This window comes from Glossina fuscipes, unplaced genomic scaffold (genome assembly GCF_014805625.2).
Source record: "Glossina fuscipes isolate IAEA_lab_2018 unplaced genomic scaffold, Yale_Gfus_2 121, whole genome shotgun sequence".
Lineage (NCBI taxonomy): Eukaryota > Metazoa > Arthropoda > Insecta > Diptera > Glossinidae > Glossina > Glossina fuscipes.
In genome coordinates this window covers 1,795,982-1,868,070 of record NW_023998464.1, presented here as the reverse complement: position 1 = coordinate 1,868,070, position 72,089 = coordinate 1,795,982, and the positions used below count along the sequence as shown (strand labels likewise).

Below are 72,089 nucleotides of genomic sequence, written 5' to 3'. Positions count from 1 at the left end.
TTGCGACCATCAACAGCGCCTGACATATATATATATATACAGATACACGTAAAAATAGCAAAATCAAAGCAACAAAAACATGATTCGAGCCTGTTTTAAAACTCATCATTTCGTATATTACGTCTTTATGTGGCGGCAGCAATTGTCTGTTTAATACTTGAGCAATGCGCTTTTGATGCTCAGGCAACTTTATGTGTGTATGTGTATGTTGTGTCATCATATAGAAAACTTTTCCTTTTCATTTAATAATTACAACGCATACGCATAATGTGTAAACGTGCAGTAGTAATGGACAGAATGTGCGCGAATTCATTACTCTATCGTTTTATACTTAATGACGATTAAAAGCTGTTTTATTATTTGAGTAGTTTTGAAATGTTGCACGCGCAGGCAAACACAATCACATTACATGGGTGTACTTGCTGTAATATTAAGCCTACACGTGCTTCGCAAGAGCGTATTCTAAATAATGGACATTTGCAAACAAATTTATTGTTAAATATTGTCTGTCAATATGCGATCAGGCAATGTCAAAAAATTCTTAATAAAATTTTTTTATCAACTTCAGTAGACTGTCTTATCTTTTTACGTAAAACGGACAGCGCACATTGCATGTGCGCTAAGTGAAAAATTATGCCACGAGATTAGCTCGGCAATAAGTAGCCCACAAGACATTTTTTTATTAACTATCAGCTCACTGAACATTTACTTTTGTGCATTCTTCCTATGCGGACGTACGTGAGTGTGCGTGCTGATGTGACTTTTAGAAGTCCCGACTGACGGTTCTTGTCACACAAACTTCAAGTGCAAGCAGGCTCTTCAGCTTTTGCTCTATTTTTATTCGTTTAGTTTGACATTCAATGACAGCGTACAACTAAGTTTTTGCCACCATATGTCATTGCCCATCAAATCAAAGAGATTATAATTTTTATATCCTTCGTAAAAATTTCGCTTTATTTCTTTTTTTATTGGATTACTTTACAAACGAAAGTTTAAGTTAAGCTCTAATCATCGTGACAGTTGTACTACTATCTAATGTTAGTTCAAGAAAAGTACCACAAATATTTTAAGATTCTTCAGAAATCGTGAATCGTGAATCGTGGCAATGTAAGAATTTTAAAGTCGCCTTTTATACCCACTTCTTTAAACCAATGGAAATTAAGGAATATACAGAGAAACGAATTTAATTATTTATCCCTTTTATCCTTTTCATCATGCTGTTGCGTGCTTTCTATGTCTATAGGCCAATAAGAAATCGGGACTGGCCTAGGTAGTGAAAACAGTACCAGAAGACAGCTGACGAACTGACGAAGACTTATTTATGGTCTAAGATATTTAAAGTCTGGGATATTTATGGTCGAGGATATTTATGGCCTGGGAATTTATGATCGGGGATATTTATGGTCTGGGAATTTATAGTCGGGGATATTTACTTAAGTTAATCAATAAAGCAGTGTTGCATTTCATATTAACAAACAAAAATAGTACGTTTTTAGCTGCTATCTTACGACTTTAAGAGTCTTTACAAAATTTTCTGGGTTTTTTATTGTTGGTTCAGAGCTAAAAGGCACTGCTTTTTCGTCACATTTGAGCAAATGTACTTGAGTAGTAAATGCAATTTCAAATACATTAGAGCTGCAAAACATTTCATTAAATGTGAGCAGCGGTGTGCTGACTGATTGGGACTTTTTTAAATCGTTTTCTCACGGCAAGCTATAAGAAAAGTACGTTTTCCTGGATTTAGATTATTCTCTTTTATAAAATCCACGTTTTTGGTATATTGTTTTGTGAATACAGGGTATGGTAGGGGGCTGATCTTTGCTTTTTTGAGGAAAATTTTAATGGTCCTTCTTAAAATAAGGCCTGAGTTTTTAATAAAGAATCGCACATGATTAAATTGACTCGATATTTTATGTTGATCAATAAGAGAAATACTGTATAGGATCTCCGAGCTGTCTTTCTGGACGCTAAGAATTGAACGACAAATCTGGTATATTTCAGTTTCGGTGGTGAATACAAAATGACTTTTATTAGGCAGTCTTTGAAAAGTCGAAAAACGCAACTAACGCATTATAAATTCTAAGCATAAAGAGCGCCACTTGCATATTAGATGACCGCTGGTTTTGTATTCAAATCACAGGGCTGACTTGAATGGGAAGCTTCACTTCCCATGGACAACGAACACTTCTTATTAGATTATGTGCGGATTTTATCCTCTACAGTAGGTATTAGCTGTGGCTTTGCTTACATACGTTTGCAAAGTCTTCTGCTTTATTTGATTAAACTTTGCAAATGTGATCATCCGGTTTAGCTGGTACGCGATGCACGAAAACTTTTATGTGAATTGCTTTATAAGTTCTTGGTTAAGGCTAAAGATAAAAATGTTGTCTTAGAAATGTTAAATGAAATTATTCAGCCGCTGTATGGTAATATTTATCGTCATTAATGATGACGATTTGGAGGCACAACGTAATACGTCGTCCACCTTAGATGTATTGCCTTACATTTTCAAAAAAATGCTCGCAATGAAAAAGAAAGCTAAGTTTGCTCATCTATGCCAGAGGCAGTGAAGTTGACGTTTTCTGACGTGGTCATCCGCACGCACAACGCACGTAATACTCGTCATTGTTTCCTCTTGGCGGTCTTTCGCGTCCCTTAGCATATTTTCGCTTTCAGGGCGAACATGCACAGATATCGCTCTCCTCCACCATATACTAAGGTCTCTATACTTTGAATAATTGATCGAGTAAGAATGAAACTATTTCACTTAAGATATACCGTTGTTTGCCAGTTGAAAACGTCATCTAATTCCTTCGCATATGAAATCCTTTGCCTGAGCGCACAAGGTGAAGAAAAAAGTGTAACTAAACGACGAGAGAATTTCAGCTAGCGCATGAACGCAACGGCCTCTGCCATAGAATTATCAAAGGACTGTAACGATATCAAAACTTTCAAATAGCTTTTCGAACAAGAGCGCAAAAGAACCAAAGCCGGTATACTGTTCTTGGTGTTTACGTCAACCTTATTTAGCTTCGATATCGATACAAAGGCGAGAAACACAAGATGACAACAATAAAAATTAAAATTATGAGAAGTAACTCGATTTTTTCTTTCTGAGATCTTCCTTATTTAATGATCGTCATCATATTATAATATTATAATTCTGTCATGTTACTGATCATCTTCTTTTTTAAAAAACCTGACAGTTCATGTCACACTCTCTTAAACGTAAAAGGAAGTAAAAAAAATAATGTTTTTAAATATCTGAATAAACAGCGCCTCCAACGCCATTACCAACGTTCTCACTACGGTGAAGATCAGTAAGAAACCTGTCTTATTGCAAATCATTTTATTACAGTACACTCCATTGCAGGGATTTTCTCCCTCTCTCTCTTTGTCTTTCTTTCTCTCTCTCTCTCTCTCTTTCTTACGCCAAATGGGCAATTATGCATACAGATATTGTCGTTAATCCGCACTAATTTGCACCGCACCGCATACTTTTTGTTGCATTTGCGTCCTATGTTATTTTTATTATCATTGTTTTTGATATTTTGCTTTAATTCTTTGGCACTCTTTCACCACATCTACCATAATGTCAAGCCAACAACGTCAGTGAATAAATGAATACACGATATGGAAATTAAACCTGCTTGGGTGGCTAATAAACTAATAATAACGTCGGTCGAATGGGACGAATCTTGGGAACCCATTCTCTTTAGTAAATAAAAACCAGGAGTTTCTCTTATTTTCATTAGACAAGTAGGGACCTGTTTATATGGACCCTTTATATAAATTTTACGAATATGTTTTAAATTCCTGTTGATATCGCCGTACGAATTAAACAACACTGAATCGCATATTGTATTAGGATCATCGTTGTTCAACATCCTCACTTTTGTTTCAACGACAAGGAACGAGATGAAAACGATGACTGCATGTAGAGGGACATGGCTGAGTCTGACTGAAAGAGTATAAATCTGATTGATTGAGATAGTAAATGGCTTATGGAATCCCTAATGAAAGATCCAGACATGACGATGACACAGCTAGCACGATTCCAGTAAAGAGCAGTACAAGCTTAAATAAAATTATTGTGTTGTGATTATATGGAATAGTGTTGGTACTAATATACTAATTCTACACTAATTGCCAAAACTAATATGTAAACAGCACCGGCACCTAAGGTTATTAAAAATAACACTGCAATAAAACATACTAAAGTAATTAATGTATGAAGTCCTTCGCAAAGAAAAGAAGAAAGTTTCAACAAGACCTGCTCAAACTATTAGTAGTGGAAAAATTATACGGACACCTAAGGTTGTTAAAACTACGAATGCAATAAAACATACTAAAGTAATTAATGCATGCAGCCCTTCTTGGTAAGGAGCAGGAGGCATTAAACAAAGTTCATCAAACTGAAAAATTATTCAAATTCAAATAGTTTGCTCACTACGGCAAATTTCTAGAAGAAAACTGAAATGATGTAAACAGTTAGCTCGAAGAATGTAATAAAGAAAAATCCTTTTCACATAAAAATATGGTAATGACAAGCATCATGTATTTGTAACATACATATGTTCCGAAACAACCCACAACGTGCACCTGTTGTTGCTGTTGTTACTTAAGTTGAAATGAGAGAAAATTTCTATAATACAAAGAGAAATTTTATGTGCATCTTGTTTTCAAAATAATAAATATCTCAAGAATTTGCAAGCATTGTGATTGACAATGACAGCAACCAACAGCAACCAACAGCAACCAACAGCAACAACGATTACAACAATGCTGGTCATGTTTCACCATCTTCGTCAGTCTGTCTATCTGGATGTCGCATTCTGATGCTTTAGCAAATTTGCGGCAGTAAATCTTCGTTTATTTCGTTTCAATGTCAGAGGACGACAATGTAACGACATGCATCACTTTCGAATTCCTTCTGAGAACGCTACCACAATCGACCGCAGAAATTTTATGCAAATTACAGAATATTGTATGCATTACATATGTATCCGCAATCTAAGCAGCCTACATCGGATCTACAATTGAAATTTCAGCTGAAAACGCAAATTTATTCAATTTTAATGCTTTTCGTAAAGGCAAAGGTTTAAAAGACCAAAGGAAAAATAACCTCAAATTCCGATTGCATATTGATGCAGTTTTCATGTTATCGAATGCAAATGAACACATATGTACAAATTTTTAGACATTTGCACAATTGACACTATTGCAGACGCTGGAGCCAGAATAGCACATGCGAGCATGCAATTTACATGCATTTTCTTTTTTTTTCGCATGCGATTCAAAAGTTTGTGGTATCCCTGATATATACGATACTCTTTCTCCTCACATTTCGTGTTATTTCGCGAAACGAGTGAACGCGAATATACCTCTTAGGTAGAATACCTTCAGATAATAAAGGGTCTTCCAGAACTTGGTTAATCGGTTTTCACGGCTGTAGCAATGATAATTAAAATATGCAACTAATAAGGAATTGGTGAGATGTATACAACGCGTTCTAAGTTCTCCACAAATGTTCCCTTCAATATGATTTTCAGCAGTTACGGCTCCTGGATTGGATAACAGAGATTTAATTTTCCCGACATATAATTGGACATATTTTTCTAAAATAATTTATTTTTTTTTTTTGGGTGCATGCATCTGTTGCTGACTATCAAAACCTGTAAATAACTATTTTGGAAAGATAGAATGCCTACACTGCGAACAGTTATTCATAGCTCTCTTTCTAATGTAAATTTAAAAACCTGCATACCGCAAAACCAAGTGGTTAAGAAGCGCAACTATTTGTGAGGACGTTTCCTAAAGCTGGGGCAGCTCAGCGGCTTAGGGAAGGAAAAACACAAGACATTTATTGGTTGCAGGGACTTTTATTCTATAGATTTCCTCTTTTACACCTTACTTTCTCTTGCTAAAACCGACTTCCTACATCTACGACTGAAACGCGACTCTCTTAGTCGGAGACTAAAGCTCGACTAATTTAACCTATTTTTATATCCTACTCTTAACGTATCCTTAGCCTACGCTTAATCTATCCTATTCTATTCTTAATCGATTCCTATTCTATCTTAATCTATTCTTATTCTATGTCTACCTTATTCTTATGCTAGGCCTATCTTCCTATCCTATCCTATTCTTTTGCTATGCCTTTCCTGTTCTTATTCTATGCCTATCCTATTCTTATTCTATCTTACTCTCTAGCACTCCCTCTCTCCCCAGCCAGAGACGGAGAACCCGTGACGCCCAAAACGAGGGACGACTTCGGGTCCTCACATATTAAGCCGATATACTTAGGTTTAATATTCAGTGAGGTACTTTAAATACGCTTTATCGCGAACTTTCTCGGTAACGGCATAACACTTACACAGACTGCAACCACCACCTATTACCCCGTCCTCACTGCTTCCAGACCATCACCATAACATGCGTATAAGACGCATCCCCTGAGTGACCGGTCATACATACATATACGTAAACTTAATTATTCGTCTTAATTTTGGACTACTTGCCTGCACTAACTTAAAATTTACAATTCACATAAAGCTGCCCCTTAGCTGTTTTGCTCAAAATATAGTGAACGCTGTCATTTTGACATTTCTGTTCAAATACGAACGCATCAGGGAAAATAATTGTCTTTTACTTCTTCCTTCTTATTATATATGTAGAATAACTCGAGCGATAAGTGGTATTGTCTCTGTTTCCTGTCATTAATCGAGTCTGAGAATGATGACTCACGTTACTGATTCCTTCGCCTTCGATTTGATTCGAATTACAAAAAATAATTTCATCGCTGTTTGGACACTTTTTATGACACATTTTATGATGACATACACACATTACTCATACTACTTAACGGGTTACCTAATGGGTCGTCTGAAAGTCTTGATTTGGGTATTTATCATAGTCCTTTGGTCCCTGACACAAGTTTAACTTTTATAAATTTGTTCTCGTTCATTCAACGATTCACCTACGATAATAGTTTTAAATTTTTCCATAGCCCACAAAGTATTCATTAACAACATGTTTTTCATTGTTTGTTATCGGGTTCCAATCAATCATTTACAGATTTTTTCCATTCGATAAAGTACTTTGAAAATTTTCGTACATATGTAGTATGCACATGAGCTACCTGTACGGGTTCTTGCATTCAAGACAACAAGAGAGTGCAAGCTAAACGTGAACAGAACGGAACTGAAAGAAACCCTCAAAAGATTGCATTGTGATTGCTAACTAAATGCACGAATAAAACATTTAGTGGATGTATAGATACATAGGTATCTGTGAATCTTTATATACTGAACGAAATTCGTTGTTGCATGTTCTTGCCGCTGACGTTGAGACGCTGTTGATATTGCTTAGTAATATTAATAATGACGACAGAAGCGTGAATAACTTAAATGCACATACAAAGCAAAAAGAAAAGAAACCGAACTACATGCCTCAAACGACGGTATCAATTGCTATCAAAGTAACGCAGACAAAAAAAAAAAAACGAAATATTTTCATAAGGCAAACGCTTTGCATAACATCGAATATCAATAACCTACCGATTATCATTAGAAATTCTTAGTTACCACGCAAGTTAGACTGCATTCATTATCCGATTTCAACATATTCGTATGGCATCATTTACCCTATATATAAATTTTTTGTTGTTTACAATTGTTAATAGCTTAAAATAAACGTTTCGAACCGCCGAAATTGTAGACGTTTATTAGCTCGACAGATAGCCCGATTGGTTCGAAGATGATCTCGTCTAAGCTCCAGAGTACTTTTCGATTGGCCGGTGGTTTCTAATGGTGATTGGAAACTAAAATGTTAGATACCTAACTTACTTAACTAAAGTCATTGGAAATATTTATCGAAGGAAGTTTGATAACACTAATCAAATAAAAACATGCTACGGCTTGTGGGTAAGATAACACTACATAGACAAGATATGGGAACATTTGCGGAAACCACCAGGAATTTGCAAAAAATTCGGCACATTTTACAATATCGCTTCACAGTTTGTGATACTACAGACAAATAGTTTATCCAACGCCGCTTTGAGAATTTTTAACATCAAGAACCAGGTGCTGTTCTGACATTCAAGTCGATAGAATTCTTTAATTCTTGAAGAAGACTGACATATTCATTTTCTTCTACGACAACTCGGCGTAAGGGTCAGTACAATATAAAGGAGGGTATAAATGACATGTCAGCAGTGAAAATTATTTCTACCAAGCGAAAAAGGTCTTAACTGAGCCTTCATGAACATGTACAGCGGACTAGATAGACACAAGATAAGCTTAGGTTTGGTGGAATTGAATGGAAGTCACTAATCATAGGCTGCTCCAACCTGGCTAGAGGATTTCTTTTCCCAACAACTGCACCGTTGGGGTAAAGAGTCCAGCATTAATGCCTTTCACCAAACGCTTCTTCAATGACGTTGCAAAATTGAAGAGAGAGCTTGAGTGGAATGTTTTGAGGAATCCACTTCGGTCTCTTAATGGTGTAAAGCTGCTTAGTTTCGTTTTTAAAAATCCCGCAAATCCTATAATTACAGCATAGTGCTTTTATCAGAAAGAAAGGCTATGGATCAAAATGACACATATTTGCGATAAAGGTCATGAGTAAAACATAGGAAAAATATCAATTTTGTGGGAAGCACCTTACAAAGTTTTTCCTTTCTCTGCTGTATATGCGACATTTTTGTACCCAGCACCGAAGGGATGAGGGGTATATTCATTTTGTCAAAACGTTTGCAACGTCAAGAAAGAAGCTTCAAAAAACTCCACAAAATATGTATGTTCTTGGCCAGCATCAAATTCTCAATCGGCTTAAGCATGTCCGACTGTCTATCTGCGTAATGTCTGTTGAATACATTCTACCGTTCGCAAAAAGGGGGCCATCGATTTAAAATTCGAACACAGATTCGCATTGAAAATGTGCTAAATTGGTGGAAAGATGCGCCTGCAGTAAGCTGGGAACGCCTTTGCTTTTGAAAACGAATATAAAATTGATTTTTTGATCATTACTCAGTATTTGTATAAAAATAAAAACTATCGAAGATGTCAAATGTACAGTATCCATTTTTAAAGAAAGACAATTATTTATTTATTTCGTTTTAGATATATTTTTAATTTGTAATTGAATGAAAAGATCCTTAAATTGATATGCTTCAGTTGCTCCATCTGCTGGCGGAGCTTCCGATCATTTGGATCCCTATTGTAAAAATCTACAAAGTGAAGAAGTAAGAAAGAAAGTTGAAATTATATGCTAGAAGATAAGACTGAAAATATTCTTACTACTATGTCCACTGGTACTATATACTAGACACACGAAAAAAATTTAAAAGATTTTCTCTTTTTTCAATTAAGTTGGGCCAAAGTGAGATTAGGGATACGATGATTCTCTCTTCCTCATTTGTTCATAGGTCAAACGAAACTACTCTTACGATTTACAAAAATGAACTATGGAAAAAAACGCCATCGAGGCAATATTTTAAACGACAATTGGAGTGAATGTTGATCCAATGGCGCACAACATTACGTAACTTTTGCTGACATTTTATAATAATCTGAACTTGGCAGCAACCAAGCCGTGGCTTTCATGCCAAGAAGAGCATAATGATAATAATAATAGGAAGCAATTACTATTCCATTTAAAGAAGCCGTTATCCGTCTGTCGAAACGAAGCATGTCAAATTGGACTGTGCGACGACAAGCGTAATCTTTAGTTGTGTGTTTGGCTGAGGATAACGTATACGGTCATATCCGCCTGAGTGGCCGAGTAGGCAAGAGTCTCGACTGGCAACTCAATGGTCGTGGGTTCAAATCTCAAGTGCGGTAGAGTTTTTAATAAAGCCGAAAGCCTTAGATGCTAGTGCTTTAAGACTTTAGCTTTAGAATTTATTCTCTGGCTAAATTTATAATAATAATAATAATAATAAATAAAAAGAATCTGCTACGTCTACTTAATTTTATAGAGTATCATAATTCCATTCTTTTTCTAAATCTTTCTTACGCAAAGAGGGGAGCTTCAAAAACCTCATATAGTATATAAATTCTTGGAGTGCACCTACGCATGTCCGTTCGTTCGTTTATCTCTCCGTCTGTACGTCTGCGCACCTGTGTCATATGTGTGGTAAACATTCTTCCTTTCGCAAAAATGAAGATATCGCCTACAAACTGACAAAAAAATTTGAAAATGAAACAAACTTTTCAAAGAACAGGGCTAAAACGCCCACGAGCCTTTATAACAAACGCTGTGCTTTCCGGGTTTTTTTGATTGTTAATCATAAAGTGCAAAAATGTGGCGCCCGCCCAATAAGAGTTTGAAAATTAGTTCTTTTCCTTTTTTTTAGGATCATGGTGATGGGAATACATGCCCCGACTTTCCCACTTGTTAGATTAGTTTGTCTTAATGTAAGTAGACTCAGCTCCAGAATAGTCTACGGAAATAGTTCTATGTGTTGCGCTTTTAACCAATAATTAATTTCTATCAATCCTTTTTTAGCTTAATAGATACCCTGAACTCTTAAGAAGACGTTCAGAAGACGAATTCATTGACATTTTCCTCTTATCCAATGAATCAAGTGAATGTCTCCTGAAAAGTTGTGAATTAAGATTTACAAAACGCTTTTAAAAAATATTTATATTTATTTAGAACCATTTGGGAACGATGCATGTTACGGTATCTTTGCTAAGACGACCAATAGGTAGATATGCGGCTCGAAGGTTCGAATACACGCGGCGGATTTAAAATAAGTCAATTTAAAAGTTTTTTATTAATTGATAGAAATTGAAGAGAAATTGTCTCAAAAAGTAGCAATCGAAAGCTTGGAATTTTCCAGATAATAGGTTTTAGAACTTGAGAACTTTAGCGTAATATTTGAGCGATAGCGTTGCAATGGAAAAAGCACGTGTCCGCAGTAAGGCACGAAGTCATAAACATTGTATGCATGCTTGGGCATTTATCCGAGAAACAATGTTTAGCAGAAATTGTCCAATTTATTGTGATGACGTTCAACAAATAATATCACAATTCAAATCAATACCTAAATCACTCAAGGAAAAGAACAAGACAAATGCATTGAATAAAATTGCAGAGGAGAATTACTAAAACTCAAGGTGTCCGTCTATCTGTCTGGTTGTCTTGTGTTGTATTGTCTGTGAGACTGGAGGCTAAGGTTGCAGGCACGTGGTTAATTTTTATAAATCAACGGTGATAGTTGTTGCTATTATTATTGTTGTCAATGCTGGCAGAGGTGTTGGGTCACACAATTTGTTTGCTGATGTTGTGATTTAAAATGCAGAGAGCAACGTAATAAACGTGTTTTTTTCATTCGATTTTTATTTGCGTTTTTTATTCGTATTGCCTAAAAAATATTTTTAAAACAACTAAAAACATTACATTGGGCCACGATCCACCTTTAAGTACCCTATGTCACCCTAGAGTTGCTCATATAACAACTTTTGAAAAAAAACTGTCCTAATCCGACCCATTTTCAATAGTATGTGTCTTTAGGCCAAAGCACATTAGTGTACCAAATTTCATCATTTGCGAACTGTAAGGTGAACACAGGGAAACAAGACCGACAGACGGACCGACTAACTTAGACCAACAACGCTAAATCGATCGATATTGAGAAAATGGCAATCTAGTTCTATTTCAAGTTCTGCTTGTTGCTGCATACATCCGCACAAACTTAACATACTCTTGCATCGCAAGCGGCATCAAGTATACAAAGAAACATATTCTCTAAATCCTTTTTCTCTTAACCAAAAATGAAACGATAATTTTGGGTTGTTGTATGTGCGTGTGTGAAACTGACAACATATTCACATTTTATGTACGTATTCCTAATTAAATAAAGGTAAGAAGACAACAAATAAATATTGTGTTTAGGGACAATTTGAGGGGGTATCGGATCTACAATATACATGAAAAACTTAGCAGAATAAAGCATTTAATAGCCAACGATAGGAAGGATAATTACGGGATTCAAAATATAAACCTCAAGTTATAGAGTTGTTCTCTCGAATTTTTTGAAGAAGAAAAAGCAACTTGGCCTATGACATTGTAATGTTGGGGACAATCCGCACCGCGATCGAAAAGATGTGTTATACTGTCCAGTCCTCTCACTTATACCTTCAATTACCCTAGGAATTTTAAACGCTATATAGGGCTACCCATTTCGTGGTACGAATTTGACAACCCACCCATGATCGGAACGCACGCTCGGAAGAAAATATTAGTGCTTCTAATAAAAGTATCGAATAAGATACAAATTTATCCATTACATGTTGGGCACAGTATTTCTAATCTAAGTAGCGCACTTGCTTGTCCAGTCTATTCGCTCACTACAAAAGATGCGTTACTAGTTAGTTAGTTAGTCTCGTCGAAGGTGTAGAGAATTTAATACATGCCGTGGTAACGCGTACAATACAAAGTAAAACTCATCTTGCAATAAGTTAAAGAGCAAGGCCAAGCTTTTGATCTTGACCTCTTTGTAATAAACACACCCTCATGTGTACATCTCCTTTCAGATAAACCGAAAGTACGACAGACAAGCAGACATTGATTCTTGCGTTGACGTTGAAAAGTTTTAGTGACGCTTTTCTTATTTGTTGCTTGTGTGGCAAACATTCCCATGATCGTACTGCAAGTAACTTGAGCAAAAAGCGCATTAAGGAAATCACATTTTCTACGGTGCTCTACTATATATGCAGATTTTATACTTTCGCATATGCTTGAATGCGCATTATATAATTTAATCAAGCAGATGCAATGTGCAGCAAATGAAGCTCAATGCCCTCGCTTGCGACGAAGGGAAAATGAAGTTAGTCATTACGTCTTATTACTCCTCGGTTGCCATTTGTACTTATTAATTGGTCAATATGAAAATATCGTAACCAATAACAACATTTCCGATTCTTAGCATTTGTGTGTATTTTGATTAGGATGTGTGATCGCATTCATATTCAAAAGGTGATAAAATGTGAAAGGAACATGTGTTCAGTCGAATTTCGTAAGTTTAGTAATTCATAGGCATAGGCACTAAATGCCGGGCAGAGTCTTCTGAAAATTTGAAAGCCTACGAATGTTTCTGCATAATGTTAGATCTATTAAGTATTTTGCATTGAAGTTGAAAGAAATCTCCAGCGAATAATTAGAAGTTGATTAAATTGAAATGGAACTTCTTCGACGACTTTCACTTTTTAGTTTTCATTAATTGTTTCTTCATGCAAAACACCAAATCCAGAAACATATGTTTCCGAACGGCTGAAGAACTATTGGAAAAGTATGTCAATTTGAACGGGTTCATATTCCATTAAAACCGTTACTTACACATTACCGGCGATGTTGAAATCGATAGATAGGCAGACAGGGTGATAGGTAGATACATAGTTGGATATATACACATTGGATATATACCCGATTTATTGGCGAAGTATATACATATATATGTGTGCATTCGAAAGTTAAAAAAACTTAGCATACCACGAAAGAGCGGATAAAAGAAAATATAAGAAAGGGGTGGAATCGGTGCTATTATTATTATTATTTTAGTGTCTGGCATTATACAAAGCAATTACGTGATTATCCATTGATGTTTAACAACCTTAGGCTTTTAATGTAACAACAAACAATAACAACCAAAATAATAACATGCTGTGCAGAACAACATAACATAAGACATCTTACCAGCACAAAATTTCTCAAGCAACAATTTTAAGATTTTGTAACTTCAGCAGACAATTGTTAGCACACAAACACAAATCTGTGTTCATTTCATGTCCATAGTCTGGCATATAGCCATAGAATGTTTCTTTACGTTCGAACTTTTAAAAATCGATCACTTAAATTATACATAGGGCACACTTAAAGCCCACAATTCTGCACACACGTGATGAGAGCCATTAGAACAGCAAAACATGGAGACGAACAATACCAGAAACTGCAGTCTAGCGCTATGTGATGTATAAAGTTTATGCGTGATTTATTAAGATTATAGTTTAAATATACTTCTTATTATTATTATTATTATTATTATTATTGTTGTTATTGTTCTTGTTTTATATGTTTTTCTTTTATATGCATTGACCATGTAGGCATTTATTTATGTGTACTAACATCAATGTGTACATCTATCTTTGTATTCATATTAGCAAATAAAACAAATAAATTATATACGTTCAATGTCGATCATTACTTACAATAAATATTAATGATAGGATTTTGCGATTCAACTGAAATAAAACCAAGCGCCTTAGCAATAGCAATAGCTGCACTTGCATTTTTACACATACAAATATAATGTTTGAGAACACCTACGCATTAAATAGCCAGCATCTGAAACATTCGTATTGGCAAAGAAAATCGGAATACATTAATCAATGTTAGAAAATTAAATTTTGCAACGTGAAACGATCGTGAAGATGATAGTCAGGTCGTTACTGGCCGTTTCTCGTTTCATTACAAAGATCCTGAGAGTGAAATTCAAAGAGAATTATAGTAACGAAACTTTAGGGATTTGGTTAACGCGCGTTAAGACAAACCTTAGACCCCATTGCACTAGCTGCATACCGATTTTTGTTAATCGTGCACAGTTTCGAGTCGACCTTCCGCTGAATTTTTGCTTAAATTTGACGACCACTTTTAGGAAATTTCCAATCGTCGTTTTTCCATGCTTGACAAATACAGAAATAAACCGCTCAACAATTCTCATGCTAAGTATGACAAAAAAAATGTCTATTGCGCAGTTCGACTTTACCCATCAATATAGTCTCCTTTGAGACTGATACACTCAGTCTGAGGCTTATGTAACATTTTGAGGTTCTTTTTATCGAACGAAATGTCAAAGTCTTGTCAAAATAGACTGCAATTTCATTCATTGGACCTAACTCTTTTCCGGTATTTCTTTGCGGCTTTCAAGCAGATAATCATCGCTCAGAACTAAGTTCAGGCTAAGCAGTTCAGGCTACACTTCATACCCTTTTCATGCCATTTTAATCATCGACTGCTGACACAATACATTTGCTTCAATATGAGTAAACGCGTTTCCCATTTCAGAAGCAGTTTTCGCATGGCCAAATTCTTAAGCAGACCAGTGCTTTTACCATCGTTAGCGTCAAGTATCTTTCGCAACTTCACTTTCGAATTACACAGAAAAATTTTTATAATTTTTTTCGATTGAATTTTTGCCTAATAATCTCTTTTGAGAGTACACTGTCTGTACGATCTTGCTTCAAATCAGGCAATGCTGGTATTAACTTGTACGTAAAATGCAGAAGACTCTGAGACAGACCTTTTATTACACCAATAAATTCAGAATCATTTCTGAACCGATTCGGGCTTATCTGTCTACCTGTCGGTCTGTTCACGCATTTGCCCTTCTGCCTCTTAGCCTGTCCGTCTGTTAGTCGTCCGCCCACATCTTTGTGTTCAACCTAAAATTACGTCCCAAACCCGAATCTTATTAAAAAGGAAATCGAGGAGGATCGGATCATTTTTAAGTCAAAAAGGTGCTTTTACAATGTTTTGCAAAAAGTTAGTCCAAGATAGTGATTTGGCATGTAAATGTGGTTTAGTAGTTTTGGCATGTCGCTTAACAAGTTGGTAGGATAACATATGGATGTAGTCGACGATATGGGCAGTTCCTTAAGAATTTTAAATAATAGTAACATTCAAACGAAATGGGTCAAAGTTTCATGATGTTCCGAACATTACTTACAAGTTTTAATGACATTACTTTCGTAGTTGCAAACTAAGAGAAAATTCGAATTTCGTGTTTCGCTGATAAGACATCGCCTTTTGATAATAGAGAATATAGTGAAATCAATGCAATCGCTTAACAGCTATTATTTAGATTTCAATCCATCGCATAGGAATGGCCTACTGATTTTAAACGTCTCCACTTCACTTGCCAAATCGATTAACTCCATAAAACAGGAAGTTGAGAAAAATTGTAAAATATTATAAATAAATTATTTATTATTCAGCGGCCAAAACGATTTTGTCATTTAGGTGTTAATACGTATTATTACAGAAATTCGTTTTGAATACGTACAGTTAGGAGCTAATGAAGTGCTTCGATATTAAAATTTAATAAAATCCCAAAAATGCAGTTAACCGATTTGGCAAGTGAAGCATCCGTGCGGCAATGTGTAAAATATTGATGCCAGTCGAGTCGAAAGCAATCGGCGAAAGTCGTCCAAAGCGACCAAAATGCAAAAGTCGGCTAAGAGGGTTATAATAATCTCCTTACTTTGGAATACGTCCGGTGCAACAAACACCGATTATCTTGAAAGTGGACAAAGAATCAATAGTGAACATTACTTAGCACCACTAACCCACCGTCCCAAGCTGCTCACAACAATGAAAATATTGCAAGAATCGCTTTCACATCCAACTTATTTCATAGATATAGCGACTATTATCTGTCCGTGAATGTGAGAGAAATGATCGCCGAAAACAGGCATGGCCCCAATGAAGAAGTGATTGGCGAAACTGAAATGTATTTTGAAGGGTTCGTCAAATCTTTCCATCATAAAAGCATAGAAGCGATAGGGAAGTGTTGGAATGAAGGGGATTGTCTTGATGAATAAAGTTTGTCTAAAGATTTTGTGTTAGATCTATCTTTTTGAATCCACTTACCTGCATATGGTTCACATAGAAAGCAAGTCTTTATAGGGCGACAATATAAATTTTTTGATATTTTATGACGAAGACAAGTGAAAATTTACATTAAGCGAAGAGGTGTAGGGTACATAATTGTCTGCCTTGCCCGATTATAATGTTTTAAGTTTTTAGTTATAATATCAGATTTTTCATCTGGTCGCAAGCTTCGTCTTTGCATATACTTAACAAACCTTTTTCGTAAATTTTTGAATATTTATCTAGGAGTTAGGAACAAGAGAAGGAGCTGCTGATTTTCCAACAGGAAAACAACAGGTTTTCATTTCTTTCTTTCAACCGAATCTATGCTTTCGTCAGCATCGGTTTATCAAAGAATAGTTTGGGAAACCATCCTTGAACTTTTTTGAAAAAAATTTGAATAAGTAGGCACATATGTTACTCTTTACAATAATTTACGCAATGCAAAAAGAAATATAAACCCGATGCTTATGAACAGGTATAACAAATTACTTGGCCAATACTGGCAAGCGTGTATGCATTGACCAGCAATTGAAACCAAAAAAAGAAAATTATAAAGCATTATGTTGCATTATAATCCTATTGTAAGGCGAATAGATGCATGCACGCATGTGTAAACACATCTTCTATGTGCGCGAACTTAATGAGAAGACCAATGGCCAACTTGAAACTTGCCAAAAAGATCAAAGCACGTTTAAAGGAATAAGACATGTGTACATACATGCACTACGATCTTGCGGTCAGTAAAGTAAGCACGACAAGCTAGGCGTGCGTGTCAACCGGCAAGCTAACCAATCAACTCGATACGCTTAGAGTAACGTAGTTGAGTAACGTAGATCATTGTCATGTGAATTGCTATTACCTTGCAATGACCACTAAGCTATTCATTCCGATTTTTCAATGCCATTTTTAGCATTGGATTAGAACGGCTGATTGACTTGCATACATTTTCCCAATAAAATGAGAATTAAATGTAAAGTGCTTTGTAACATTAGGAAACTTGCTTAGATCCTCTTGAGCTTAAACTGAAATTCAAGACAGATTCAATCCTTGGTATTAAGTGAATTCAAGAGTCATCTTAAGGCAAATGTTTGTGATCTGCTTAGTTGTTCCTCTTCTGCAGCAATGGTTAATAGAAGGCAGCCTTCGCCAATAAAAGATTTATAGGCTTGAGTTAATTAATTGCGAGAAAAGAATTGTCTAGGCTTTTTTTTATAATATATTTGCATACACATAAACGCGACCAGGCGGAGCGGTGTATCTATTGGAAACGAAAATTCATAGAAGAGAAGAAAGAGATTTAGAAACAAATAAAAATCTACAACCACATGTCTGCTCTTTTATTTATGCAAAATTAAGTTGCCGTTCATTCGTCATATGATTAACAATAGAAAAAGAAAAGAGTGAATACTCGGATTCGTTTAGCTCGGGATGATTATGGTGCGTTTTCACACCTTTCTATATGCCTATGAATTCAGACATACGTTTTGTAATTTCGAACGTCAAAGAAATAAAAGTCATCCTTTATGGCTTATTTGGCTTCTTTTATCATAAGTGCCACACGACATGGTCCCAGCGAAAACACCAAAAAAAATCATGGTAGCAACAAATAGCAAAAACCGGTTTGCCTCTAGTTCACGCTCGCGATATCTATTTGACCATGCATCGAAAAGTATCCGACCTAAGGAAGACTCCTGCGTTTTTTATAACGTACACCAATTGTGGTACCAGGAGGTGAGATAGATTCTTTGATTATCGTTCTAAGCCGTCCCTCTGTCCGTCTTGTATTGTTGTATTCAACCTATAACCCGCAATCTTTGATATATTTTGGTGAAATTTGATACATTGACGTGTCGTGTGGACAAGTGGTGCAAGGTGTTTATAGTAGGCTGCGCCCACTATAGAGCTTTTCCTTGTTTCTGTTCTAAAAATCTTTTAAGTTCCAGTTTATTACAGCGCACATCGGCTTCAATAACGAACTTTTGAAGACAATGCCGCCGTAGGTCATTTATTGAAATTTTGCGGAAAACCTTCCCAACTTCAATAAATCGACTCTTAGAAAAGAATGAGACACTGGAGGCGTTCTGATGCTAATGCATGTGCACGTATTAGGCCTAGAAATAAGCTCTGCTGATTGAAATCGGTTGCTTTCTAAAACGAACCTAACGCGCTCAATTTTCCGGTAATCTTAAAAAAGGATAACTTGAACATTTGTGCTGTGAATAAGTTTCGAGCATACCTGCGGGAAATCGGTGATCTTTCTGAGTCCGTGAAGCCTTCGTATTGCGAAACGTTTCATACTAATTTACAAATATATTTCCATCATTCTTTCGGTCTTTTGTACACATCACGTTGTTGTATCATGTTATAAACAATCAAAGAGATATAAAATCATCTAGTCACAAACTCTGAATATAAGGCGAGCCAATAAATGTGTGAAAAAGCTTTTGTAAACAAAACCCTATTTGCTCATTCTTTTTATGCATTTTTTTAATCTAATGTGCAATCCTCAGGACACGTTGGTGGTCGCTTTCACTCAAATCATAATTTGCCTTTTTATGCCTTTCTCAAGCATTCTCAACACTTTTTTGCTATTTTAATGTCATGCGATTTTTAATATCATTCATAAATGTCATAGCATCACTAGGATTTGTCAAGGTATTAAAATTAAGTAAATTATGGCCTTGAAATTCTATGCTAAGCTTTTAATGCCTATCTTCTTGCGCTATGCAATTTTCTTATGCGCATGCACATGTGTATGCCGACAAGACACATTCATAAATTGCTATTAATATTATCACTATTACGTACATACAAGTCTTATATATCTTACATGTATGCACGCGTTTGCACGTTTTACAAGCGAGAAAGTCGCATTTAAAAAAAAGTTCGATATTTTTTTGTGTCATAAAACCATCATAAAGAACAGCATCACAAAGATATCAGGTGTTGACAATATTGCCTGAAAGATCGAAGAATTCAATATTCAATTTCAACAATTTCAAACGTATCAAAGTTCAAATTTATTTTTATTGCTGCCATTATCACCACCGCCCATGTTAACATCCATACATTTATGTCCATCCACGTTCATCTCTATGCTGGGAATATTGACATAGGCGGTGATTATAATAGCACCTATAGTTATAGTTATCATAAATGCACTGCACTGCCCTGTAAGATTTTTATTTAAACAATTCCGACTACGTTGCTTATGCGTTGTATTCAATGTGCTTTTAGTAAGCATATACCCCGGTCCATAGCAAGCATGGGCAATGCCCGACGCGCCCGGCCCGCTAAAATTTCAAAATATTGTTTTTTATTTGTTCGCACATACCAATGCTACAAATTGATTGATTGTATTTGCCTTCATCACCAGCTTGGCGTCACATAGGTCAAATATAACGTGTTTTTTTTTGGTTTACTCATTAGGCCTTAAGGGAAAGAAAAGTGATGCGAAATGCTCCGTTTTTAATCGTAGGTGGAGAGCTTTTTCTGGCTCGAGCTCAGATGGGAAAATTAAAATTGCCCAGTTGATGAAAAAAGTTGTCAACCTCTGATCTGAAGCGAACAAAAAACAACAACACATGAAGTGCAATAGTTTCCACTGCCAATATCAACTAACACATTACCCTTTTGCTACAATTTCAAAGTCAGATATCCAATAAATGCATTAATCGTCGTTGTGCGGTGATTATAGTCTTTTTTTGTTTTTGTAAATTTTATCATATTTACACTAATTACTCGTCTAACAAGAAATAAAGAAAACTGAAAAACGACTTACGAATGATGGAAAACAGTTTTATTTATTGTATATTCATTAGTAAACAAAAATCAACTTTCACACAACGTCTTAAATAAAATTCCATAAAGCCGGCTTAAATTTTGATTCAGGGTTATAACAATCATTTAGTTACGCAACATACGTTAATTTCACTTATGTGAGAAGAATATAAATAAATTCCTTAGTTTTTCACTGACAAAAAGAAACAAAGCCAATTAATACGCAACGGAAGTAACAGAAAGCATAAAAAAATGGAATTAATTCGATCCTTATCATCACGATGAACTGGCAAATTATCCTTACACGCCCATTATAAAAGCAGGTATAACCCTGCTTGCCTCCAATTTCCACACGAGCAGCCGAGTAGGAAAAATTACAAAGCAAGTGCTCACGAATTCAAATCTCTTACTATGGTCATAGCTATGGTGAGTACCCAGTCGTTAAAGGCGTAAGACACGCCCTCTAGACTGCGGTCACCACTTCCCCCTATCTCTTGCCCTTCCCTTATTGCCTTCTGGCCATAGCCATGTTACACTTGTAGTACAATGTTACGCGGGTGTATGCAAGACCCAAAAGGATTTGAGACAAACCCACTTTTTACTTTCTGAATCGACCTAAGCTTATCTGCCCGTCTGTCTGTCTTATTTTCTTGTATTCAACTTACAAGTCGTAGTGTTTTCATGAAATTTTGTACCCAAGAACGCACGCTATTGAAATTCGTTCCGATGGGACCACTTTTTCGACCAGTCCCCATATAAAACCTTATTTTGAAAAATCGCTATATGAACGACTATATTAAACAAAGTAGAGTAGTGTACTTAATGGTGGGCTGTGTAATGATGGTATTTACTTTTCTAAAACTTTCTAGGAGCATAACTATAATCATTCTTAAATGAACTTTTCTCGCAGTCGCAAGTACTGTGAATTCGGACAAACCCAAACATGATCGTACTGATGACTACAAGAATTATCTGAATTACATTTTTTTCAATATCAGCAAAATATCATTCAATATCCAAATGGACGAAATACAATACAACACTTATTTAGGTTTCTTGGTACATCCGGCATATGAAGCAAAGGTTATCACTAATTTAAATAACACAAGTTTGATTCTACTTTGAGTCTTTTTTTTTTGCATTTACTCATTAGAAAAACGCACTCACAACACTTCCCACTGGCCTTAATAATTAACATTTAATACCGTTTTTCAGTTACATTTCATAAAACTTTCTTCATTGCATTATAGTGGATAATATTTTTGACTTAAATTTTAGCACATAATTATTACAAAAGAAATTAATTAAAAGAATTTTTTTTTCTGCGTTAGTGTAAGAGAGACAAGGTTACGGACTTTTTTTACCGCTTTCAATAATTTATGAACTGTGAAAGGTGTGTGCTTTGATTTTTTGCATTCTTTTTACTTTAAAATTATTAATTAATTAATTTGTTGTCAGATAACATTCATATTGCCTTAATCGAATATGAGAAGTCCGTTTTGTGACGGATGGTTGTATTCAAACATAAAAATATTTATTATGCGTTAATAGTTTTCTTCTCAATATTATATATATTTACGTATATTATTCCGCATAAACTCCCGCGTTAAGAAATTCACACATCCTCATCGTTCGAAATTCTAATATGCGAAGCGACCGAAAGCGACTAACGCAACCGACACGATTTTCGCGACTACTGAAAAGTGTGATGTTGCTAAAGTTGTTGTTGATATTTGCTTGTTGCTGTTGATATTGTTGACTGAACAGCGCGCTCAAGCGCTCTTCTAACTAAAAATGTGAAAAGCAAATATTTTATATACATATTATATATTACATATGCACATGTATTTATTGTTTAAAAAATGAAGAACTTACTCGTTCTTTGTTGTAACGAATACTTCTTACAACGACACCGGCTTGATCGCTTCCACCGCTTCCACTTTCATTAAAAAAATATTGCTATATTTAAAATGAAATAAAAAGGAATTTTTAAAACTTGATCCACTTTATTTTAATACTATTCCATTTTATTTAATTAAACTATTCAATTTACTCGATAGAAAATTTTATAAAAATCCATAAAATTTGGCTTGCGGTGTTTTTTCAATTATGGCGTTTTGGCGTGGATTATAGAAGCGTTCAAAATGTCCGCGCAATACTTGCAGTTAAGATGACCACCCGTCAAGGTTTTTATATATTTTTAGGTAATTTAGCAAATACTATGTTATAAGAATAACAATATTAAAGTGATTTTTTTATGGAAATGAAAGAAACAAATTATATTCCTAAATTTAGAAAGTAGCAATGTGGTCGCCTTAATTCACTGCCTTTACAAAAGAAAAAAATTGTCTGCGAATTTTGCTACGTTGTGTCTGCATAAGCAGCCAAAACAAATGAACAGAATTTACGTAGGCAATAAGTTAAATTTTTTTATATTTCATATTAATAATTGCTTCTTTAATAATCTATTACAGAAAATAATATACAACAAGAGTTCAGTTTTTTATTTGCATTTCTGTACTCATCACCGAAGGATGTATTCATTTTGTCGTTTGTTCTCCTGTGGCCAGGAGAATGCTTACAACAGAGATTACACAGACGGACATGTTTAAAGCGATTTAGAGATTGATGTTGATCAGGAATATGTATACTTTGATGTTGATGTATAAAATCAATCAAATCGATCGAAGGAAATGCCCACAGCAACGCGCAAACTGAGAGCACTTTTATTTTTCAAAAGGAATGATAAATTGCTCTTTTGCTCGTTACTCATAAGCTATGGCAGATAGATCTACAAAAACTTGAACGCATATTCTGTGGACGACGCTACAGCATCCGTACGAAAGTGAAAAAAATTTGACATGCCTAGACAGCATTATATCGTATCAAAATTTAATTTTTTTTCAATTCCCTTATAATACAAGGAAACAAGCTTAAAAGACACCAAAAAGTGCATAAATTCTTGGCTTATTTCAAAATTGGAATGCACACAAACACGTCCGTCTGTTCATCTGTCCAATTGTCTGTCTGCGCAACTATGTAGTATCTGTGGTAATGATTCTACCGTTAGCGAAAACGACAACCCACAAGCTTGCGAAAGAATTTGGAAATGACTTAAACTTTTCCAAGGATGCGTCACAACGTCCACACAGCTATGGAACAATTACTTTTATTTTGTAAATAGAAAAAATCAGCCACGCCCACTCCATGTTATATAGTATGGCAATTTATTTTCTTTTCCGAATATAATTTTCTTACTGGTTTTTCCTTAAATTATTTTGAAGATAAGTGATGAAAGATGGGTAATATTAAAAATATTAAAAAGAATAATAGGATTATCATTTAGAAAACGTTGTAGGAGGTAAGTTAATTGAATAATTATCCTATCCCTATAATGGAATTATTACCTTTACACTTAAAAGTTTGAAATCCTTAACTTTATTAGTTGATATTATTGGTGGTTTGATAGGTTGTATTATTTCTGATGTAACTTAAATTTTTATTAATTAGTCTATATTTTTATACAAGAGACCAAAGTATGTTTAGGGTCTACATGATTTGTGTATTTAATTGAGTAGGGAATTTAGATAATATTTCATTAAAAATTTAATCCATAAAATTATTAAAAAATGCGTATCTTAAAATAAAAAATAAAAAAATTATTTGTATTATTTGTCTACCAAAAAAAGTTATAATAAAAACCACTTCGTCTAGTACAGTTGTTCGTCCGTTTCAGTAATAATACTTCAAAAACTACGCATTATTTTCACACAAAGTCATAATTGTCTTGAAAGCCCGAATAATGGAAGATTGCATTTTCTCCCCATATAAGTATTTGCGTTTCGTGGTAGCGCCTGTACATGTTTGGGCTCAAAAAAATATTCTTATGTAATCCAAATTCACTACCGTTAATTTTTTCGCTGGAACGTTTAATATTCGAGTTAATTTTCATCATAAAATATTAAAAACTAAGCCTTTTTTTGAAGAGCTTACTACTCATGGTATATCTTATAAGGAATGGGGCCAAAAGAAAGACCCACGTGGTTCAAATTAGGTCCATTTACTATCAAAAAGAAACTTTCATCACAAAAAAATTGACAATTAGGCTTTTTTTGCCACTTAAGGATTTGCGTTTCAAACGTAGGTGGGTAGATTTTTCGTCAATTTACTATTATGAGTCAATTTTCCCCATGAAATATTCGAAACTCGACCTTTTTACCATATAAAGCTTCGGTTTGCACCACTGGACCTAAAGATTTCACACCAATTTGGGATCCCAAATACAATTAGTTAGCGACTTTTACCGAGAAATTTTGAAAATTTTAATTTTTCCGCATATAACGGTTTTTCCGGAATAGACGTTATAGGGGAAGAGGATTAAAAAGTGAATCGAACCGACTATTTTCAATAGCGTTCGCCTTAGAGCTAAAATACGTTTGTGTACTAAATTTCCTCAACACAATCTTACGTGACAGACAGAAAGGCTTAGGTCGATTTAGAAAATGATTCAGAATCCATCGGTATAATAAAAGGTGGGCGTATCTTAAGCATTTTTGAGGGTTACATACGCCCGTACTAAATTAACATAGCCATAAGTAATGCAGGGTATAAATATGTGAATAGAAAAAATATTATTCTCATCAAAGTCAAGCCGCCAAATTTATATGAAGAAATTGTAAGTACAGACTCGCCCATTTAATCAGTCGCAGAAATTGTATGCAACAAGTGTCTGAAAATAATAATAAATAGAGGAAATAATAAAAAAAACATAAATGAAAAAACAATTTTATGTTGTTTTGGTTTACTTCGCCTTTTTTAATACAAATTTTGCGAGAAAATGAAAACCAAAAATTTTGTCGGTCGGATGCAGGTAAACCTGCTTTCATCTATTGTTTGTCACGCATTCAAAAATATTCTGAAATTTCTTCGTATTTCCCCATAAAATATTATGCTATTAAAGAGGGAATTTGAGCCGTCCAAATTGTAAAATACAATGAGGGCATGTACAGAGAGCATTTTTTTTTAGCATTTGTTGGTTAGTTCCTGTGTATCTTATGATCCATTTGAAACACGTCCTTCTCCTTGTGGTGCATGGAAATACCCATCGAAAACCTCCTAGAATGAGTATATTCTCAATACACGTAAGATTCTATATAATAGGCCGGCATCCAATTCTTTTCGATTCCAACGTCTAAGTTTTTCATTTTGAAAAGGAATGTTTTTTATCAATCACTTAAGCATGGATAGTACATGTGGTATATTTAAAAATTAAATAAACTCGATCAGTATAAGTAATTAAACCTGGACTTATTCCTTACCGCGCTCTTTTATTGTTAGAAGTCCAACCCAATCAGAAGTGGAGTGTTGAGTATTACACACTTATTCTGGACTAAATGGTATATTTTCGTCGTGTCATTCGCACCCAGTGGACAAACGTTTGGAGAAATTGTAGCAGCTCGGTGTTGATCTTTTAATTGGTATGAACAAAGCAGCTTATCATGTGATAGTCGAATTGTATGATCGCGGTAATATTATATTAACCGATCATGAATTTACGATTCTTTATATATTACGTCCACATCACGAGGGGCAGGATTTACGCTTCGCTGTACGTGAAAAATACCCTTTGGAAAGAACCAAGCAAGGGAAAACTTTGCCAACTAAGGAACAGTTACGAGGCGTTATTAATGAAGCTGAAGAAGGCAACAGCTTACGGTATATATTAATGTCTCTCGTAGATTGTGGTCCTACTGTCATAGAGCATGTGCTAATAAAACATAAACTTGATAACTGCGTAACACCTTCGAGTCATATTAGCAATGAATCTGCAGAATTATGTATTAACGAGGAAAGTCAAAAAAAGGCGAAAAAGAGTCCAAGAAGACAGCCGACTGACGTTTATTTGAACTTATATTTAAATATAAATAGCTTTATTTATATAATAACTTTATTATATGCTTAAAATAGCTTTATTAATATATATAAAAATATATATAAAAGTTGTTATTCTTTTTAATGTTTTCCCGATTGTTTCCGTTTCTTCTTCTTTGGCTTGGTCGCTTTTGCTCTTCCATCATCTCCTCTTCTATCATCATCTTTAGATGTATATGTAGTGGACATCATCTAGGCGACAAGTAATATTTTCAATCAAAGACAAGTGCGCTCAGTAAATAGCAAGATCAGACGCTGTAGAAATGTAAGAGCATGCTGTATATAAATTACAGGTGTGTAGTATTATTCTACCGTCCACAAACTCAACAGTCACGAAGAAGGACTAGATGATGGTAAGCAATGGTTAACCGCAATTAACCAGCAAATGCCACCTATCCCTTACTATTTTGGCTGCTTAACTTACTGCTATAATATCCGAAGCGATATTTCCTTACCGGCGTAAAAACCTTTTAATTGAAGTGCCTTGAAGCCAAAATTTTGGCGACATAATGCTTGCGAATAGGATTGCCGAAACAATATTTTAAAAGAAGAATAACGTACGGAACTAAACTTAAATCTTTCTTCGCCTCTTCTTCTGAGAGCTTATTACCTAAATACTTCTGAGGGGACATCTGGGGGTTCGGTAGCAGCTCTATGGTAGACACATAATCCTCCGTCAGCTCGTTGGCGCCTTAGACGGGTACAGAGGTAGTGTCAGCATCCTTAGAAATAACTGGTTTTGCCGAACTCTTACTGATAATAACGGAGCCTGCGCCACCATCATTAGCCATTTCAACCTGTCTGCCGGCAGCTAGTTTATTACAACGAGCTTCACGATAATTATATGAAAGGGGTAACCCTCCCGACAGAAGCCAATCTTGCTCAGGGAATTAAGGGGATATGTTGATAGACCTATACGATTTTAATCGAATTCATCCGATAATAACATGCAATCTATGATTTTATATAAGCACATGACCGCAAAGGCCGATAATCAAAGAATAGTTACGGAAACCGTCGGAAGACAGTCAAGAAGAAATTCGATGGCACTTTCAACCAGAACTGAAAGTGGAAGCAGACCCGTCAACTGACAGATTATAGCTACTGCCTAGCAACGTAGCTTCACAATTTCTTATGTGCAAAAGAGCATTGATGTAGATCTATGATAAATTCACATTAAAGAATATAATTGAATTCTCTTCCTTCTTCAAACAGGTCGCACTTAAAAAACAAAGCCTTAAAAAATAATCTACAATTATCTACAAATATGTGCTACTTACGATGCCTTGTCGCTTTGTATAGATGCTAAAGCAAATGGTTGTAAGGACATACGTTTTGTTAATGAATCCAAATAAAAACATGCTTTCCAGCGTTTAAACGGAAGCATCAAAAGGAAAAAAGGAAAAGCAATGGGTGAGTACGCCTAAAGGAAAGATTAAATTATTTACTTCAGCTTCTCTGAATTCTTAATAACCACGCACGATACCAGATTTACAGCTGGTACACGCGGTACTCCCCAAGGAATAGAACGTAAAATATGTTAATGAGATCTAAATTTAAATAATATGAGAGAAAATTAACTGAATAGTTGATATAATATGAAAAATAATTCAAATCGAATATTTTTTATCGCTTTCCTATAATTGAAGTCATTCTTATTTCCAAAACCGCCTTACCAACAATCAAATTGCTGAGCTTAGTACGACATTTTGCTATATTGAATTTCAATATATTTATAAACCTCAGGGGGTTGCAAAATATTATTATTATGTGTTGAAACACTAATTTAATACTATTTGTTGCATCCCCGTCTTATTCACTCATAAAAACAAACATTTTTGCAACTTTTGTATAAAAAAATTGAAGGCTAAACAATTTTCTTTGAAATCACAGCTTGACGATAATGGACACAAATGACATAGAATTGCATGAGGATGGATTGTCGATACCAATGGACCATACTAATGAAATAAACGCAATGGAAAAACTATGTCGTCTTTGCTTGCATCAAGATAACAACGAAGGAGGAGTCGTGGATATATTTGAAGAGCCTACGGATGAAAAGGGCAATAAAAAGCAAGCCTTGAAACTAATACTCTATGAATTATTTCAAATCAAAGTAAGCGAAAATTAAAAATAAGCATCTAGATTTAATTTTTTTTTCCTTTTACAGTACGACAAATCTTCTTATTTACCACATGTTGTATGTCAACGCTGTTTAGAAATGGTTAATGCTTTTAGCAGATTCCGACAAATTGTGCAAAGATGCGAGGCTCAACTGCAAAATCGAGCAAATCAATTAAGCCCCGATGTTTCTAAAAGGCCGGGTTTGAATGGTAATCCAGGTATTTTTGAACCGGAAGATGATTGTGAAATTACTGAAGTGAATCCAGAGCAAGATTATGAAAGTTCGGAAGATGATTTTTCCATGGAATCCGATTCAGAAACAGAGAATGTGAACGTCGCAACAAACAAACAAAACGATGCAACAAATTTGGCAGTACCCCCAACACAGGCGCCGAAAGATAACGTGTCAATGATACGCAATGTTCCCGCCAATATTACCTCACAGGAAGAAACCAGCACTGGATCAGATAACATAAGCGCCTCCACCAGGGAGATGACGGGTCTCGAATTCAACATTAAAAATACGTACTTGTGTCAATATTGTGACATGGCATTTAAAACCCAACTCGAATGCAGTCAACACGAACTAAACCATGACCCGAACACGCCATACACATGTAGCTTTTGCTCCAAACGTTTTAATAGCCGTCAGAGCCTGATTGCTCATATACGTGAAAATCACGATACAGAGCGGCCATATGTTTGCGCCAACTGCAATAAAGGTTTTTGCAGAAGATCGGATCTTAAAAAGCATACCATAGTACATACGGGGGTGAGACCGTTTTCGTGTCCAGTTTGCATGAAAAGTTTCTCGCGTAATACTAATCTTACTAAGCATATGCGCGTGCATAGTAGCGTGAAGTCATATGGTTGCCAATATTGTTCGCTTACTTTCCCTAATGGAATAGAACTGTTAAAGCATGTTCGTTCTCATGTAGCGGATAATAAAAATGCACGTAGAGATAAATCACAAGAATTGGTGTCCAATCAGACTAAGAGTTCGGGAAAAGGTGTAATTTCGCAAAACCCTATTGTAGCGCAGGGCAACGAAACGATTGACCATAGTGAGAAGCCTGTAAATATAACCCAAGTTCGTGCAACCGACTTACCGGTTCAACAATCTAATGTTTTGTTTTCTCAAGCGCAGCAACGAGCCATGGGTGTATCGCCTAAGCCACCTGCAACAACTCCAAAAACATCGCATTATCGTTCGCATATTTGTGATATATGTTCGAAGACGTTCACACGCGAACGAGATCTTCATCGTCATCAAGCTCTTCATTTAGATACTTTGTTTACTTGTAAGCAATGCGGAGTGGGCTTTAGCCGTCGCGAGAAGCTTGCACGTCACGAAATTGAGCAACATACTATTCAATATCCCTGCGAAAAATGTCGGATGACATTCCTTAAACAAGAAGAACTCGAAATTCATTTGAAAATGCATGAATTACAGCAAAGTGCAGCCTTATCTGCCCACCAGGCAGTTCTAAACGCAGCCTGTGTGCAACAGAATCCTGAAATGCAAGCACAACTTCAAATACCTCAACCGCCTTTAGGTTTACCACAACCACCACCTTTGCCTTCCCAACGGACGTCAGACGCTGATTTCTCATTTTACAGTAATATTGTGCCGATGGTAAATTTAGGTTTTTATAGTGAGACTCGTCCAGAAGATCGAAACGGCATTTAAGGAATGGTCACTTTACTTATCAATTGTGGTATTTATCTTCATTTACTTTTATTATCTACGTATGTTACCTCTAATGTCAATATACTACAAATTTTAAATATGCATTTACTTGCTCTTGTCGTTTTTATAGAGTTACGCTTAAACGCATAGTGATGTACATCTGCATCATATGGTGCAAGCCACTCCTTATGTAGCAACCTCTACACATTTTTTTTTTATTTTAATTTTTTACCAAAACTATTATCGATTTCCAAACGTAAGTAGAATCTTTAGCAGTTTATTTCCTACATCTTCGTCAATTTGTGTTGTTGTGAAGCTTAGTACTATTTTCAATTTTTTTTTTTTTGGCTTTTTTTACACACCACTGTGAGATGGGTGTATATTTATTTTGTTTTTTAACAAAAACAAAAATTTGTGGGTTTTTGCTCGTCACTCGGAAATTATAAACGTTAGAAGACTGAAATATTCCACATTCATTTTACGAAGCGCTCTATTCTATGCGCGAAAATGACCACAGAAAGTTACAAGTGATTAAATTTTGTTTTTTATTTTTTTTAGGTTTCATGCTTATTTATCGCAAGACAAACAAGACAGAATGTTTAGAACTCCTTAAAAGAAGATATATTATCTGCCTAAAAGTTGGTTAAAAACAAAATAATAGGGTGGACAACGCGATTACTTTTTTCTTAATAATGCTAGCGATATGGATACAAGATAAGATAAAAGAACTTGGAGAGCAGAATGCGAAAAATATAATGTGGAGTATGCGAGATTCTGCCCCCACCGGGCATAGCTTTCCTACTTCTTAAGTAATTGTATTGTTTCACTAACTATATATGCAATGTAGAGAAATAATTCTTACATTAACTAATTAAAAGTTTCATACGTATTAAGAAGAACTTCTCCCGAGAGATCATTTAAATCAGGATCGCTTACCGAGATCAGACCTGTAATAGACCACCTAAGTGAAACATTTTTATCTGTTCCCATACACCAGTGCCTCTCAACAGGCTAACAAATATGTTCGAAGAAATCGGCCATTTCCTGAAACAATATTTGCAAATAAGCCCTACAAGTGGGACCACAAGTTATTTGTTTTGTTTGATCTCATGGGATACGCATACCGTTTCGAAATGCACTCGGGACAAGATGACAAAAGAAATTGACTAATACAGCCAGAGCGACACCAAGAAGGAGAAATCATATAGTGATAATTTGTAGACATCATTGCCCCTCACATTATATTTATCGGAACAAGGGATCCATTGTGCTGGCACTGTACAGAATAGATTGCCTAATTATCGGTTCGCGAACAAGAAGGATCTAATGGAGAGGACGGTCCATAAGGGAGCTTATGGGGAAGGATCTTCTCACCACTGCACAACAAGGTCGCTAGTTGGTCGGTACTTTGATGACTACTTACATTGGCTCGCAACACATAGACCATATCTGTCGATGTGATAAGTGACTAAAGCCAAAGATCGATATCTGCTGTCCAAAAATAGTGCAAGAGTGTAATGTGTATATGGAAGGAGTCGATCTGATGGTTAATTACTCAGGTCGCTGTCGTATCAAAAGCCCCAAATGGTACCTCCGCGTATTCTATCATATATTGGAAGGCAGGTTTTTCCGTCTGTCTGTGTTGATTTCAGTGTATAAGCTGCAGGCCGAGAGAGCTATTTTGATGAAATTTGGCACAGTGGCATGTTTTAGATCAAAGACGAACTATTATGAAAATGATTCAGATTGGAGTACTTTTCGAACATTTTCCATATAAAGCTTTCTTTTAAAAGGGCATATGGTGGTGGTTATCGCTTATCTCAAGTAAAGGCTTATTTTAAAAAATTGTTGATATAATTTATTCTTTTTATTCCAATTCAACTCAGCTCTTTAGCTAAACGCGTTCTCCACTCCATCCACTTCTCATTTGGTGGCCACATCATAAGGATATTCTCAGCAAAAAGGTAAATCTTCATTTAATTTGTACAGAGAAATATTGACTGCACCATATGACCATCGGAAGCAAAATGTCGTGCAATATGCAAACGCCAGAAATATCGGTTGGCAGATTTCATTGTGGCACGAAAGAAAGTTAAATAAACGCTTACAATATATTATAGTACACCAAGTTATATAAATTAGCGTGTGAATGCATAAGTAATGCTTTACTAATTAAAAGTCACTGTATTTATATTCATCTAACCTTTGAAATATATACATTTTTTAAACTATTATAATTATATGATCCCCGCAGTCGTACACTGAAACAGTTTTAAAGCTCTTTAGCCTTCTTTTTCTTTCAACTTGAAATAATTAGCTTAGACTCTGAAACGGCATATGAAATATCAACGATGCAATGGCACTTTACACTAGTTGTAGTGTAATTTGTCAAAGTTGGTTGCAATGACCTATTTCGGCCCAAGGACGAACCTTGTTGAAAGTAGATTAGATCGGATTCTTCTTAGGTCCAATCGTTATGTAATGGTTTATTTTGAAAAATTTTTTGGCAAAATAGTATTAGTATTAGTTCTCCAAAAAGTATAATTATTTCGCAACAAAATATTGGATTGGATTTTTTTGAACCTTTTCCGGCGTAACCACTGCTAAGAAAAATAAACTGCTACCTACCAAAAAGACATACCTTTTCATACTATTTAATGATCACTGATCCGTAGTAAAGACTTGATATAGAAGTTTATTGTAAGAAATTCGACTCATATAAGTCTATTTTTTAGATCCACCCCAAAAAAACCGTTCCCATGAAAACTAAGCCTTTGTAAGACAATAAAGACAAACTTTTGATTCTTAATGAAAAAATGGGTGAAGAACAACAGAATCTTTGGCAAGAAAATTAATTTTCCTGAAAATGGATCACGTCGGTTCACGTTTTGGTCTGTCCCCCAGAAAGAGTCTTTTATCAAAAGTATTTCTCTACAACAAGATATAATTTTTAATATTTTGTCACAGAAACTGATAAATTGTATTAGATGAAGCGGTCGTACGGTATTTATGGGTCGGCCTTGTCAGGCGGTAATGCTTTTACGCGTCTATATAATAGATTGTTGCGAGCTTTATCTTATTTGGAATCGCAAATGAATGTCCTATCGAGCTTTGCTCGAATTGCCTAAGAAATGGTTCAGTCGTTATTTAAAATAGAAACCAATCCTTCTATTAGGTATTCTCCATTATATTTAAAAGGACAGTCTTCTAAAATGTGTTTATGAATATATCATATATTACTACACATACGCTATATGCTATATACATAACTTACTAAAACAAATTGCAATTCTGTGGCATTTCCCTTACTCTCCATAAGTACACCCTTCCCATTCCCTTGCTCTTCATAAGTGTACACACAAAAATTGAATTTACTTTGAATAGATTATCAAGCAAAGAGTACGTAATATTAAGTAGCTAAGGAATCGCAAATCACTAACCGATAAAACAGAGAATAGATTATAATAAAGAACACTACAACACCAAATAACAACTACTAACTAAGGCTGAGTCGTAGTAGTAAGTTAATAGAATGTAATTCTAATTCCAAAATAGATAACAAACTATGTTCAATATTAGAACAGTCGAGAAAGTAATTCTGATTTTTTTTAATTTTTGATCTTCAAAAAATAATTATACCACAGATAAAGTACCAAAGGTTTTTGTGACTTTTGCTTATACGAAAAAACCCTCAATATCTTTAAACAATTTTTTCTACTTCGCCTAGTTTTCCGAGATACCGACGAGTTAAATCCCAGTTCTGCCAAAAGACCCTATTTTGGTCGACTTGCCACAGTCGTAAAAATGAAGGCAGGAAGGTGAAAATTGACACAAATATTTCTGATTTTAGAAAAGTGGTTTCGATCTGCCCGCATTTACGCCCACCAAAAGGGAGAAACTTAACCTCGCAAAAAAAAACCGAGAATTTGCTCATATTTTTGACTATAACTTTCGAATCTATGAAGATATTTCGGAAGACCTTCTATTTAAATATTCGCCAAATCCTGCCTTAGTCCAAAAATAGTCTTGATCGGCTTAATGATGCGTCCACAATTAACGACAAAATTTTTATTTCAATATATTTATCCTTTTTATACAATTACATGAAGAACAAGCGAACATGCGTTAAAGCAAATCGGAAATAAATTTGAATTAAAATGGTATCACTAATTTTAGAAGATGCGAAGTGGTCCCTAGTGTGGGTTAGAAGTACTTTACAGGATGAAAAGTTATAGATGAAAATATGGAAAAATTGTCGCTCTTTTTCGAGGTTCCATTTTTATATTCTACACCACTTGTTGGTACAGACTATACTAAATTTGGTTGGACGTATGTAACACTCAAGAGCGCATAGGACAGACCCCCACTTTTCTGTCCTTCTAATGTCTGCTTATGGAAATTTATTTTCAAGCTGGAGATCGCAAATTTCGAGATATTGTGACGAAATTGGATACATTGATGTGTTTTGACCGAAGGATGAACTCTATTGAAAATGGTTTGGATCCGTCGACTTTTTCGACCGATGTCCATACAACGGTCTATTTTGAAAAGTCTTCATATGGGAAAAATGCGAAAATTCTCTAAAAAAATGGCTGGGTCAATTTTTGAATCCCCTTTCATATAATGGAAACTAAAGTTCGTACGACATAAAGATTTAATTTTCAATGCTTCATGATAAACACCAATTATATAACAATATATAAGAATTTAAGATAAAAAAATTAACTGTATCAAATTTTGACCACCTCGGTCTGTGTTTTTGATACTACCCTACAAGAATTGAGTCTTCGTAGGACAGAAGGATCTAAATTTTAATATGCTAAATAAAACCTACAAAATAATAGTAATTTAAAATAAAAAGTTCACTGTACCAAATTTAAATCACCTACGCCAATATTTTGGACCCTATCGTACACAAGGATTTTTACAAAAACTTTGTTTCTTAAAGCAGAAAATTCGAAGTTTTATTATGTTATGACGAAAATTATTATTATGTGCTTAACTTTGAATACGCACCACAATTTTTGGATCTCTTGGGCGCAACCACGCGTACGGAAAGTAAGCTTTTATTTGCAAAGAGGTCTAATTTTTAGTATGCAGTATAATATTAACTCCATATAAAAACAGTACTAGACAATGTGGTGTAGGGTATTTAAAATCGGTCTAGCCCGTGTATAATATTTTTTATTGCCGTGATATAGAGAGACTGCGACCATTTTTTAATTATGCATTTGTAATCAATTAAGGAAAATTTGTGCCAAATTTCAGTTTCTGATCTCCCTTATGGCGATCTCACAAAAACAGAAGATATGCTCTAGTGTTTGTGATTGTGGCTAACAAGTAAAGAAAAACCGACGTGACTTCTTAATATTTAACTGAAAATGGCAAACGGATAATAAAATTGAAATGAATATCTTAGTGTTACACTGACGAAAACATATCGTATATGAATTTATCTAAGACTACTTCTAAAGCAAATCAAAAAGTATATGACGGAAAGATGTAACAAAATTATTTTCAAGATCAACTTATGATTTTATAGGGTCTCTGATTATTAGCGGTGGACACAAAATTTTAAATAGAATACTTTTTTAGGTATATTCCGCAAATACCATTCCTTTATACTTACTTGATTTGAATGACTTTTCATAATATGAACCAACGATTACGGAGTCTATGATATTCCTTTTAACATATTTCTTTAAACGTATGCTGAACTCACTGATACATAACATTCATTGTCATTGAGCTAGCATAGATTTTCTCTTAAAATCCTAAAAAGGATATACGGAATTTTTATAAACATATTTACGTAGGAAAATAAATATCCCTTTTCTAATCGTTACATAGATATGCATTCGCCTCTTTTATCCTCTTTATGACTGCGCGGAAGCAGCAAGAAAGAAATGAAAAAGAACCGTTGTCATTAAAAATAATAGCAATACGTCTTTGTGCAAAGCAAGGGAAATCTTTATACTATGTATCTGTAATCCTTACGAGGAAATTTTTGTTTGCAAGATTCGTGCTGGACTACTATTTATAATTTAAATTTATAATTTTTCTATGTTTTCACAAATTTCGCAAATGAAGTAAGTGCAAGCATGCATATATATGTATATATACAACACTGTGAGGGAAGAAGGGAATACAAAGTTACATGCTCTCTGGCGCACGCTGTTGATGTAATATAATGCTATGCGTGTATTTGTGAATTTTTATTTATGCTCGCACTCGATTTGCTCTTCGACTGTGAGTTTAATTGAATTTAATTCAGTTTTCTAACTGACATTAGTCCAAGCACTTGCTCCGGTTAGGAAAATCGCGGATATTAGTGAAACAGTGCGAGCAATCTTTTCCTTTATTTACATATTTATTTATTTACATTTTTGTTTTTTTTTTTTTCGTCGTCCTCTGGCCCTTTCAATTTCACTGAGAAATTATAAACAAAAAAAAAAAAAAAAATGTCATCGCAACGATACTAGACAGCGATACTTTAAGGGCACACATGTACACGGTTCTGAAAAGCTCAAAAATTATCTTGCTTTTCGGAAATTAGACAAAAAAACAAAAGAAAACGAAAAAATTAAGTAACAAAAAATAAAATTTATCAAAAATGTTTGAAAAACAATTCACATTTTTTTTTTGATTTCAATTGAAAAACGAAAAAGAACAACAACAAAAAAAATCACCCAAATAAGATGTTGTGAAATCTCCCTGCAGTATTTAATAAAATTTAAAGGAGAGATTTACGAAAAATCAATCTGCTGCACATATTTCATTATACGTAGATAATGGATGGCAGATGATTTTCTAAAATCGCAAAATAATTCCGATCACTAGAAGTTGAAGCTGCAAATAAAAATAAATAATAAAAAAAAAAAAAAAAAAATATTTCTATAATTTCGGTTTATTACTTTTTTACTAAATAAAATCGAAGAACGTGATATTTATAATAAAATATTAGTAATAGGAATAACATAATAAAACGCCTTCCTCCTGCTTTAAAGGTAATGTTTGTAAACTTATTTTACTGAACAAAGTGGAATTATTCACACAACTTTTTCCTTAGTTTTTTCCATTTATGTGCTTGGCTTTACATTGGTTTTTTTTTTTTTTTTTTTTAAGTTTATTTTGGACAATTGTTGTTAGCTTAGTTGTTAACATCTTCACTTTTTTAGTGTAGTATTCGCGAAGTGGGGCTATGTTATTCCGTTGGTTTTATTTGGTGTAAGCGCTTTCTTCATTTCTAAATATTTTACACAATCCTCTCGTCTTTTCAGATTTGGTTGAATTTTCCTACACTCACAATGCTCTCGTCCTAAGAGAGTTGAGCAATAAGAGCCGTAGAGTAGATGAGAGATGTTTGACTGAAAGGGAAAACGAAGGGATGATTGCATTGCGGCATATCATTTCTATACTTTGAGTTGAATATTTCCGCACACATCCTTGATGATTGTTTATCGGTAGAATATTTTATGCAACATCTTGCCACACATATTTTAGTTTGACTTCAAACGCAGCCAGGTTTTGCGCTTTTATTTTCTGTTATTAACGTCAAGAAACTTTTTTTTTTATAAAATGGTTATTACATTTGCATATAATCCAATAGCGAAAAGCAATAGTTGAAATAGAAAGTCGAATCTCTGACTTTGAGTTTGAGTTTATCGAGGAGGATTAAATTGAAAAGAAACCGCAAACCAAGGCTCTTATCTTAAGTCTACCGATAAGCATTGACTTGAAAAGTAGCCATAAGCAAGCCTCTTGTCTTAGGTCTATCGATGAGGGTTGAAATGAAAAGTACACGCAAACCGACGCTCTTATCTCGGGTCTATCGATGAGGATTGAATTGGAAAGTAGCCACAAACCAAGTTGCTTATCTTAGAACTATCAATGAGAATTGATTTGAAAAGTGGTAGAGAACAAATAAATAGTTGTCAATGGCTCGCATTGAAATAGCAATTTCCAAAGACGTATATGTGAATATAAATGTATACTTTAAATCAACGCTTTTATATAATATATAAAAAAACACGAGTAAGAACATTATAGTCGGGCAAGGCCGGTCCAAAGGTTTCACACCAATTTAGAATGCCCAAATGGGAGCTATATGGTGAGTAGTCGAAAAAGTGGATCGATCCGAACCACCTTCAATAACGTTTGTCTTTGGGTCAAAGCAGGTCAGTGTATCACCGAATGTTTTATAGTCATCATCGTTACCCTATCTATACCTACTCTTCAAGTGCTATTATTTGTTAGCCATACGGGCGGAATTGTGACGCATTCCACTTTCCAAATCCTTTTATTTCGTACTCAATTGATTATATTGCTAAGAAAAAAGGAATCGTTCACTTTTATTTATTTTGGAATAAATACATATTTAGACAAATAATATGTCTTCATGTGAGGAATATTTGGAATAATTTTCAACATCCTGCCTTGCTTACCTTATGAGTAACAAGCAGGAAAAGTAAACAAAGTGGAAAAAATTAAAATGGGATAACTTATAACTCTGTCTGCGCGTGACCGATTTGTTTCCTTTCTTTTAAATGAACATTGGGGTCCGCCATAAACTAATTATACAAACTTTCAGCTTTCTTATGGGCAAAATCTGCAAACTTGCGTTTGGCTTACGCTTCACTGTGGACGTGCGATTTAACTAATTAGTCCCGCCCTCAATACCAACCTGCACGCAAGAACTTCCAATGTTTTTGGCAAATTTGAAGCGAATAGCTTCATTGCTACGACCACGGGAATGTTTACCACGGACATTACCGATAGACAGTCAGGCGAGCATGTTTAAATCGGTTTACAATTTTATGCTGATCGAGAATATATATACTTCATTGGATGGCTCCAGCTTCCTTCTGAATCCTGCAAACGCTTTGCCAAAAAGGAATATGTCCTCACCCTTCGGTAAAGTGTGTAAAAACACCTCTTATGCCTTTGTCAGACCTCCTTCTTCTTCTGCGGGGCAATAACTGAACAACGGATAATTTACTAAGTCGAGTATCAGGTCTGATTGAATTCTGCTTAATTTTTATCATCTTTGAAACGATTTTGGGTAATTTTACACTAAGCGGGCAATTATGTCATTTAGTGTTCACTGTCATTATCGTCTTCCACAGCCAGTGAATATATACTATTTAAAAACGTTGTTTTCGTTTTCCTATAATTCTCTCTTTGTTGCTATAGTTGTTGTTGTCGTCATTGCGCTTACGTGATTGTTTTAATTAAACTAATTTTACTATTCTAATAAGAAATTTCATGTTCGAATGTTTCAAATAAATAAATCAAACTGAATCTCTCGCTTTACCGTACCATTGCTCTGGACACGCACACATTTATATATTCTTAAATAATAGGGCAAGCAAGATTAAACTCTGCAAAATTTTGTTATTATATAATTGTATAATATATTTATAAAAGTTTAAAAAATTTGTGCAGGGAAGGAAAGAAGATAGAACGCAAAGACTAATGCTGCTATATGCATGGAAGTGCTAAATATGGCTTAAAAACTTTTGACATGCCGCTTTCAAATACAGTTGCAGTTTAACATCTGCCTCTTTCTTATACGATGACAAATAAAAACATTATAGTGGGCCACGATGCACCTTTAAATACGCTACGTCAGCATTCGATCGACTGAATCTTTATATGGCGGGAAGGTCTAATTTTCAATATATCATAGTACTTGGTTCATTGACAAAGAAGTCAAGCTTACCGAATTTGGACCTGCTAAGTCCTGGGAAATTTTGGCACGTAAGGAATATAAGCCATTATATTCCAAAAATTGCTAATTGTTAATATTTTACGAAGAAAATTTGTTCATGATAGTAATTTGACAAAAAAATTATATGGACCAAATTTGGATCACAGGAGTTTATTTCTTGGATCCCACTCTATTTAAGATTTCTTGTGAACAATAAGCCCTTCAGAAAACTGTTTAATTCTTAATATTTTGTGATGATGAAAATTGGTCTACAGCAGGAAAATAAGCACATTAAGAGGATCACATACATCTATTTTTAGACCCCAACATATATAAGGGCTATCATGAAAAGCAAGCTCTTACCTGGAGAGAAAATATAATTTCTAGTTTTTTATGACGGAAACTAAAATAAATAAAATTTTTGGGAGGTAAATAAGATTTGCTGAATTTGGATCACTTCACACGACGTTTTGGGCACCCTCCAATATGCGGGCTTTCATGAAAGGTTTGCCTGTTGGCAAAACGATCGAATAATTGTACTAGGAAAATAAGGTAACGATTTCTAGTTATCGGCCTAGCCTGGATATAACGTTCTTACTTGTTTAATTTTGGGCATGTTGTTCATAGTCGGATATGGTATTTTTGCACGGAATTTTTCGATGACTCTGACACATAACTACTAACATTACATTTTAGATCAAAAGTTGATAGTGAATGTACCTTACAGTTTTTTGACAATTTTAAGCGTGCCCAATTTGTGCCCAAGATTCGAACTATGACGCAATCAACGAAGAACGTTTACTTTACGTCTTTTTTTCAACGTTTGTAACTGGGAGCGTATTAATAATAGACATTGACAAACAAGTGATCTAAATGATCTAGATTAAATCAGACGAATGGTTTGCGCTGAACGTATAAGCATGCTATTGGATCCCTGATGACAACTTCTGCCGAAAATTGAATCTTCCCTCGTCCTTCAATAGTCGATGTAATGAGCGAAAATCCAGTGTACTAATTGTAGGTGAAAGTTAGTTCTATTAAGGATCCAGCTGCATTTTTATATCCTGCTCCTCTATCTGGGGTACAACGTACACCAAGTTTGTTGAGAGGTTAGCAACATCTAAAAGGACTTGAGGTACACCCATTTTGTATTATACTGAGAGATTCACAAAGTGATTTTGACGTTTAAGCTTATTTGTCCATCAGTCCGCCCATCTTTCTCTTGTTTTCTTGTGTTCAACGCACAGCACGCAATTTTTTATATGATTCGATGAAATTGGATACACCGATCTCTCTTGGCCCAAGAACGAATGCAATTGGAAATGGTTTGGATGGGACCATATGCCTTATAACGACTTATTTGAAAAAGTCATTATATAATGAAAAACATAACGACTTACGAGTAATCGTATTAAGCGAAGTGGTGTTGCATATTTAATGGTCGGCTGTGGTCGACTATAATGTTCTTACTTGTTAAATTTTAATTTCTTTAAGGCTGTCAGGATTGCCACAGTGTCCATATGTACCGACTTATATCATGTAGGGGAAAAAAAGCTTTTGTTCATTGATATATAAAAAAAGTCGATATTTTCCTTATGAATTAAGCAAGCAAAGGGAGAGATATGTCTAATGTATCCAAGAGATATAAGCTAAACGCGTACGAAGATACCTTGAAGAACACAATAACGCAAAAATTATTACGCAAACAGCCTGGTAGATTGATATAATTTATTTCAAATTTTATATATTAATTGTGATTTGGGCGATTGATAAGAAAAAAAGAAAAAATTGCAATTTGTTGTTCTGGCGAAAGCTTTGATGTTGTAATCGCGAACGCAGTACGCGATTGGTATGCCCATCTATTTTGTTTTTTTAAGCGCGAATGTCGCGAATCATTTTCGCCACTTTCATATGAAGTTGTTAAAATGTCGGTCAATGTCTTAAGTTTTCCTTCTACTAACAATTACGAAATTTTATGCTTCATAGCTTCGTTTTGATTTCATCGCTATTGTCGGTGTATCTGTGAGTATATTTAAAAATCTTTCTGATAATAATCAACTGGTAACAAATCTGGCAATCAAATATCTTTCTCAACTTTCACAAAATCTAACAACACAGGATTCACATACACACGAATTAGAAAGATCCAGAATTATACCCAAATTAAAAATATACATTTGCTATTGTATTGAAGATTCTGATTTCGTTTTGTTGCGTTTTCGAATGGTGAATCTAATGTGAACCAATTGTTTAGTTGGGAGCGTGAAAAGATAAAATCTGAATAACTTTTGATAATTAATCCGTTCTTGGGGAAAACATCCACCACAACGTATTCACCAAAACTGGAAAGATCCATGAAAGGTCGGAGTTTTGCAACGATTAAGGAAACAAAGGCCGCATCGTTGTAAGAGCTCAAGGCCATATAAAAAGAGGCCATCAGAAGAGATTCAAGGATTGGAGAAGTGCTCGTGCAAGTGCATTATATCTGAACTTTTCTATTACTTAACCTATTTATCAGTTTGAGTGGGAAATAGATATTCATGAATAAATAAATATTTTTCGAGAAAAAGAAAAAGTCATTTATTTTTCTTTTGAATCGCCTTAAGTTTGTGCACACTCAGAAGCGCTTAAGATGGATCCATCTTTCATTATCCCGCTCGATTCGACATATCATTCTGAAAATGATATTGAATCGGTCTAAGCCTGTCTGTCCGTTTGTGCGTCTGTCCGTCTGATGTCAGTCCATCCGTCTTTTGTGTCCAACCTTCAACAGGTCGCAATTTTTGAGATGTTTTAATGAAATTCGGCGCGCCAACGTGTTCTGGCTCAGGGGCGAGTGCTATTGAAAATGGTTTGTTTGGGATACCGTTTCGACAGCTTCCTACATGACAACCTGTACTGAAAAGTCCTTATATGAACGACGGGTAGGGTCTGGTGAGCCATGAGCCGGGAGCTGTTTTTTAAGCAATGTTTGCTTTCATTTAACTCAACGTATAAGGCGTATTACAAATATACATTTCTAATAGCGTCATTTTATCGAAGTTAATACACGAACTTTTGAAAAAGTTGCGCCTTGAACTTTGTATATTAACCATAAAATTTTTTTAAGTGCATTGACAATTAAATTGCTTAAAATTATATTTACGTTTGTTTGTGTCATTTACAAATTCAATGCAAATTTTATGAACTTGAACAGCGCATCATTTAAATCGTTAAGCATACACGAAAGGTATCACCCGATTAGCGACATCGTATGATGTAAGCGGAAATTTGTGTTTACAATCTTTTTTTAGAATCTATAGAAGAATTTTAAAGTGCTAAAAAGTTCATACCTACATATTTACATACGCGTATAAATGCTTTCATATGAATAAACTTCGTTAACGATATTTTAATTATTTAATATTTCATAAATTTTTATTGATAGCTTTGTCTGCATTCTTTTTTTATTGCAATTGTTTAGACTTTGTATGCTTCTTGTGCTCACGCTCCACAAACGAAAGTAAACTACATTTTTCAAATCGTGCGTAACATCCAGAGATGGCGACCAATGTTTTCACTAACGTGAAAAATTCAGTAACAATATTTAATTACAAATTGGTTTACATGCATCTGAAAAAGAAATTTTTATTGAAAATTAGTAAAATGAAGATCAAATCCTTCTCTTTTTGAAGGTTCCATGGAGAGGATAAAAATGTGTACTTTATGATAAATGCTGATAATAAACAAATGAAATTACATTATGAAGAAGTAAGAAGACTACAGTGGCCAGTGGCAGGGCTCCACATTAACATGCCTTACAGCACGTCGCTTAATAGAGTTATTAGAGTAACGACCATGGGAAGTGGTCGAAGAAAAGATACCATCTAAATCATTTCCAATAACGTGCTTTCTCGAGTTAAAACGTGTCGCTGTATCAAATTTCATCAAAACTTGCGACCTGCAGGTTGAATACAACAACTTGGACAAACATCAGACGGACAGACAAACTGACAGATAGCCTGACAAATGCTTGAATTGATTGGTATAATAAGAAATCTCTTTTATCTTCCGCACAAACTTACTTAGTGTCGTAGCGTGTATCACAAGTGGAAAACAAGACAGACAGGCAGCTATTCTGAATCGATCGGTTTAATTAAAGGTGGGTCTACCTCAAGTGCATCTGGGTTGGTGTTTACCAATTGGATCAATCACCTCTCTCTATCAGAACCTTTTTTTTTTTTTTTTTAATTGCTTGAAAAGTGCATTTCCTCGACGAGAAGTGATTTTTCTAATTCTACTCAATGCGTCAATTGAGTGGTTAATTACAAACATAGCACATAACTTAATAAGTTTGTAAGATGATGTATGAACGTCATAATGAATCCATATGGTTTTGAGATAGTATCAACGTTCACGTCAAACGTGACAAAATTTCATGACATTCTGACGATTGGCGTTGTTTCAGCGAAGTTAATTTTGTTTTTGCAAAATAATGGCAAAACTGGCAATTCGTCAGTGTATACCGTTAGTAAGTCAACTGCAATATTCATCAGATTCATCAGTAATCATCTATATCATCCTACCAACCTATGGAGTGATTTGCTGGTTACTCACAACTCTTATTGAGCTCCATGCCCCTTTTTATGTATGTATATCAACTTTGAAATAATGTTACTTTTACTATATAATTTATGTAAGGATATATATAGACCTATGGATTGTGGATAATCTACTCTTTCGACTAATTCTTCTAATTTTTCGAAGCAAATATATTTGGTGCAGGAAAGTGAGTTTAAACAACATTGTTTGACTCATTTTTTCCAATTTTCTAATTTGCTTTTGCTTTTTAGCGAAAAACTAAAAATATCATAAATTATTTAAGTAGATTAGAATTTAATTAATTGACACACAATGTAAACGTTAACAAACGGACAATAAATTTGTTGAATCATTCAATTTTTCTATTCTTTTAGGAAGGTATGTTAAGTTTCTCAAAGCCCGTAGATAACTATTGCAACATATTGACATGTATTCTTCTTGATTACCATGATTAGCAAAATTGATTCCCTAAGTCCGATCGCGACAAGAAATAAAATTCTTAATTTTGCGACCATTATATCTCTCCTCTTTTTTCGATTATTATAATCTGGAGGATGTCACCTATTCGTGTAACACGGTGGAAAGAAATGTGAAAAGATTAGAAAATAGGAAGGTGGTAACCGAAGCTTAGGGGGCGTGTGACAAATCGATATCGGCTTCGGTTACGCTTTCATCGACTATGCGCTCGCTATAGCTACGATCAACGCAATGACTGATTTGGTAGATACGGCTCTTAGCTGCTGCGCTACAAGGATGATATCTGCCCGATTTGAAATATAATTGTTTTAAATTCAATGAAGATTTGTTAAAAAATTAATAACAAGGAGAAAGCGGACGGGGAAAAAATGTCGTTCAAGCCGAATAATATATTTTTCCTTGTTTTTTTATTTATTAGTCGTCATATCTGCTAAGATTAGAATTCAATATCTTGCTTGCAAGCGACCTTTAGCTTGACAATATACACTTTCGCACACGCAGTCTTTTTGCTATTATTGTAATTAAAATAATATTTGTCTGGTCTTTTGTAGGAATAACGCATGTGCTCTCATGCATTGATATGCCCGATATACACGTTCTTCGAAAAATTTTGTAAATTAAAACCGATAACAGAATTCGCAGAATACGTATACATATTAAATGCAAAAATGGATTTAACTTTTATTTAACGATTTAACGATTTTCTTTTTTTATTTATCTTCAAAAATAAAAAATATAAATATAAATTGATATAATGTACTGTAAAAAATGTTAATGATGAGTTTTGCAAGGAAAGGAACCCAAAAGTAATTCAGAAATAAAATCTTCACGCTTCGATTCACGTTACGGTGAATCTTAAGCACCCGTTAAGCCAATTCGATCAATAGATAAACAAGTAAAAACACTGTAGCGGCTAATTCGCTTGATACGTTGATTCGCCTGAGGACGTTTCAAAATAAAGCCTTGCATTTAAAGTGGTCGAAGGTGATCCGAAACGAACCATTTTCCATAGCGTTCGGCGTTGAACCAAAATATGTCGGTATATTAAATTTCATCAAAAAGAATACAAAAAAAACGAGCAAGACGCACAGAAAAGTTTAGATCGAATCGGAGTCACTAGCTGAGTCGGTATAAAGAGAAAGCTGAGTCCATGTCAAGTCTTTCTAGATGTTGCATATATCCGCACAAACTTAATATACAATTGATATAAATAGAAAATTACAGAAAAACAAGTAAAAACACTTTACTGAGACACGGCCCACCTTTAAATGCCGTACATTATTTCGCTTAATACACTTGCTCATATAACAACTTTCCAAAATATGATCAAACTATTTCGAACATTGCGACCTGTAGATGGCAAGAAAGAAGAAAACAAGATGGACAGGCAAGCTTAGATCGATTCAGAAAATGATTCTGATGATAGACAATGGGTTTATCTCAATTTCTTCTTGGTGTTGCGTACATCTGCACAAATCACAAGTGGTGTAGGGAGCAGCAATGAACCAATAGGTGTACATATGTAGCATATAGATCTCTATACATTTATAAATTTGTTTTTTTTCGATTTGCAATGTACTTAAACTAGACATATACCAGTTAAATCCTTCTCAATATCCAAAGACGTAGTTTCGAAACGCCCAACTCTATGGACATCTTGAAAGTATTTGAAGGACTTAAAATCAATGAGATATTTGACTTTATTAAAGCGATTAGATTAGATTAACCATTTAGTCCGCCTTTAAAAAAAAAAGATCAACCGATAATCGTTGCTAAGATTGTTAATGCTCTACTTCTCCCAACAGTCCTCTCTTTATGGATACCAAATCCGTTAGTATAATTATCGCAATAATCACATTAATATTTAATATTAATCACTAAGCCCCAAAATAAATCTAAGCTTAGCTTCAATTCACTGATAAGATTAAAAGAACGCGCGCTAGCCTGAAAATTAGCGAAGCAACACATTCGTGCCAAATTTCAGATCGGTATCTGATGTGATTGCAGCGACAAACTGAAATCTTCCATACAGTTTTGAATTTGTTTTAATCTTTCAGTTCTTAGAAGACTTCCGCGCTTGTGTAGATGTGTTCATAGATTTGTGCACTTCCTTATTTAATAATCTTTATATAAAGTGTTATGATTATGAGTTTAGTTTTTTGTATGGTTCTCCCGCACTATGTATGCTACTTTGCTTACAGCCACCAATTTGCGATATCGTTTTTACTAATTTAAAGAACGTCAACGGATGGTCATTATACCACGAAATATCATGGATGGTTCAATACGAGTTACGTATCAAAGTCGACATCGAGAGCATCTCGTTTCGATAGAAGCGAAACTTTCTCTCCCTCTCTCTTTATCTCCCTCATTCTTTGCTGCAAGCATAAATATGATCCTAAGAAGAAAGAGTGGAAGAGATATCTTTGTGAAAAATGAGAATTTTTAATCTCAAAGTTCATGGTATTGGACTTCTTCTTCTTTTTCTGTAAGTCAACGAGTCAAGAACAGACGACTTGCTGAGTTGTATAAAAAAGGTCAACGTAAACACGAGGTTCTTTGTTTGAACCTTAATGAAGTTGATATGTATTACGCGTGCCACGACGTCCGACACGTAGCTAAAATTATTTTTATCTTCTCCGCGCTTCAACTAATTTCTTGTTTTGTTTTATTATCACGACTTTTGAAGCAAGATGTTCTGGAATTTTCCTGAATGAAAAATTTTCAAAAGCGCAGAAATATGTATTTCGTACGATCGTTTTGAATGAATTGCTCCATATTTTGAATTGAGAGTTAAGTGTGGTAGTATGAGCGTATGTACCTTGGATCAAAACGGTTATGAGTAGAATTTTCTAAGGAAGATTTGGCTTCTTTTGGAGACAAAAAATGTAGATTTACAATTCCATCCCTTAAGCGTTGATGAGACCGGTATGATTTCGAAAATTGGACGAAAAAGTTGTGAAATCAATTGGCTGCTTTTGAAACCCAAAGTAAATTAATTGATTACTTTTAAAAGGCTGGCGCATAGACAATCGTATAGGCAGGTCGCAGTTTCGCGGGTTCAGTGCCGTAGACTACATTTTGTGGAAAGCTATTGGGTTGACGGACGAGTTCTGTCACATCTTAAGCAAAACATTTGAATTTCATGTATTCCTTAGCAGTCGAAAGCCTGGATGCAGTGGAGATTACTTTTCAACCTGAATAGCAAAATGCGACTAACGCACAGATCGACGATGTCCTTTAAGACTGAAACTTTCCGTAACCAAAGTTGGTAAACCAATTATCTTTGGCAGCTTCGAACATTCGCGAGTTCACTTGCCAGCGTGTCATGCAAGTTTTTATAAGCAACCGTCTCGTTATTTCCTTTTTAAAACTCGTAACGAAAGCAATGTCTACAAAGCCGTTTATCCATTGCCCTTTATTCACCTCGCAGTTGTATAATAAGTCCCCACATCACACATTCTATTGGAAGGAAGTCGCTTTCTTTATTATGTGTAAATATTTTATCGAGAACAACAGAATTCAATAGGCTTAAACTGTCAGTGATCTCACGAACTGTCATTCGGAAGTTTATTGCAATTAATTCCTTTATTTTGTCTTTATCGGCTTCTATTGTCTTTCCAGAATGCGACGCAAAGTTGTCGAAGCGAAAGTAGCAAATCACTCATCGCTTCTGTTCGCATCGAAAAATGTTGTTGTCGCTCGAACAATATCTTTTCCCTACTAATATAAGCCAAGTACGCCGAAAATGGCACCTTCGACTTTTCATATTGGGTAAAGCACCAAATGGAAACTTTTGCGCAGAGTCAAACAAAATGTTTCCCGCACAAGCGTTACGATATCAACTATGAAAAATGTGAAAACAATGCGCCTTTAAGGTGAACTTGGCTGTAAAACAATGCTATTGAAGCCACCGTTGCGAAAAAAAGCGAAATCAATGAGTTTCCGAACCACCTAACATCTGATTACCTGGACCATACAAGTAAACTTAGCTCTGCATAATAAATACGGCAAACCTTTAATATCTTAAGCCTAAAATATTGCATAGCGTTTCCTTTATGTTTGCTTTTTGCTGTAATGTCACAGTTTAAACAGAGGCCCGAGACTTAAGTTCGCCGTCTCCTGTTAGTGCTTTAAGCTTAAAAATGTTGTAAAAAACTGTTTACTTTAAACTCAAGCTATATTACTTGGGTTGCTTACTTTGAATTTTGCTGGGTTTTTGATTGCTAATCAATCTCCTCTATATTTTCGTAATTTAAGCCTTTAACCTTAATAATGTTTTTTAATTCGGCTAAACGTATACTGTGTGTATGTTGTGTGAGTAGTATGGCGATGTTTTGGAGAAGCTGTCGCTAAGGCGAAATTAACGAATTTGAGATTTGCTGAAGTAACATATTTGTCACAAAATTCTATGGCGGAGTAATAGTAAGTTCACTCGAGTGGGGAAGGTATCACGTAACTGCAAGTTAACTATCGCTTGTTTATTAAAAACAGCTGAAAAAGAAAGCGAGAGTTTAATTTTTCAATATGTTATTACCCCCCTGAATGCGGGTATCACTTACGACATTCAATTACTACAAGAAATTAAAAAAGTGAAGTCAATGTACGTACAAAACAGGGAAAGTACACGCGGACGTTCCTGTCACCGCATTAGGATTTATGACAAAGGAAATGAATAGGTTAAAATTAACAAGTGAATGCAGGTGCTGCGCAATCAAATCTAAAACATCATCAATTGTTTCAGCAATTTCAAGTTTAAATGCATTGAAACAATAATAGTGGCATTTAATCATTCATTTATTAACAGTTGCAAATGTACACGCTACAGCCAAATGTGCTAGTATTAGGACAAAAAGGAATATAGCCGTTATAGATCACATTAACGATTCATATAACTTGTTAATCTAATGCATGCATAAGTTACGAAGCGCAGTGAACAGGGATAATATAACAGGTTCGTAAACCAGAAAAAGCATAATTTTGCTAATGAAAATTTATGATATAATTCGGATTGGTTAAACGATTCCAAAAAACAAAATGTTTTCATCTGCCACGACCCATCGTTAAATATCCTACAGCACTTCCTTTAATGCAGTTATTCACGTAGCGGCTATATAAAATAACACGCTATCTGACCCAAAGCGATTTCAATTGCCTTCGTGTCTGGGCCAAGACATGTCAATGTATAAAATTTCATCAAATTTCTCAAAAACTGCAATTTATAGGTTGAATAAAAGTATACATGGATAAACAACCGACGGACATAGGGACAGACAGGCTTCGAACAAATCAGAATGATATGAGCTTAGATCGATTCAGAATCACTTTCAGTATAAAAAAAGGTGGATCTATGTTAAGTTTCTTCCAGGTATTATATAGATCCATTTTAATATCTAGAATTAATATAGCCTTGTTCGATATAACAAAGGATACCTAAGCTAATTTTTTTCGTACTTTTTTCTTTATATACTTACGCGTTATCATTTTCGACCCTTGAGCTTTTCAGTTAGGCTAACATATCTCCATCAAAATAGCGGAAAATTTAATAACAATAAATTAACTATAGCTTGAAGCGACGTTGTATCGCACTTTATGTAGAATTCGGATAAAGAATTCATTTCACATTACGCTTTCGCAAATCATATAAACACATGCCGTTTTTTCCCCCGATTAGAATGATTGTATTCATCAGTCAAGTGAAAACTTGGCAACATTCATGTAGCTTAGCGTCTTCGATGCCGTTCTGCATCGAATAGATTCAATTCTGTATAGAATTTCATTTGTACTGCGAATTCTGCATAGAGTGCAGTAAAACCGTTATTATTATAAGCATTTTTTGAGCAACTGACGTGGGCTAAAGTAAAACGGTAGGTAACTATTTACAGTTAATAAAATAGTTAACTGATAAAATAGTTTTTGAAATTCGAGCAAAGTACAAAGTTGCTTAACGGCAATTATGGCACACGTCAGTAATGATAATACACGATCGGGGGGAAAAGTTAATGGTATTTTCTTTCTTGGTAACGAACGATTGCAATGAGATTGCGCAGAGATTACTTAACTAATTATGCTTGAAGCCTTGTAGCAAAAAGAAAATAAATTTATGTACATACTCGTTTTATTTAAAAAATTCTCTTTCAAAGCAGATTTTTTTTGGGAAAACAAGAAAGACGTTTATTTATTAAATTTATGTTTTGTTACTTTTACAGAAAACTAAAAAGAAAAATTAATGGATAATGGCGTGTTTTTGCGAAGTAATTGGATTTGCCTGCCTTGTGGCTTTGCTAATGAGCTTTTCGAATAAAGCACCTTATCAGTTAAAATTGGCAATATTTGCAATTGGATCAGGGGCTATTGTATTAGTGTGTATGCCATTTATGATATTTCGTCCCAAAGATTATCGTAATGCTTTGTATGTATATTCAAAACCTGTATTAACAATAATTGCTATAATTTAATAATAATAATATGGGTATAAAATTTGTGAAAATAATAGAATACCGGCTTGGTCCTGCCGACAACTATGTAAAGCTTTGGGAGTTACTATGGAAGTTAGAGGTTTAGAAAACATACGCAAAGATTCTGGCGGAGTGGTACTTATAAATCATCAAAGTTGTCTAGACTTGTGTGGTAAATATATTTTAAATGTAAAATATATATATATATATATTTTTTTTTTTGCAATTAAATATTTTCTTTGCTTTTCTTTTAGTTTTAGCTTATTTATGGCCAGTGGTGGGTCGAGCTACTGTAGTTGCTAAAAGGGAAATTTTATATTTACCCTTTTTCGGTATAGGGTCATGGATGTGGGGTACACTGTTTATAAATCGTTCACGCAAACATGACTCTATTAACGCTTTGCAAAAAGAGTCGAAAGCCATAAATGAGCGAAATTGTAAATTATTGCTCTTCCCCGAGGGTACTCGTAATTCCTTAGAGACCTTATTGCCCTTCAAGAAGGGCTCCTTCCACATAGCTGTCCAGAGCCAATGTCCAATACAACCTGTAGTAGTATCAAAATATTGGTTTTTGAATGCCGAAAATAAGACATTCCGGCAAGGTCATGTCCTCATACAAATATTACCGGAAATATCAGCCGCTGGTTATACTAAAGACGAAATAGATTCTCTAATTGAAGAAACCCATAATGTCATGCAAGCGGAATATTGTAAACTTAGCCAAGAAGCGAAGGCGATTAATTCCAAAAAACGTGTTTAATTTTAGTATATAAATAGTTTTACTCAGGTATGACCGAACACAAAAAATCCTTGTTACCTACAGGCAAACAACACACCAACTGATGATACATGTTTGAATATGCAAATGTCAATTTTTGTGATGGTTAATTGGTTAACGATAATTAATATTACCAAATATTTTAAGTTTTTTTTTTTTTTTTTCACCAGTGCTCTGGTTGGTTAGAAGTCAATCTAAATAAAATTTCTCAAGAAGATGAAGAGCAGAAATAAAGAGTAAAAATTAAATAATTCAAAGCAATGTATCTGCGCCCTGTTGTTTGATCTTTAAAATGATATTAGGATAAAATATTTCTTTTATAATAGAAATAAAATTTAAGAAAACAAAAACAATAGTAAATTTAACTAAAAATTTATTAATGAAGAAGAATGCAATAAAATTCTTTACAAATAAGATAATTCAAATGATGGAATATACTTTCAATCTCGACGTTCGTTAGTAAGTTATTTAAAGAAAACTATTATAGCCATCCCTGTTCTATAACATTGTGGAGGTATGGCCGGCTTTTCTATTTTTAAGAATAAGAGTGAAAATTCACTTACACCAAGTATCTGTTAGATTTTATAAGTACCGAGCAAAAAACATGGAAAGCAAAAGTTTTTAATTCATAGGCATGTTGGCACTGTAGATGTAGATGTGTGTTTTGATCATTTTCAAATTCTTTTACAATTTGTAGGCGATGCATTAATTTTTGCGAATGAGCAAATGTTGACTACAAAAATACACAGGTAAGTAGAAAACTAGGTGGATAGTCGAGCAGACGGACATGCTTAGGTGTATTCAGGACTTTGTGCTGATCAAGAATGTATTTACTTTATAGGGTTTTTGAATCGTGCTCGCCGATGTTGTAAAGGTTTTGACAAAAAAATTAAATTTTGATACACTATAATGGCGTCGTCCATAGAATATACGTTGAAATTTTTATGGATTTGAGCAAAAAACCAATTTTTTTTCTTGTTGGAAAACAGAGATGTTCTCCATTTACTGGAAGCGTATCAAAGCAAACAAAAGGCAGTAGTTAAAAGTACTAATCCCTATGTGGAAGAATTGAACACAATAATTATTAATTATTATTATAATTATTTCATAGTAAAAAGAAAATAAATCAGATACCGTATATTTTTTCTTAAGAAATTCTTCCCGCATTATTGCATAATTTTTAATTTGAACAAAAAAAAAATTACGTACAAACACAATTTGTCTCTTATCAAACCGTAATGAATTTTTTTCCTAACGCCATTCACAAAACTAAATCTGCGTTTCTTGTGCACATTTTTTCTGTTATTGAGGAAATAAGGGATACCAGAATCTCAGCGACGTTCGGTGTTTCTGTTCAGCTGAGCGTTTAGCAAAAAAGGAATGTAAGAAACATGTTGCAGCCGGAAAGGCAGATGTTAAGGAGAACAAGGAAAAGGTTAATCCAAAGGAAATGTTCCTCAAAGCAAGCGATAAATATTCACGATTTGATGAAAACGTAAGTGTGACATAAGAAAGCAAATTGTCAATCTCAGTGCTTGAAATCCTTGTGTTCCTCCTAAATTCTAGGGCTCACCAACCCATGATAAAGATGGCAACAAGATTAGCGCAAACCAATTGAAAAAGTTACAGAAATTGCAAGTTCAACAAGAGCAACGTCATAATGCATACTTGGATTCTTTAGTTAACGCTTGATAAAATGAATTTTCTTTTGTCAGTTTTGCATTTTGTATATTTCCACCATTTTTTTTTTGTTTAAATAAAATAAAAGTGAAATAAAGCAATCAATAATTGGAAGAGCATAACTATTTTGTTTGAACTTTCCAAAAACATAGTTTTCGATCACAAGCAGCTGCTACATAAGGCAAGCGTTGATGCCAAGACAAACCAGCACATGATTTTAAAGGAGCTTCGATCAACGGCACTGTGAAATTAGCAGTGAAGATTTTAAGTGTTTAAGTGTTATGTCTGGTCTGCCGATACTGGCCGTTACATTCTCAGAACTTGGAGAAATACGCAAACATCGTCCCCCATCCTCGTGTACCGGCTTCACGTTTTTCGGCGACCAAGGTCTCCGCGACATGTCGAACGTTACAATTTCCCTCCAGATAAAGCAGTAATAATGCGATAATTATTGAAAGACCAATCAGCAGTCAATAATGGAATTTTTGGACATTCAACAGATATAACAGACTGCTGTGAACGTACATTGTACATATGTATGACACCCTTTTTTTCGGCTACCATCACCTCATTGGGTCGTCAGGATGCCACTTTACCGACATGCCAGCCGATGACAAACAAAATGTAATGATGTTATCATAGTTTGATTCAGAACACCAGATTTTGCACGAATTGTCATCACTTACTGATGCCAAAAATTCGCATTCATTACTCCAGCTAATCTCGTTAACATAGTTGGTATGACCTTTTAATATTTGTACTGTGTCTGAATTTTGAAGATCTGTACGAAATATTCGAAGCAAGAAATCTGAGCCTGCTGCACAGAATGTTACATTTTTTGGTATAATCATAAGTGAAGTATCGGGGATAAAACACAAAGCATGGCAACGGGTTTCATGGTAAATATCTTTTACTTTCTCCCAAAAAAATGATTCACTTTCCGTTTCTTCCTGTTTAAAGGAAAAGAGATAAACAATTTGCCTCTGAAAAACAATCCTATGTCATAGTTACCGGGAAGCGCACAAAGCCTAATATAAGTTTTTCATGTGCTGCTATGCACAGAAAGAAAAAATGTATATGTATCAAATGTATCAAAAATATGCATTCATCTCCCATTGTACGTCTCCTCAATAGTTTTATACAATTTTTATAGGCGTGGCATTCGATTTTACCCTATTTTCAAAAAAAAATGATAATTCGATTTTACCCTATTTTCAAAAAAAAATAATAATTCGATTTTACCCTATTTTCAAAAAAAAAAATGATAATTCGATTTTACCCTATTTTCAAAAAAAAAATGATAATTCGATTTTACCCTATTAGAAGGTTTATTTTAGAGATTTCATTTAGGGGAAAAAATTGATTAAAATTTAAAAATAAGGGATAAGAAACAATTGTAATTATTTAAAAGACAGATTTTTTTTTTAAATAAGCAATTTAGATCCCGGAGGCGGGTATAATTTTTTAGAAATATCAACAAATATCGCTTGGCATGCTACGAATCATTTTCATACATATTTTATCATAAGCGTAGTTGCTCATGAGTCCATAAATTATTTTGATCTACCAAGGATTAAAAGCCATTTTATATTTGGCAGGCGCAATTTTTTTAAATTTATCGTTTTTTTTGCTGAACGATGAGTTTTCGAATTGCGCGTATTTGCTGCATTTGAAATATATTTGATGGACAAAATTGCACCATCAAGATGAAAGTTGTTTATGCGAACAAATTGTCAAGCACACGCAATATAAAGATTCGAAGATACTATTTTTAAAAAAAGTTTGTGTCCCAAAACATATTTGCGTGCCCAAACATTAATACTATCAAATACGCTGTAAATGGTTGTTGGTTGTCTTGGCGAGTTTTTGATGCAACAGTAGGAATGGCGTGAATTGACGGTTGTTGTTGTATTATCATTATCATTAATACTTATTAGTATTTATTACTATTGATTACTAAACTAAACATTAGCTAACTGAACTTAATATTTATCAAAATTTTCTGGCACTCTGCGCCATATACTTCTCAATAGCAGTAGCAACGCTGCTAATTAGTAGCTATTCGATTGCTTATTCTGTCGTTGTCAGTATTTGTAATCAAAACTTCTATAGAAGGTTTCTTGTTACGACGCCAAGTTCTATTATTTATTTACAAAGCTAAGGGCACAAATATGAGTTTCCATGCTAAAAAATAACCCAAAGGTGATGTTAAAAAATTTAATTTCTTCCGGTTACCTCGCTTTGTTTTTATAGTCAAATGATTTAATAAATTTCAGTGACAATTTTCTATCGAAATATGGTTTCGTTTAATATGGTATGTTTGCATATTGTACTGTGACTGCACATCGCTGTGGATATGAGTCCACTTGAAGTGTACCACACACCAAAATACTGGGTAAAATTTATTAACAAAATAAAACAACAAAGTATGAAACACTTCATAAAGCTTTGATTCGCATTTCCCAATAACCCAATTTTTAAACAAATGTAAAGAATGCAATTCGAAGCTAAGCGCCCCCATTTCCAATTACGCTGACCACAGCATAAATAACTTGTCCATACACTTAAGCAGAAAACTAAGAAGCTAGAAAATAAGTATAAATAAAAGAAGATGAATAAAGAAAGAATGATTCGAGATATTTAATCATAACTGTAGCATTTCATTCGCTTGGTGCTAGCCAAGAACTCCTCTAGCCGATCTGGCGAGATAAAGAGAAATGAAGATTTGGCGCTATCAGGCCGAACAGCTACGTCACACTCATAAAGAATCCTGCGTAGTTTCTATAAGAGGAGACTTTGCAAGCATATATTCATTGCTTATAGCTACTATCAACATTATAACCTTACAATATATATTTATTTAACATATTCCATGCAATTACAGCCGCCAAATCTAAAGTATTTGGGGTAATTGCGTTATCTATGTACATGTTTTACACAAAAGAAATCTACATGTTCCATTTTATACGATTCTAAAAAGTATTCGGTTATTTCAGAATTTCACATACGGTTTAATGGGGCAATTGCGTAATCGAAGTTAATAAAAACAAATATACACAGGCGCCCTCAATAGTTTAGAAATTGAGATAACCTCGGAAGAACACCGACAATTTTCATATTTTCATCTACAATCTTCGATAGTTCGGATAGTCTGCTGTCCAAATTTTCGCCAGACCCGCTTGCTTGTCGGATCCAAAAACAATCGTAACGTCTTTATTAATACGTTGACAATTAAAGCTACAATTTTAATTCTAATTTATTATCAATTAGCTTTTTATTGGGTGGAGAATGCGATAACGTATGTTAGAACCTTGCTACAACTGCTACAACGATTTACATCGTCTAACCCGATATTTATAGTGTGATTATTGGCACTGATTTTTATCCATTACTTAGTTATGTGCAATTATAAATGACGCAGCCTCGATCCCCATCAAATCGTTGACCGCGTTATATGCTTTTAGGAAGACCTCCATTCCATCCTCTAACATTCTTAGCTCTTATTGATATTATAGAAGTTATGTGTTTTCATTTGCGGTGATATTTTTCCCCTCCATGCCTAGCAATACGGTCTTGAGAGCGAATTTTTTTTATTGGTGATTGGCAAAATTTTCCTCCTTAAATAACAGAGTAAAATCTTCAATATTTCAATTTTACTTTTATATATACATGAAAACTGAAATAAAAATTAAAAATTTACATTAAACACTTAACGCACTTCTTTTGTTTTGTAACTGTGCTTTTTATTTTTTATAAATGCATAAAGTAACGGTATAATAACATATGCCTTTCGTTTACGATTGGTATGATTGCCTTTATCCCTAAAGAAAAACTTGGTATTACACGGCTATACAAAATGCATGAATTCAACTTGAGATGACAACGCATTTGGAGGATGTAAATGCATTCATTACTATTCAGCGTTATAATTTTCTTTGATTTAATATCAGTACTAGAAAAAAAAGTTAGTATTATTGTTTGGCCATTTACGATGTGTACGCAAACACGGCCAAAGCACAAGTGGTTCGAATAAAGATCTAGCATTGCGTTCCAGTTCGGCTTGTTATTTTCAAATCGAATCTTGTCTTGCTTTCGTCAATTTTTTATCTTTGATTCCGAACTGAATTCTGATTCATTGGATTTTTGTTGTAAAAAATTTCAATTTCAGTTTTTTGAGCAAGAAAAAGAAAATATAAAAAAATCATTGAATCCATCGACGTATTTGCTGAATAATAGAAGAAGAAGAAGATTGCACTTCAGAATTTTGTTTTGAAAAAACAATTTTGTTCTCGGATCAGGAAGAAATATCCTTATTTCCTGATAGATGACTCTTTTTAAATGTTACGCTGAACTGCGATAAAAAACCCTGTGAAGGTGTGCAACCGTCACGCCTTAATAACTCATCGATAATTGAAATTTAAAATTCAATAAGAAATCTTCTCAAAAGAGCAAACAAAAACAAAATAAGTGACTGTTTATATAACATAGCTGGTACACAAAGTGCTTTATGTCCAAATAAACAAAGATAGCAACTGAAATATCTGAAAAAGTGAAATATTGCTATTTGGGAAAAGGAACAACGTTACATCCCACTGCGGAACTCATCTCACTCAAAGAACACCACTACATATTCCGACACCATTCCATTTCATAATTTCACTGTTTGTCAGCTCTAAATACCCAAAACTCTATCTGCGAAATAAAGTTTGGACACAAGGCCGCATCACCTCCCTTGAAACTACGGACATTAAAATCGCCTAGGCCAGAGGTTATGCCCACGCCAGATGTGAGTATTGTGTATTTATCCAATCCAGAAATAATGCTTTGCCAATAATTGAACTTGGTCGAAAAAAAGTTACATTGATCATGCGGCTACGGCACATTCTATCAATTCTATCAATTGCGGTCTATGTATAGCGCTAACGCGCCGCAATACATTAATACATTAATCAAAGAATATGCAACAGATCGCACCAAGATAAATATGAGGTGATTTCAGTCAACATAGTTACGCTTGCGGGGAGTATATAATGCTCGTTTAGCTTGCTGCTGTCTTCTTTACCCAGGCCTTGCTCACAACCATTTATTTTCAATTTTTTTTGATGTAAGTTTTTTTGGGGTAATTTTTTTTGGTGTAAGTTTTTGTACACCTAATCTAAGTTCACTGAGTACCTGGACGACCCTTAAGGACACCATCGTCTAATCAAAATTGGTCTTCATTTGCACCCTATTACCGTTGCCATAGTATGTTAAACCCGCTCCCAAGTTTGTTAAACCCGCTTTGCTTACTTCCCTAAAATTAGTTTACGATCCGTAGCATTTTTAAAACCATCCCAACGGATGATCGATGATTCTTCGAGTTGTTTCTTTGGTAGGTTCTCAAAGTCTTTTACTGATGCTCCGAACCGAAAGTTTGCTAAAAAATTCTACCCTCCTAATCATTTGTGGAACACCGCATACGATCGAATCACAACTAAACTTCGATTCGCTGTAAATAAATACGAAAGATCTGCTTCTAGAATAAATTTCAATTTTTTAGCCAATATTAGAAAGGAATTTAACTATACTCTCAGGCTGGGCAAACGTAAAGGTTGGAAACAATTTTGTGAAAACGTACGCAGTGACATGTCAACCTCAGATCTTTGGCGCATTGGCAGAATTTTCAGAGGTGTCACTTCCTCTCGTTGTTTCATACCCTCACAACTCTTTAACGAATTCCGTGACAAGCTTGTTGGCCTTCTGATCCTGTAATCCCCTCTGTTTCACTTGATGAGGACAGTGATAATTGTTTCGTAAATGACATATCTCTCCCTGAACTCGATAAAGCCATTAATTTCTCAAAGGACTCAGCTCCGAACTTACACGGTATTCGCAACAACCAGCCCAAAATCTTGCCTTAGTTTCCACCTCTAGAAATATTTTCGAGAAAGTGTTACACTCTCGTCTAGAACGGTATCTTGAGTCCAAGTATATCCTTAGCAATCTTCAAATTGGTTTTAGACGTTACCGATCTGCCCAAGACAACATTGTCAGTTTGCGGTCAGCAATAAACTTAGCGTTTGCTTTTACGTTTGCACACTCTCATTGCCTGCTTTCTGAAAACGACCGCAACGTGTGATTCTGTCAATATCAACACCTTAAAATCCGAATTGTGTAATTTATGTATTTGATGTATTCAGGCCCTCTTTGTTTCAATTTATGTATTAACAAAATTTTCAGTTTTCTTCCTGAAAACATCTCATTTCTGGACTTTACTGTCGACACTGTCATTCTTAGTTTCAACTTTCATCCAGATTTATGTAGGCGCAATTTGCAATCTGGCCTCGACATTACTTCCTCTTGCCTCACTTTCAGTCAACAATGATTGATATTTTCAAAATAAATTAGGGATCCTACGGTTAACAGCTTACTTCGCAATCCTTTCCTTTTTTAAATTATATCATCATGACAAACAAACGTTTACATTGAATTTATGCACCTACTTTCTTTTACATTTAATCAATCTCACATCCATCAATTCCTTCATATGACACTTTATACTCATATAGTATATTACTTCTTCCATACCAAAATTTACTCGTGGCGGAAGAGTAATATGCATAATTTAATAAAGACTACAAAAAAAAAAAATAATAACGTGGCGAAAGTATAACACACGCAAATATAAAAAGAATTTACTCAAATCGTGACTACAATAAATAAATAATAATATTATATACCAAATCTAACCCCAATTTTATTAAAGTCCAACCAAAGAACTCTATATTCAGGTTAGGCTTTTTCTGCACATCGCGAATTTTCGGATGTTAATTTGTTGAATAACAGAAAAAGAAGAAGAGGAAATTTTTAATTCTGATACGTCTGTCTACAACATTTTTCTTTTAAAATTCCACAATTTATTTCAAAACCAATAAAAACCATAGAACAACAGTCTTTAAAATTTTACGTTTTTTTACAAAACCACTAAAAGCCATAGAACGTCATAATAATTATAGAATTCAATAAATCTCTTCTTTATTGTTATTTACAAAAATAAGCAGTTCAGTAGACAGAAGCAGACGCACTAGTTGATAGCGTCTGACGATACATCGGAATTCCACTGAATATTTGGCTGGTTTGTTATCGCTTCTAAACAATATTTGGAATAACCACATTTCCGTTTCCTTGCCTGCATCAAGATAAACTGCTTATCAACGTTTTTGCTTGGCTTTATTTAGTTTGTAAAAACTTTGTTGTTAAATTAGATAGAATGGGAGTTACCGGTCTTTGGAAACTTATAGATTCATGTGGTAAGCCCATTCCTGTCGAAAGCTTAGAAGGAAAAGTGTTGGCTGTTGGTAAGAATAAAATTAAATTAAAAATTATAAAATTAAAAAAATAAATTGGTTTCGATTATATTTTCTTCAGATATTTCCATTTGGCTGCATCAAGTTATAAAAGGATTTCAAGACAATAAAGGGGCTGCTCTGAACAATGCCCATTTATTGGGTTTGTTTCATCGTTTATGTAAATTACTGTACTATCGTGTGAAACCGGTTTTTGTATTCGATGGCTGTGTGCCGCAGTTGAAGAAAGAGACAATTGTAATCTTTCACACAGACCTTGTTTCGATTTTAATTAATTTTTTTGTACTTAAAGGCTCGTCGTCAACAACAACGCAGCAAATTAAATACGGAAGCTGAACGGATACAAGCTCTGTTACTGCAATCATTAGCCAAGGAGCAAATGGTCCAACAAGCTCTAGGGCCAAAGACAGCAGAACTTCTTTTAACTTCTCCACTTAAGAGAATAGCGCAAAGCAAAACTGCGCAAAAAAACGAGTCCGCCGATGACATGTTCAAATTACCCGATTTGCCATGCAATTCGGAGGATTCTCAAGATAGCTTTAACAATTCTTTAGACAAATCTGCTACGGATACGTCTGCTGACGATAGTTCGTTCGAAGAAGATTGTGCTCGCCGTAACTACAACACGAATTTGCAAACTTTAGATGTCCGTAGTCAGCATTTCCGTAGTTTGCCGGCTGATGTACGGCATGAAATATTGGTTGACATTAAGGAAACTCGGAAGCAGTCATCCTGGGGACGTTTGCATGAATTACCTTCGCGTAGTAACGATTTTAGTACATTTCAAATGAAGCGTTTATTAAAACGTAGAGATGTCCAAGTAAGTCTAGAAGAAGCTGAAAAACAAATGGGGGGTCGGACGCTTACCTATTCGGAATTAAGCAATATTTTCACAGAAGAAGGTATTTTAGAACCATCGATCGTAAATAAAGGTTCAAAGCAAGTGTGTTCGGATGAGCACACCCGTTTTCTGCTCGTCAGAGATTTGAAAAAAAAACTTTCTCAAGGTGAAAACGTTAAGGAGGAAAAAACAATAGCAGAGACAAAAGCGCTACAATCAGACGAACTTTTGCCAAGTACTTCGAAAACGGCAAAACCAAAAAGTGAAGCAGGTGATGATGATTATGAAACCGACTTACAAATGGCAATTGCTTTATCCCTGGTCGACACCACTACCGTCTACGACAAGAAAGATTATGAGTACGATTCTAGTGAGGCCTTGAAATTAAATAAGTCTCAACGTCAACAATTAAAACACGCTGCCAAAGGGCCAGCACGTTCTTATATGATTGAATACGGTGGTATGAATGATGATGAAGTTGTCGGTATTATGGACAAAACCCAAGATCAAAAAGATTTTGAAGATATTTTATTTATGGAAGACCATCCTTTCAAGTACGTTCCATACACTAATCTTGGGACCCTTTTTTAAATTAACGTATAATTTCAGTGGAAAAGGTGAGCAGATTGAAAATCATCACAAAAATGCAAATAATGAAAGCCAAGAGTTAAAACTTTATGTTAGCGATAATGAGTTTGACACAGATTCTGACCTGGAAGAGGTCCAGGAGGTAACAAATAGTAACGTAAAAGTATCAGGATTAAATATAGTCGTTAATATTAATGAATCGCTAGAAGCAGATAATGATTTTTTTAAAGATGTATTTGAAAATACAAATCTGGAAAAGGAGGAACACAAAGCTATCGAGAAAAATCTCATTCAAACTACAGAGAAAAAATGCATTTCTCTTAACGGAGAATTGGAGGAGGTAATAGAAGAAACGCCGCCTTTCGTAGACGTTGAAACAAAAAAATGTGACGTTGATTTTCAAATTCATGAACATTGCAATAAACATCTAATCGAAAAAGGGTTTGAGGCCAAAAATACTACGCTTTCAAAATGTATAAAAGCTGCTGAGTTGAATGGCGTTAAGTTAAGTGATAACGATGGCATCATAGAAATTAAAGATGAGGGTCAGTTGCCCATCCCCGAAAGCTTGAAAACCGAAATAATTGAAATTTACGATAGCGATGATAATAAAAAGTCCGTGGCACTTAGAACGCCAACACTGAAGACGCCCACCAAGAATTGTTCAATAACTGACTATTTTCAAGTCAATTATGCCATCAAAAGAACGCCCGAGAAAGAGCAAATTGAAGAAAGTGCTACGCCACACAAAGTGAAGTCACCGTTTTTTGTACGCAAAACGCCAAAAACAGACGGCAAAAATAAGTCTTCACCACTCGGCCCTAATTCCAGAAACGTCAGTAAAAATTTATTCGCTGCAGATGAAAATGGAAAAGATGGGCAATCCTTAAGCGAAAAAGTAATTTTTCCGATTTTTTGTGATTTCAACATTTAATACCAATATTTATTAAGAAATTTACAATTTAAGGAAATTATAACTGAAGCCGCCAAAGTTTTGCAAAGTGAAAAGACTTCCGAGGAATTGCAAATATTGGCTGCAAATTTCGCTCAAGAACGTAAAGATTTGGAAAATGAACGTAATCGTCAGGAGAGAATGGGCATGAGTATCACACAACGTATGAATTCCGAATGTCAGCAATTGTTACGTCTTTTCGGAATACCTTTCATTGTGGCTCCAATGGAAGCAGAAGCGCAATGCGCTTTCCTTGATATTGTGGATCTCACGCAGGGCACTATTACCGATGACAGTGATATTTGGCTGTTCGGTGGTCGCACTGTGTATAAGAATTTTTTTGCTCAGAACAAGCATGTTATGGAGTTTCGTGCAGACCAAATTAAACAAAATTTCAATTGTGATCGCTATAAATTAATACAACTTGCTTGTTTAGTAGGCAGCGATTACACGACAGGTAAGTCTTGAAAGTGCAAGGAAGATAAGAGACTATTAACAGTATTTAGATAATCTAATAATTCCACACACACTTACGAGACTCTTATGCACATCCTTTGCGAATTTAGGAATTGAAATACGGTACTGATAAGAAAGCATATACGCTTCTAAAGGGCATATGAAATGAATAGTTAATTAAGGTTTATGGTTTAAAAGATCGTTGTCGTATTACTAAAAAATTGTGTCGCATTAAATGTGAATTAAATTTGATTTTTATTTAAGGTATACATGGAATAGGAGCCGTTACCGCTTTAGAAATATTAGCTCAATTTTCTTCGGCTAAAGAGATTTGCAACGAGTTGAAGTCAAACAATTCGAATAATATGCAACTTCTTTTATCAACATTACAAAAATTCCGCGATTGGTGGCAATCTTTCAAACATCATGCAGCACCACCTGGAAGTTCTGCCCGTTTCGCTTTGCAAAAGAAGCTGAAGAATATTGAATTGCAAGAAGGTTTCCCAAATATTAAGGTAAAAAGGGTGTATTTTTTTAGTATACCTAACCGTGCAATATTCTGTATTACCCTTAAGGTTCTTGAGGCCTACATAACGCCGACTATTGATGAAAGTCAAGAAACATTTACTTGGGGTGACCCGGATATCGAATCTATACGCGAATTCGCTCGCCAAACTTTTGGATGGACGGCTGAAAAAATTAATAATATATTACATCCGGTTCTAAAAAAATTGAAGGAGAAGAAGACCCAAACTTCTATACGTAATTATCTTACGATTAAAAATGCGTTAAGTGTAAAACAAGTTAAAGTTAGCAAACGTGTACAAAGAGCAATAGAAAAAATGAGCGGGGCTGCTATAGATTCTGACGATAACTCAGATAAGCGCAGCAAAACAAAAAGATCTAAAAATAGTAAAGCCTCCAAAGCGAAAAAATCTGCAACAAACGATAATAATAACGATTTTTCCGAAGACAAAGTTGTAAAGCAGACCGAGGACACAGCACGTGGTCTTATAAAAAGAGCTCAAAAGCGCAAAGAGGTGATTCCGCAACGTGAAAAAGATTTACAACAAATGGAAGCTAACAAAAAATTAGCTATTGAAATCATAAAAAACTCGAAAGACGTCCCAACAAAGAAACGTAAATCGTAATTCATCACAGTAAAAAGACCGTTGTTCATTCACTTTGCATGCTTTACTTTAAGAAACCAAAATGTTTTTACATTGATTATTCAATTTGAAATGCTTGCAAGTAATTATTGCGACTACCTACAAATATTCGTTTACCATTAGAGGCACTGCAGGGGGTGGAGAAGATTTCTGCTTCTAAATTATAGGAGGAATGCTGGAGAGCGGTTTTGAGATTTGCCAAAATCATTAAACCGTTTGTAGCGCATATCAAAACGTCGGGTTCGTTGTCTTGAGTCCGGTATAGCAATATTGGTGTAGAATATATCGGAGCATCTAAAGAAATTTTCCATGTCAATGACAATTTGCAACTTGTTGATGTGAAATTTAAACAGTAAACGTTTTTGTCGTAGCATCCGAATATTAGATAAGTGTGCTTAAGGTCTTGATTATGAACAGCAAAACTTGAAAATATGTTTCCATCCGCTGTAAAGGTAGATATCTAAAAGTAAACATGTGAGAAACAGGTTTATTCGAATAAGTCCTTAGGGAATTACTAAAGAGTAAACTTACAGTTTGCCCACTTTTCGCCTCACATATTGAAATTTCGCCGCGCACTTCTGCTATTGCTATCCAAGATTGCGTTGAAGATTTTACTAAAGCAGGAGTTGAAAATATAGGAGATTTCATTTGATGGGACCAAACCAAGGAACCATCATCACTTCGTAGTAAACAATAAGTGCCGTCTAAAGTGCAAATTAAGCACAACTTTTCATCAACTTTCAACGGAGAAGAGAAAATGCCTTTAGAACCAATTTTTAAACGCCATTTTGTCGTAACATCCTGCAATTGAATAGTAATGGAAATTTGTCCTTCTTGCCTGTATGTATACTTTATTACCTTTAAAGAAACTGCCAAAAGATTAAAATCTTCAGCATAACTAGCCACCACTAGTATATCGGATATTTGTAAAGGTTTCGCTTTAATAGTGCCGCCAACATTTGTACGCCATTTGATACTGCCTTGTTGGAAATCGAAGGCATATAAGAAACCATCATGAGCGCCAACCATAGCCAATTGATTCGTTACAAACAGCACAGAACTTTCGATTCTATCCATAAGTGTTAATTTGGAAATTTCCTCGCCATTGTTAGCATTTAATACCATTAATAGATGAGAATGCGAGCCAACTGCAACAACATTTTCTTCATACAATGATGGACTAGCATCTACGCATTTATGCAAATTTACTGACCAGACAAGTTTAAATAAGTTTCGAGTGAATGGTAATGTCGCTGGCACTTCAATTCGTCTTTCAGCTAAGTTACTTAAGAATTTCATGATATCGTTTATTGTCACATTGGTATTCAATAACATTTCTAATAGATTACGTTGATCAACAGACTGCGGTAAAATACTATCAATTTCCGTAGCCAAACTTAGGGCTTGAAATGACGTACCTCCAGCATGGCTAAAACTTAAATTTGTTGTCAATTTAGAACGCTTTGTTGTATATTCTCCGATGTCTTGTATATTATTAGTTAGCATTTCCTCATTAATACCCATAATATTTTGTAAGAATTCTTTAAAAATTTGTAACGGAGTTTTGTGCTCTTTCTCTTCCCAAGCCTTAACGATTTTTATTAACTGAAAGCGATTTACTTTACCATGAGCTGTTAGAGGCACTTTTTGGAGATTATAAATTTTATCAGGTTGCTCAAAAGTATCCAAACTATCTCGTAGCAATTCTTGCAATAGAGGACCTTTCACAATAGATTCAGTTTGACCAATTTCTAGGCATAAGATGAGTTTTTTAACTTCTTCATTCCAAAGACACAAAACCCTATTTGTAATATTTCCTTTGCGGAAAATGTTTTCAATCTTTTGTGATAAGGAATCTGCAAAAGAAATAGAAAAATAAGTAAAAACACTAGTGGCCAACGCCCCGATCAGTATAAGAAACGGCTGGCCTATCCCAAGTATATCTTGGCCTTACATTCATTCAAATATATTTAGAAACTTAACAACAATTTAACTAAACTTCGCTTTATAAGAGCTTACTATTTGGAAAACAATAAATTGCCCTATGTAGTACAAATTTGGTATGGTTAGTCAAACTACTACTATGATGCCATTCTTAACGTGAAATATTAAAAATTATACCATTCTTGTTGATTAGCCGCAATAGCTGTGTTTGACAACGTTTGTTCTGGGGCCAAAATACGTTAATGTACCACATTTTGTTAAAATATCTCAAAAATTTGCGATCTACAACTTTAACATAAAAACACGTAGACGAGAGTCAGATAGATTGACGGACAGACAAGATTAGACCGATTAGAGTGTAGTCACAAATTTCGATATACATTTGAAGACTAGAGTTTGTGTACATTTAGACAACATGGCATATATCCAATCCAATCCAATGTGCATTCCAGAAGAAAATAACGTTTTCTAATTTTTTGTAATATTTGTAAACTTACCCAAACATAAACGTTTTCCCAAACGTTTAACAGTGTTATCAAGCCTTCCTAAATAATAGACGTTGCCATCACTAGCGCGTTTTACAAGGTCGCCTGTATTACGAAATGTAATCGAATCCTCTTGACGAATTGGAATTGGGTGCTGATCACACTGTGGGACATAACAACGTCTAGTAGTACTACAAATTTGCAATTCACCGACAGCGGCATCATCTGCCAAAACTTTTCCTTTTTCATCAACTATTCGTAAAACAGTTTCATTATCCAAAGCATCACCGAGAGGAATGCTGCATTCAGTCGAGGAAGAACTATGAAAGTTTACTTCGCAGATGGTGCTCCAACACGATACTTCGGTTATGCCATATATATTAAAAACACGTTTGTTAAACAGTTGATTAGTGGTTTGGGGTAGCCAGTCCAAAAGTTCCGCGTAAGATGGAAACTCCTCGCCGCCTAAAATCAGACATCTGAAAATTTTCCATTATTTCATTGCTATGAACTGCTATTCCCTTACCTTAAAGTATTCGTTTTATCAAAAATTACATTTCGTATTATTTCCTTACCAAACAATCGAAATAGACTGGGTGTTGTTTGAAATATGGAGACTCCTTTTAATCCAAAAGGAAGGGAAGGAAACAATACATGATGTAAGTGATTTGGGGACAAACGCGTCTTGGTTGAAGTAATGAGTAGAGCAGCACCATTTGCTAAAGCCAAAAACAACTCAATCACAAATGGATCAAACGTAATCGGTGAACCAAGAAATATAACATCACTTGTCTCAATTTTTAATAAAGAGCTGAAAAACAAATTATATTCGATGTGTACGAAATTTTTGAATTTGTAACAAAACTCACCTCAAGCTTGCAATGTTTGGTTGTATACATTTGTAGGGAACATGAACAAGTTTTGATTCACCTGTGCTGCCCGAAGTAGCTATACTGTAACATAATGGTAAATTTTTGAGGCTTAACGTTGATGTTTTTAATTTTATGACGAAATAGCTCGAGTTCAAAACATTCAATTTAGGTAAATAACACTGATAAATTTCCTCAAACTCCACAGGCTTTTTGAGGAACACGTATGCAATTTCGCTTGATTTTACACTACGATTCAGAGAGCTGTCACTTTCGTCGTTAAATCCATAGAATCGACAATCATTGTTAAGTATGCTGTAACAAAAGTAAAACTGGTCATTGTCATAATTATAATTTATTTAATCTTGTATGCTCCTTTTGTAATTTTAAATGTTGCAAACATACTATGATCCTTTTCGAACTGTTTAATGAGATTCAGAGTGTCTCGGTAATCACAAAAATACATACATACTCTACGTTATCTTTAACAATGTAATCGAAATAAGGAACAAATGCTCATTTTTCTGTCGCGGATGTAAAGAAGCCATTCTTCAAACATTCTCCGATGTCAGAAGAGTTAATATTTATCATAAGTGGATATTGTTTTTTTCGTTTTTATGATGAATACTGATTTAGTATTGCGATCAGCGAAGAAGCATTATAGCAATTATTACTTATGAAATATTAAAAGTAACTTGCCTTAGTAGTAACACGCATCCCTCTACAGAATTTTCGGGCATATGTATCCCAATACCGACCTTCTTTTCTATGGCGTGCTGATGAAAGTATTCTAATACTTCGTCCACAGCTTTTAAAATGTTTTCGTAACTAAAAACTTCTTCGTTGTTTTCATCAAAACGTTGATAAATAAAAATGTTTTTACAAAATTTTCTTAAATTTTTAATTTCATAACACTTCTCTTCCATTATTATTTTATACGATATTACCATCGCGAGAAAATAAATTTACTTTCAGATTGTAAAATTCGATGACATTCTCGATAACTATAAAATCTGTGCGTCAAAAGCATTTTATTTTAACATGCCAGCACTATCTCGCTAGACTAGACGTCTGCAAATATATCCCAAAGAAAAAAACTTGTTGTTTTCCTCATGCAGTAAATTTCTAACCAATTTTCTCGGTAACAAACTCGGTTTCCTACCTGATGACTGCGAAGTTGTGGAAGTAATGCGCTGTCACAAATTCGACCAACTCCCGTGCGATTTTGGACACAATCCGTATAAGTTTTCCCAGGAATGTTTCCCCCTCACACATCTGTTTGGAAGGTAATAACTTTCCGATTAAAGTCTATGTCGAGGCAATATTACAATGACGCAAATGTTGTCGTTTCGGCCACGTAGATAATATATGTTCACGTCAAAAATCGGTTTGTCTTTCCCGTCGTACAAGCCAAGCGCCTCGTCGTCCTCAAAATGCCAAAAAAATGCAAGAGCAGATTATCCTTTTAACTCTAAAACTTGTCGATCGTACAAGAAAGTTGCTACATCCAAAAAAAAAACGAAGCGGGACGTCTTAAGCCACACGTCTACTCCTTCTCTCGGAATACTTACACACACCCAATAAATCAAATTTCTGTCGAGGGCTTTCCTAACTTGTCTCCATCGATTTGTCAACCAAAAATCAAACGGCCAAACACTGTGTCTGCTGTCTCAGTTCAAACAAAGAAGATGGTAAGTTCTGAAATCACCATCTTCCTTTCCAATATAAAACCTTCAATACCTGAGACTGTGACACCGCATCACGGACAATCTTCCGTCCGATCACGAAATGATCACTGATTCTACCACTTCCTCTAACTTATTTCAGATCTCTGATGGTATTCAAAAATTACATAATATCAAGCCGTCCAGTAAATCGAATTCTATTTTTAACTCCGCCAGACATTTATCTCGCGACCTTCACAACAGTATTTTTAACCAACGACTCCCTTCGTCTTCATAGTTCTATTCTTTTTCAATCAATAATGAAAATAGCTCAATTTAATTGCACTAGCGAATCCGTAGCGAATTAAAACAGCTTGAACACTCATTGCAATGAAGGTATTGAATCCCCGGTGTCTGTCTTTCTACAACCCTTCTATTAAGAATTACAACATAGATTTGATCGTATCTCCAACTTCTCTCATGGTGGTGGAGTGGCGGTCCTTATATCTAACATGACTTCATTCTCTTACGCTTCTAACTTTGCAAATTGTTTACCTATTGAAGCTTAAAGCAGCACCATTCACACTTCCTTTGGGTAACTCTTGATCATTGGTTGTTATACTCCACTTAATTGTGGTGTTTCCGATTCTGCAACGAACAGGTTAGCTTTTTTCAGATCCGACATGTCTGCATTAATATGTGGTGATTTTAATGCTTACAATGTTTGTTGGGGTAATCGCTTCTCCAATTCCAAAGGCGGACAAATTCAAGATTTTCTTGAAAGCAATAAATTAGTCTTACTAAATAATGGTGATCCTACTCATTTTGCTTCTTATTGCATAAATCTTTCGATCTGTACACCTAATCTAAGTTCACTGAGTACCTGGACGACCCTTAAGGACACCATCGTCTAATCAAAATTGGTCTTCATTTGCACCCTATTACCGTTGCCATAGTATGTTAAACCCGCTCCCAAGTATGTTAAACCCTCTTTGCTTACTTCCCTAAAATTAGTTTACGATCCGTAGCATTTTTAAAACCATCCCAACGGATGATCGACGATTCTTCGGGTTGTTTCTTTGATAGGTTCTCAAAGTTTTTTACTGATGCTACGAACCAAAAGTTTGCTAAAAAATCCTACCCTCCTAATACTTTGTGGAACACCGCATGCGGTATCACTTCCTCTCGTTGTTGCGAATTGTGGCGTTATATAGGAGATAAGAATGAAGTCCAAATTAACCGAGTTGTTAGTTTTCTTTTTCTACTTATTAAAGCGATACTTTAAGGTGCTAACTTTTATTTTACTTTCAAAAAACGGTTACAAATCAAATTTATGTTTCAATTTTTAGGGGGAAATCCCATCATGTAAAGCAAAGTAGGTGATAGGGGTTATAGAAAAACTATTTAGCTATTGTTAAAAATTAACATTAAATTTGGAATTTTGGAAAGCAAAGTACTTACACTGTTAATTTATTTACATTAAATTTATATATTTATTTATATTTATTTTCCAGATTTTTTACTGGATCATCTTGAAGTATATCATTAATTTTTGATAGCAAAGTGTCGAGATCATCACCCACATTTCTTTCATCATTGGTGGAACTTATAATAGAAGTTAACGAATCTAACTTATCACTGTTTACATTTGTTGGATTGGGGGCAACAACTGTTGCACCAATATTATCTGACGAACTAACATCATCACCCGCCAATAAAACATCTTCTAACTCTGCACTAACCGGTACATCTAAATCGTTATCGATACCAATTAGAGAAGAAACCACATCATCGGTAATCGGAGAAGATTTTTCTAAGAGTTGAAAAAATATGAGTCGTACATAAGCTTCTCGGATCCGATAAAATTCCTCTTATTCCCAATGACTTTTGACAAAATCATCAAAC

General features: G+C 34.7%; 5 protein-coding genes and 1 pseudogene across 8 annotated transcripts in view; 3 read left to right on the top strand and 3 right to left on the bottom strand.

Annotated features, from left to right (window-relative positions):
* Window positions 1–20,037, bottom strand: part of LOC119640394 (unconventional myosin-IXb) — a 73,091-nt gene extending 53,054 nt beyond the window's left edge. For 2 of the 3 annotated variants that reach the window (XM_038038392.1, XM_038038393.1), the window contains exon 1: window positions 19,994–20,034. The gene's annotated coding sequence lies outside the window, so the exon portion shown is untranslated. Of the gene's footprint in view, window positions 1–19,993 lie in introns of all 3 variants that reach the window. The other variant, XM_038038394.1, reaches the window with a different exon arrangement.
* Window positions 20,038–28,195: 8,158 nt separating this feature from the next.
* LOC119640432 (zinc finger protein 436) lies at window positions 28,196–30,295 on the top strand. Of its 2 annotated transcripts, XM_038038478.1 has the most exons (3): window positions 28,196–28,489; window positions 28,544–29,572; window positions 29,645–30,295. In XM_038038478.1, exons 1-3 carry the CDS (start codon window positions 28,274–28,276, stop codon window positions 30,185–30,187), a joined length of 1,788 nt encoding a protein of 595 aa, XP_037894406.1. In that variant the 5' UTR covers window positions 28,196–28,273; the 3' UTR covers window positions 30,188–30,295. The 2 variants fall into 2 exon arrangements, with proteins under 2 accessions (XP_037894406.1, XP_037894404.1); XM_038038476.1 differs by having other exon boundaries at window positions 28,544–30,295.
* Window positions 30,296–36,457: 6,162 nt separating this feature from the next.
* LOC119640520 (1-acyl-sn-glycerol-3-phosphate acyltransferase alpha) lies at window positions 36,458–52,455 on the top strand. Its single transcript, XM_038038607.1, has 4 exons — window positions 36,458–37,194; window positions 51,164–51,366; window positions 51,451–51,584; window positions 51,667–52,455. The coding sequence occupies exons 2-4, from the start codon at window positions 51,191–51,193 to the stop codon at window positions 52,170–52,172; spliced, it is 816 nt and encodes a 271-aa protein (XP_037894535.1). The 5' UTR covers window positions 36,458–37,194; window positions 51,164–51,190; the 3' UTR covers window positions 52,173–52,455.
* A 1,537-nt stretch (window positions 52,456–53,992) lies between these two features.
* LOC119640658 lies at window positions 53,993–54,926 on the bottom strand (annotated as a pseudogene).
* Window positions 54,927–60,728: 5,802 nt separating this feature from the next.
* Window positions 60,729–65,266, top strand: LOC119640418 (DNA repair protein complementing XP-G cells homolog). The gene is made up of 7 exons (XM_038038452.1): window positions 60,729–61,207; window positions 61,278–61,453; window positions 61,509–62,611; window positions 62,667–63,543; window positions 63,613–64,054; window positions 64,318–64,568; window positions 64,629–65,266. Exons 1-7 carry the CDS (start codon window positions 61,120–61,122, stop codon window positions 65,202–65,204), a joined length of 3,513 nt encoding a protein of 1,170 aa, XP_037894380.1. The 5' UTR covers window positions 60,729–61,119; the 3' UTR covers window positions 65,205–65,266.
* On the bottom strand, window positions 65,191–69,446 carry LOC119640492 (beta-alanine-activating enzyme). The gene is made up of 7 exons (XM_038038579.1): window positions 69,220–69,446; window positions 68,521–68,835; window positions 68,178–68,462; window positions 67,664–68,130; window positions 66,081–67,078; window positions 65,754–66,023; window positions 65,191–65,682 (listed from the first exon to the last, which is right to left on the bottom strand). Exons 1-7 carry the CDS (start codon window positions 69,444–69,446, stop codon window positions 65,281–65,283), a joined length of 2,964 nt encoding a protein of 987 aa, XP_037894507.1. The 3' UTR covers window positions 65,191–65,280.
* Between the last annotated feature and the right edge of the window lie 2,643 nt (window positions 69,447–72,089).

What these genes read in the sequence shown, in the direction of transcription:
- LOC119640492 (XM_038038579.1), bottom strand. Translation starts at nt 69,446, where the DNA reads ATGGAAGAGAAGTGTTATGAAATTAAAAATTTAAGAAAATTTTGTAAA. An exon ending in CCAAACATTGCAAGCTTGAG is followed by an intron (nt 68,463 to 68,520) that starts GTGAGTTTTGTT and finishes TTTGTTTTTCAG; the next exon opens with CTCTTTATTAAAAATTGAGA. An exon ending in TTTTGGCAGTTTCTTTAAAG is followed by an intron (nt 66,024 to 66,080) that starts GTAATAAAGTAT and finishes ATTCAATTGCAG; the next exon opens with GATGTTACGACAAAATGGCG.
- LOC119640520 (XM_038038607.1), top strand. Translation starts at nt 51,191, where the DNA reads ATGGCGTGTTTTTGCGAAGTAATTGGATTTGCCTGCCTTGTGGCTTTG. An exon ending in AAAGATTATCGTAATGCTTT is followed by an intron (nt 51,367 to 51,450) that starts GTATGTATATTC and finishes TGAAAATAATAG; the next exon opens with AATACCGGCTTGGTCCTGCC. An exon ending in AAGTTGTCTAGACTTGTGTG is followed by an intron (nt 51,585 to 51,666) that starts GTAAATATATTT and finishes CTTTTCTTTTAG; the next exon opens with TTTTAGCTTATTTATGGCCA.
- LOC119640432 (XM_038038476.1), top strand. Translation starts at nt 28,274, where the DNA reads ATGGACACAAATGACATAGAATTGCATGAGGATGGATTGTCGATACCA. An exon ending in ATGAATTATTTCAAATCAAA is followed by an intron (nt 28,490 to 28,543) that starts GTAAGCGAAAAT and finishes TTCCTTTTACAG; the next exon opens with TACGACAAATCTTCTTATTT.
- LOC119640418 (XM_038038452.1), top strand. Translation starts at nt 61,120, where the DNA reads ATGGGAGTTACCGGTCTTTGGAAACTTATAGATTCATGTGGTAAGCCC. An exon ending in AGTTGAAGAAAGAGACAATT is followed by an intron (nt 61,454 to 61,508) that starts GTAATCTTTCAC and finishes TTGTACTTAAAG; the next exon opens with GCTCGTCGTCAACAACAACG. An exon ending in GGCAATCCTTAAGCGAAAAA is followed by an intron (nt 63,544 to 63,612) that starts GTAATTTTTCCG and finishes TTACAATTTAAG; the next exon opens with GAAATTATAACTGAAGCCGC.